The sequence below is a fragment of the Meriones unguiculatus genome, chromosome 16, assembly GCF_030254825.1.
Source record: "Meriones unguiculatus strain TT.TT164.6M chromosome 16, Bangor_MerUng_6.1, whole genome shotgun sequence".
In the NCBI taxonomy this organism is placed as follows: Eukaryota; Metazoa; Chordata; class Mammalia; order Rodentia; family Muridae; genus Meriones; species Meriones unguiculatus.
The window spans coordinates 41,200,400-41,272,488 of NC_083363.1; positions in this window are offsets into that span (position 1 = coordinate 41,200,400).

Here is a 72,089-nt window from a genome sequence, read left to right on the forward strand (position 1 = left end):
TGAGTCTGGAAAACTGGAAGGCAAATGTTTACAAGTTGTTCCTGTTAGTGGAAAAGAGAATCAGGGAGTGGAGCAATGACCCAGTCAGGGCTTGGCCTGAATGCATTGGGCCTGAGATCACATTCACAGAGCTAAGGTAAAAACTCAAAACAACAAACCCATGCATGGTGGCATGTGCCTACCACCCCAGGGAGAGAGAAGATGATAGGAGATCATCTCTGGAACTCACTTCCCAGCCAGCCTATCAAAAAGGTGAGCTCCGAGTACAGAGAAATACCCTGTCTCAAAAGATAAGCTGGAGATGCTAGGGACATAGCTTTACTATTACGAGGACTTGCTGTACCTGCTGAGGTCCCGTGTTCATTTTGGAGGACGCAGATTCAATTTGTGGCACGTGGAGGCTTATAGCATTCTGTAGACCAGTTCCAGGGCATCCACCAACCTCTTCGGACCTCTGAGTACGTCAAGCATACAAGGTGCACAGACATACATGTAGACAAATCCTCATACACATCACATAAAAATAATCTTAAAATAAGAGAAAGACCGTGAAAAGCCTCTGGACTCCACATGCACATACATATGTGCACACAATTAAGCATGTGTGCATATGTACACACACATAGGGAGAAGGCTCAACAAACAGATCAATAAATAAATAAGTGATAAAATGATGTATGTGAATTTTTATATTCCTTGCATACCCAAGAAAACACAGCAGTAACACCACAGCAGTGTGAATGTGATATCAACCCTGACTTCCATGGATTTAGCAGGCCTTGACTTAGGATACTTGTAGGGGGTTATCACCCACAAATGGTAGTTGTAGAAAGAGTAGCTCAACAGAGCCACCTACTGCTTCTAAAGATAGTCAGGGCAGAAAAGATATTGTATGGTAAAATTAGGATTGGATTCTTAATGTTTTCATCAAGTAATGTTTTATCTATGACTTGCTAAGAAACAATAATCAGATGCTTAAGTATCTGAGATATTTTTGCTTTCTGCCTTAGCATGCATATATAGGTATGTATGTATATATGTATGTATATATGTATATATACACATATATATATGTATATATTTCAGAGTAAGAAATATATGGAATGCTTCCATTTCTTAGATGTACTCTTTATTGTCCTTAGCTAGTCTTCACACCATCTTAGAAATAGCTGCAGCAATCTGAAGGAATGGGCGGGCATGGGAGCGTTAGCAGGCCTTCTGGTGTTGGTCACCTTGGTTTGCCTGTGGTATATATGCAAGATTAGAGTCTCACAACAGCGTAATGCAGCCATGATCATTCAGGCCTTTATAGCCATTGAAGCAGGACAGTCTCCCCAAGCATGGTTGGCTACCATAAAAAGCCAAAATGTTATGCTCAGGATGCGAGGCTAAGCACTGCACTCAGGGTCAGCTGCTTTGGACCCAGAGAAGAGCATGTCTGATTGCATGCGGGTTGATGCCCCAGGTCCCGCCTCTGAGAAAAAGGTATCAGACGGGTCTGATGCTCTTTGGGTGGATGACACCTAAATGAACATCTGTACAAAGTCCCAATTTATTTCTAATATCAGAGATCAGACCTCTACTCTTGCCTGATGCGGCCAAAACAAAAAGGGGGAACTGTAGAGAGCTGCGTAATGCCACGCCTTAAAGATGGAGCTGGTTTCCGCCTTCCACCTTCCCAATGGTGAGTGCTCTCTGTCACAAACAACTCCACATTTGGCTAAGGCTGAGGATCTGGCTTGCTTCCATGTATGTGGACCTATCTGCATTGCCCACGTGGCACGTTGGAGTTGGCTACCCAGAGGCTATTTAAAGTGGGCTGGCTTTACCCAGGGTCAGATGATTGTTCAAGGTTCCTGAATAAACTGCATTGAAAAAAAAAAAAAAAGAAATAGCTGTAACTCTTAAAGGAATGTAACTCTTAAAGGAAGTGTAGTTCCCAAAGCAATGGCTTAAAGATTGTTCAGTGCAATAAAAGTAAGAAACCAAGCTTGTGATTATGACCAGTCCTGAGATTCCCAATTATATGTCTGTGGCTGGTAGCTTGCATTTCACCACACTCCAGTTTTCAAACCATGATCTCATATAGTTTCTATAATTACTAGTTTCTCTCTTTTGTATGAAATATCTGAAACACATTCTCAGGAACTCCTTTACAATAGACTTAGATCTTTCAAATACCTATTTTATTTAAAGTTCTTAAACTCCTTTACCTCTCTTCCTACGCCCCTAATCTAAGTTAGGAGATGAGTTTGAGAAAGGGGCTATAGACCTCTTTTATCTACTTTCTGCTGACAAAAGTCAAGAGATTCTTTGGGAATTACCAAACTCCATAGTCAGGATACCAGCAGTCTAGCAAAGTAGAAGCAGGAATACTTATCAGCAGACGCAGAGCAATTCTGTATAAGTGGCTAGACTCTGCTCCAATGGCCCGAGTCCACCTAATTGGCAAAACTCCACCAAAACAGCACGAGCAGTTCTCTGGACTGTTTTTCTCTTTGAGGACCAGCAACTGATGAGAAAGGTATGTAGAAATGCAGAAGTGTAGAGATGCAAAAAGGGTTGTTTCACGGTCTGTGGGCTTCTATTTAACCCTTCTCAAAGTCCACACGGGATTATTTTGCAATTCACAAAAAAAACACAACCTTCACACAAGGTGGATTTCAGCTGACCAACATCAGGCACCTTCTCATGGGGGCTATTTTCCACAGAGGAAAAACATTATCACATCATACGCTTGGGACCAAAACAAACAAACAAAAACAACAACAACAAAAACCCCATGTCATTTTCTTTGATAAAAATACCTTATTTTTCTGGATGATCACTAGCAGTTTTATATAGAAAGTAGTAAAAGTTTTGTCGAAATTAGATTTTTTTTTTTTGCTTCAATGACACTGGTTTTTACTAGTTTCTAAATTTCAATTTATTTATTTCAATTTCTATGTTTTAGATGTGAGGGAGTTGTCAGGCATTCTATTTTATGACTGTTTCTAGTTCTGGACAATGGTCAGTGTCTACCCCTCATTTGCTCAATTTCTTTATCTTTAATGTTGCAAAAGCCATCCCTCTGATCCCAATTGCTCTATAAAGAAATGCATTGCCGGGACTATTGCCTCTGAGCCCATGCATTTCTAAAACCTTTTTCATACTAAATTGTTGTAGACCGTGTTTCATTCCACATTTTGCCATGTCTCCCAAGCCAATTCATTTGCATTTTTAGATTTCTAACCCCCTTGTCCTTTAATAGGTGTATCTTTCTAGATTTGTATAATTTAACATAATGTATATGTGATATATATTTTTTCTAGTGAGTTTGCATGCATAAAACACAGGTTATTTTATTCGATTTCTCTGCTGATCTAGTTATCTACAGTTTCTTCTTCCTTTCCTCTACCCATGCTTTTCTCCTTTCTTCTTTCTTTGAAACATTCATATGACAACTCAATTCAGGAAGTAAATTCTATGACTCCTCTTACTTGATAAAAGGAAGTCCATCCAGTCTTTATATTAGATACTTTAAAATATTGCTCTATAAATCCTATTCACAAATTTGTTACTGCAGTTAAAAATATCCTGTTCTTTTTCTTATAAATATAGATGATTCATTGCTTTTTTGAAAAAAAAAAAAAGGGGGGGTGGTATTTATTTCATTATGGATTCACATGTTCATGGAGGTCAGAAGAGGCCGTGGAATCTCCTGCTGCTGGAGTTTTAGGATTTTCTGCATTCCCTGTCTCCATGTAGGTGCTGAAAACCAAATTTGGCAAGTCCAGCATGTGCTTATAACTGCTGAATTATCTCTCCTGCTCACTCACTGAACTCATATTTTCTCCTCAAAATTATTTCTACAGCAAAGTTTCTCTCTAACATACCTTATTGAGTTTTACCACATCTCAAATTAAGTTTCTATTATTGAATTCTTTATACTCGTAACTTTGGAATCTCTTCATTTTATAACAGGAGTAAAATTTGAAGCATAGGTTCCTCCTCTGAAACAGCTGACATTGAGAACACATTGTATCCTTTACAGGCCATAAAATGCAACAGCTCTCAAAATGCTAAGGAATAATTAAAGACTAACTGCAGGTTTTATAAGTCATTTCATTTAAGCCTTTATGATCTCAATTTTTGGAAGTAAAAGGTAAACAAAAAATACTCTTTTATTATTCAGTAATTACATAAACAGTCAAGAAATTTTATTTTAGGCACATTTATGCTACTATATTTTACCCAATATTTGGGTATTCTTTCCTGGACTGTTTCTTACTTACTGAATACTAATGTCACTTCAGGCAAAGGTCGTGAAAACATCATTATCCAAAGACAAGATGCAAATAAACACATTAAAATTACATTTGAAAGATGCCCTTTTAATGATATGCTAGGAGCTTCATGCTTTGTCACAGGAGATTTTTTTCTCTCATCTTTGAATTTAATTGGGGTTAGATGTGAAGCTGAAGAGTCAATGTATTTCATATTATTCTTTAAGCATTTTTTTTCTTTTTTGTTTTGTTTGGTTTGGTTTGGATTTTTTGAGATAGGATTTCTCTGTGTAGTCTTGGCTGTCCTGGAACTGATTTTGTAGACTAGAATGGCCATCAAACACACAAAGATCCGATCTGCTTGTGTCTGCCTCCCAAGAACTGGGATGAAAGATTTGTGAGCCACCACTTCCAGCTTAAACATCAGGTTTTTAAAAACTAAAACAGAAACAAACAAATGCTCAGACAAGTTTGGGTTTGACTTGCTGTTAGTGTTCTAATAGAAAACAGGACAAATTCTGCATTTTTCTAAACACACTTTATTTGCTCTTAAATTTTAGAAAATAAGCAAACAAACAAACATTTTTTCTGTTATGTCTTGATTTTTGTTTGTTTGCTGCTATTGCTTTACTAATTTCTGTTCGGATAGCATCTCAATATGTGTCCCTGTCTCACCTGTAACTTACTAATGGCCTCCAACTCACAGACATTCTCCTGCCTCTGCCTCCTGAGTGCCATCAGTTATAACTCTGATTAAAATAAAATATCATTAGAAAAATAAAGTATCTCTTACGTGGTAGTTAGGAGTACATCAGGAGAATGGATTGATTTTATATTAAAGACCCATTTCTTTTTATTATACATCTTCTTCAGCAAGGAAAGGTAACAGTTATTTCGACATTTTAACTCACTATTTGATACACACAGTGTGCTGGCTGGCAAGCAGGAGTTCCTGTGCTGTCAGTGTAGCTTTCTTAAGCATGTGCAACGTATATGCCCTATCAGTCAGCAAGAAGAGAAACTTTGCAGCGCCTATCAGAGGCATGATCAAGTACACAATCTTCACTCCCACGTACTTCAATTAATGTGCTTTTGCTGTGAAAATATTTTCTTCTCAGCTATCTAGAGTGTCAATGCCTTCGTTCTGAAAAGCTTTCTAGAGTTGATAAACAGAAATATGTCTTGTTAAGTTATTTGATGCTTCCTGGATTCTTGTTAATTTTCTTGACACTCAGAAAATTTGCTATGTTCTCATTTTGTGCTGTACATTAATATTTACCAGAACTAATACCTTCATACAATGGACTTGTGTATGGATTTTGAAATGATTAACTGCCATCAACACTCAGCAAACTTATAATTAGGCTAGTTATGTTATTGTTGCTGCTTTTAACCTTTACAGGTATAGAAGCAAAATGCAAATTCAATGCAGTGTGAGGCTGCACACACATCTGGAAGAAATGTGCAGTGATAACCAACAGTTTCAAAAGATTAACAGACTAGAACAGCAAGTGTCTTTCAACATGTATGAGAGTTGGCTAAAGTCTATTATAAAGTGTGGGCACTCTGGGAACCAGAAGTTGTCTATGCATTTCCATTTATGGTGAGTTCATAAGAGGGAACGAGGAGCATTGTATCTGGCCGCACAAATTTGGAACTGCTAGCCATTCATTTGTAATCATCGTTTAATGAAGGTCTCCTGCCCTTAATGGGGATTCTTAGAATATGGTTATAAGGATGAGAACAGGAATAATTGAAAATAGCCTTATCTACCTGCCACCAATAATAGGCAACAGAAAGTGAAATCTCTGACTTGATCAGTTTTTTTCAGTGATTTTGTAGAAAAGAATTTAAATTGGTAGTATATCCAAAAACATCAACTCTAAAATGTTTAACATTAAAAAAAAAACTATTAATGTGGGAAATAATTTTCTACTCTGTCAGATCTGGTTGTATGTTTGCTTTACATTTTCCATGACAGGTACATATTTTGAAGATACTGAGCATTCCATCAAGGTAAGAGGACTAATTATTTTCTGCAGTCTGTTGTCAAAGTGACTTTACTCTAGGACACAAAAAGTGTGATTCTAGAGGGAGAGCTTATCAATTCCTAACCCCACTTCACATTGTTTTTTGTGTCTGCTCACTGACACTTCAGGACAAGAAGTCTATCAACAGGAAGAGGTAAATCTTGTATTTGAATCTTTATACATATTCTTGAGAAAATGTAAAAGTAGCCATTTTTATTTTTTAATTTTAATTTTTATATTAATTACAGTTAATTCACTTTGTATCCCAGCTGTAGCCCCCTCCCTAGATACCTCCCAATCCTACCTTCCCTCTTTCATCTCCTCCCATGCCCCTCTCCCCAAGACTGATAGGGGAGGTCCTCCTTCCTTTCCGTCTGACCCTAGTCTATCAGGTCTCATCAGGACTGTTTGCATTGTTTCCCTCTGTTGCCTGTTAAGGCTGCTTCCCCCTCAGGGGAAGGTGATCAAAAATCCAGCCACTGAGTTCACATCAGAGACAGTCCTTATTCCCCTTACTAGGATACCCACCTGGATGCTGAGCTGCCATGGGCTACATCTGTGCAGGTGTTCTAGGTTATGTCCACACATGGTCCTTGGTTGGAGTATCAGTATCAGAAAAAAAACCCTGGGCTCAGATTTTTTGGTTCTGTTGCTCTCTTTGTGGAGCTCCTGTACTTTCTAGGTATTTCTATTTCCCCCTTCTTTCATAAGATTCCCTGTACTCTCCCCAAAGTTTGGTTATGAGCCTCAGAATCTGCTTTGATACACTGATGAGTAGAGTCTTTTTTGATGCAAAAGTAAACTCATAATTAAAATCAGTGTTTTTTTTTTTTTCCAGGTCACATGGTGATGGGTTTATAATACCTGGACTTATGATTAATGAGGTGAGGACAACTCAAAATATAAATACATATCAATAACTGAATGAATATCCAACTTTATAAATTCTAGTAAAATATATTAAATTTCTTAGGTTAAGATGTTAAGGTTAAGTCAACTTAAGATATTAGTTATAAAAAAAATAGGGAAACAAACAAAAAAGCCTGAGTTCACAAACAGCAAGATATTTCAAAGGGTGAGAATGCTTACTGCCAAGTCTCTTGACCTGATTTCAAATCTCAGGACCTACACTGTGGAAAGAAGCAACTTTCTCAAGTGGCAAGGTTGCACAAAAGCACACACACACACACACACACCTGCACAATAGACGCAGACAGACACACAGATAGATCACTGACTGGTACTTTTAAAAGTAGGCTTATATGAGTAAAATTATGTTCCAAGGGGTACGTTAAAGACATGCAGAGCAGAGTTCCAGTTTTAAAATTAGAGTCTTGAAATGATCAATAACTGGAATATAAAGAGTTTTAGCCCCCAGTCAATAGTTAATGAGTTTCTCTTCTGAAATATATTATATATTGGCTAAAGGTACAAAACTTCACTGTGTATAACCTATTTATGGATACTCTTAATACATTATTCTTGTTGCATGCAAATTAAATAATTAAAAAATACTTGGAATAACAGCTTCATAATAAGAGTGTTGTCATTTCTGTAGCTATTGTAAGAAATGATTTTAGAATAATTACTTTTAATGATAATCAACACATGATTAAAAAAGTTTATAAGGATTAAAATTAGAGTATGATTATACAACAAATCCTTAGCTTCATCAAAAATTAGCTGTGTCATGTATACCACTGGCTGAAAAAATATAAATTAATATTTGTCACAGTTGATTGTACTTAATAGAATATATAAACTGCCACAGGAAAGGAATGTAGCTTAGTAATTAAAGCACTGTTCATGCCAGCATGAGGAATCATGTATATTTCCTAGACACCCATGTAAATGCCAGGGTGCCATAGTGCCCTCCCTGTGATTCCAGCTTCAGAGACAGTGTATCAACCCTTTGAGTAAGCTGGCTTGTAACACTAGCCACATTTTTTAATTAAAAATTTTTAATATTAATCACAGGTTATTTACTTTGTATCCCAGCCATAGCCCCCTCTCTCATTCCCTCCCAATTCCACCCTCCCTCCCTCATCTCCTCTCTTTCCCTTTCCAAGTCCACTGCTAGGGGTGATCCTCCTCCCCTTCCTTCTGACCCTAGCTTATCAGGTATCTTCAGGACTGGTTGCAATGTCCTCCTCTGTGGCCAAGCAAGGCTGTTCCTCCCCCTGGGGCCGGGGTAGGTAAAGAAACCAGTCGTTGAGTTCATGTCAGAAATAGTTCCTGTGGTAGCTCAGTATCCAAGTGGGTTTTCCCTAGTAAGGTGAACTAGACACATTTTTGTATTCGGTTGAGATATCCTGACTCACATGAACAAGGTAGAAGATCTATGGATGATGAGTCCTAAATATCCCCATTGGACCACCACATTCAGGTGCGGCCACACACATACTTATACATACACCACACAAACACACACGGAAAATGGGAAAAAAGTGAGGGGACTATTGTGAAATTTTGATAATTCATTTAAGCTGTGGGCTGGCTTTCCCCGGGGTCCGAGGATTGTTCAATATTCCTGAATAAACTGCATTGAAAAAAAAAATTAAAAGGTGCAGACTGTTAAAATTTACTGAGAAATGCTTTATTCCTAGTCTTTACCAAATGGAGTAGTAAGCTTATAGCTACACACATCTTTTGGAAATGTCTCTAAAAGAGTATGCCGCTGCTGCTGCTGCTGCTACCAATGATGGTGATGATGATGTTGATGATGATAGCTATGATGATAAAACAGGAGAATTTCTTTTTGTAGTGCCACTGTGTCAAAGACCTTTGTACATAGTTCGTCCTCCCGAATCCTCACTTACACAGCTGCAGACACAAACCCAATGGATAAATTTCTATTAAAAATTCTGCATTAAAACAATAAGGAAATAAAATATCCCCAAGTTAGTTAGCAGATTTACTAATGATATTAATTGATCTCATTATTTGACACCTGGCACTCTGCATTTCAAAGATCACATATTCAACTACTCTGCTGTTATCTAAGTAACTTCAAAGTGACCTTTAAACACAGTATAACAGTAATCAGAAATGACCTGATATAGCTAAGAATGGAAATTGCTATCAGGCTCTTTCTTGGGCAAACAACACTGAATAAACTTGATTATAGGACAAAGCTGGTTTATTGCCACATGTGACAGAGGTGTTAAGACAATATTTAACATTTATGTTCCAACCTAAATTGTGTTTCCTTTTGACTAATTGATATTAATTACTATTGTAATATTAATATATTCATGAGGTGGGAGTCTGGGCCGACTAACACAATCTGTCATGAATGGGGTGGTTTCACCTCACCCTCACCGTATACCTTCCTGAGCATCCTTAAGCAGTTAACACTTGTTGAGGGAGGGGTTTTCCCAGTAGTGTAGCTACCGAGAGGATGCTCATGCTCCTGTATATAATCATTTACCCATATTCCTCTAAGCAACTCGAATAAAACTCACAAAAAATAGAGAACATTAGAAGACAAGAAAGATGAATTAATTATAAAGACGAAGGTGATTAGTGGGTGTTAGAGGGAGGGTAATGGAGGTATGTTCAAAATACATTACAAACAGTTATGAAAGTGTTACAGTGCTGAAACCAAGTATTATGTATGATGAATATTAGCTGATGAAGCCTTTTTAAATGAATAGATTTTGGATGTCTCATATGTCAGTAACCATTGAGCAGATAAAGTGCTCAACCAGGGAAAGGACATTTATGGAATATTCTATTTTGTCATTATGAATACATTTTTTTTACCCTTTGCATGAAAAAATACAATAAACACCTGATTTTATGAAAGTAACTATTATTTCCTAGGTGAGGAGTGCCATGTTTGTATGTTAGCAATACCACATTGCAGAGTTTTAATTGTCTGCTAAATGCCCTTGTTTGTTCCAGTTATTCTTGTGGTCCATTTATGTGAAAACAACCATGCTTTCAGTATTTTTTTTATTATTTTCAATAAGATTTAAAAATTGTAATTAGGATTTCCTTAATTTAATATATTGTACAGTTGGTATTCAACCCTACCGGGACTTTTTAAACCATGGCAATCACTATCAATGGTGTTGCCACTAAGAGCCATCAGAGGATAATGTCACAAACATATCATTTTGCAAACTCCATCTTTACAGGTATTTCTGAATAAACCTGAAGATGAAAATGCTTTCTTAATGTTGTCAATGTGGTAGCTTGTCTTCCAGCCAATGTTTTTCATTTAAAATCTGATTTCATCAACATTGAAACTCAATTTTCCTAAGGTCCCTAGACCTTGTAAAATTACCATGTGTCTTCATAACAAATTCCATAAGCAGAGGGTATAAGTCCCAGGCATTCTTTTCAGAGTTTAATTTTATGTTTTTGTTTTTGAATTTATGGATCAGTTGGCAATCATTTCATAGAAAACAAAACTAATTTTCTTTAAAATGCAAATACCTGCACATTCCAGGATTCTGAGAGGCTGCTCCTATTTAAAATGCATGAAAATTTCCAGCACATAATTATTACTAAAACCTTCATGGACTTGAATATAATTTTACAAAACTATGCACAAAGAGAAATGACGACAGATTTGGGATCAAGAGACACAGTGTTCATTACAAGCCAATTTTTTTCTCTTCTGCAAGATAATTAATCCACCTGAGAATCAAATCTATTATCATAAAATGAGAATATTAATATATTTTTTATCTCACAGAGATGTACATAGATATTATGGATAATATATAGAACATATTTTTAGTATAATAAAATAAATCTGTAAAGACATTAATCCAAATTAAATCTTTGTTTCTTATGTTTCTTGATATCTTGGGAAGGCATTCAAAACAGCCCAATAGAAGAACCTCAGACCAAAAATAAAGTTGCTTTAAGACTTAGATCATTCTTTGCCTACAAATTCCATGATTTCTTTGTTTTAAATTCCTGAGTAGTATTCAATTGTGTAAATGTATCACAATTTCTGTATCCAGTCCTCAGGTGAGGGACATCTGGGTTGTTTCCAGGTTCTGGCTATTACGAATAAAGCTGCTACGAATGTGGTTAAACAAATGTCTGTGTTGTGTACTTGAGCAAATTTTGGATATATGCCTAGGAGTGGAATAGCTGGATCTTGAGGAACCACTATTAGTAATTGTCCGATTGACAGATTGATTTCCAAATTGGTTTTAAAAGGTTACATTCCTTTCAGGATGGGGATTGAGCATTTTAGTTAGGGTCCTCTCTTTTGCTTAGTTTGTTTAGATGTACCGATTTTAGTGGGTTTATCCTATGTTGTATGTTTATATGAGTGAGTATATACTGTGTGTGTCTTTTTGCTTCTGAGACAACTCACTCAGGATGATCCTTTCCAGGTCCCACCATTTACCTGCAAATTTCATGATTTCTTTATTTTTCATTGCTGAGTAATGAAAAATACTCCATTGTATAGATGTACCACAATTTCTGCATCCATTCTTCAGTTGAGGGGCATCTGGGCTGTTTCCAGCTTCTGGCTATTACAAATAAAGCTGCTACAAACATGAGCAGCCTTACCAGGCCACAGAAGAAGACAATGCAGCCATTCCTGATGTGATCTGATAGACTAAGATCAGAAGGAAGGAGAGGAGGACCTCCCCTATCAGTGGACTTGGGGAGGAGCATGCATGCTGAAAGGGGAGGAAGGGTGGGATCGGGAGGGGAGGGAGGGGCTTATGGGGGGATACAAAATGAATAAAGTGTAATTAATAATAATAAAAAAATTAAAAAAAAGGTTACATTCCTACCAGCAATGAAGGAAGGTTTCCCTTTCTCCACATCCTTTCCAGCATGTATTGTCACTTGAATTTTTGGTCTTGGCCATTCTGATGGGTGTAAGACGAAATCTCAGGATCAGTTTGATTTGCATTTCCCTGATGACTAAGGATGGTATGCATAGCCAAACTTTGGGCAGAGTGCAGGGAATCTTAAAAAAAAGGGGAGATAGAAAGACCTGGAGGGCTGGTAAGGCTGCTCCCCCCATCAGAAGAAGGTGATCAAAGAGCTATCTACTGAGTTCATGTCAGAGACAGTCCATGTTCCCATTACTAGGAACCCACTTGGAGACTGAACTGCCATGCACTACATCTGTGCAGTGGTTCTGGGTTAGATAGTGAATAAATTGTAATTAATAATAAAAAAGAGACAAATATATTCTATTTGATTTTTAATAAATAGGGAAATTATCTGAAAGGAAGGAAGGAAGGAAGAAAGAAAGAAAGAAAGGAAGAAAGGAAGAAAGAAAGAAAAGAAAGACAGAAAGACAGACCTGGGAGGACAGGAGCTCCACAAGAAGAGCAACAGAACAGAAAAATCTGGACATAGGGGTCTTTTCTGAGGCTGATACTCCAACCAAGAAACATGCATAGAGATAACCTAGAACCCCTGCACAGATGTAGCCCATGGCAGCTCCGATTCCAAATGGGTTTCCTAGTATTGTGAACAGGGTCTGTCTCTGACATGAACTCAGTGGATGGGTCTTTGATCACTTCCCACTGAGGGATGAACAGCCTTACCAGGCCACAGAGGAAGAGAATGTAGCCTGTCCTGATGAGACCTGATAGACTAGCATCAAAGGAAGGGGAGGAGGACCTCCACTATCAGTGGACTTGGGGAAGGGGAACGGAGGAGATGAGGGAGAGAGGGTGAGATTGGGAGAGGACAGGGATGGGGCTACAGCTGCGATACAAAGTGAATAAACTGTAGTAAATAGATAAATAAATAGATAGATAAATAAATAAATTTAAATGAAAAAGACTTAGGTCATTCTAGCTTAAAATTTGGATATCAGGGGTTATTTCAATTAACCGTTCTCTTCCTTCACTTTCCAACCATTGTTGTTGGCCTTTCACCTATCACCATCTAGAATAAAGGAATCTAATTCCCATTTGGGACAATTCTTGGTATAACCTACAAAACTTCAGAAAGCAGAGAAAAACATACAAAGGTTCTTTATAGTCAATTTATTGCATTTATGTGCTAATTCTCATTGTGTGACTGAAAACATTATATAGCCTAGTCAACCAAGTATATTGTTTGGTGCAGTCTAGAGAAGACCAGAAAAGTCAGATATAAAAAGTTATTAATTCTGTAAGGAAATCATTAGATTTAGCTAACAAATAGCCAGGTAGAACAAACCAGAAGACTGAAGAAAGAAACAGAAAATACACAAAACTGATGATTCATATTCATCTTTGGGAATTCTTTTTGAGGGGAAAAATGATCTGTATGTAGCATTGGAAGGCAGAGTTTTTATTTAGGAAACACTAGCAGACATCTTGTAGGAGTTTGTGAGGGCTGTGGTGGAGAGAAGTATTCTGTGAATTATTTTTCTTTTTTCTTTTTCTTGGCAGCTATGCTTTTTCTGTAAGTAATATTTTGGAACATTCCTATCTGTTCTTTTATTACGTATGTCTCTTTGTCACTAGAATCTTTCATAGCAGTTGACATTTGTGTCTGATTGTGGCCTAACTTTATAACCTTGTCTAGTACACGTTCTGTTAAGTCTTCCATTTGTAGGGTGGCCTTCCATAGTTCTAGAATTTGTGGAAGGAATATTGAACAATTTGAAAATGAAGTTATCCCAAGAGATACAGTTTTGGTTGTGTCAACCATTTTTCTGCCTTGTGTTGGTTCCAGAAGCCTACATACACTAAAATATAGAACCATACACTGCAATACTAAATTCAACCAAAGTTAAGCAAAGTGACATCTCTTCAAAGGATTCCTTCATAGGAGATAGTATGTAGATTAAAATTATATGAATTAAAAATAAATAAACCAATTTAGTGCAAGACAAACAGTAGAAAAATAGCCAAAGTAAAAGCACAAGAAACATATACAAACCCAGAGACACACTAATTGCAACACACAGAAATTCTATGAAAAAAACACAAAACCAGAAAATATAATGTATACATAAAGGTACTATAATGAGAAGAAGAAGAAGAAGAAGAAGAAGAAGAAGAAGAAGAAGAAGAAGAAGAAGAAGAGCCCCCAAGAAACCATTATGAGACAAAGAAACATAAAAAAATGACCTTGAGTTCATTTTTAAATCATTCCTCTACTGCTGGGCATGAGGCCTGGTTTGTAAATGTTATTTTTATTTCCTCAGATGAAGGGATGAAATGAAAGCCATTCTCAAGCCTTTCTAGCTTTTTCTAAACTCTCACTGGCTGCATCAGCTCAGCTATTCTGGCTTCAACTACTCTCTAAGCTGACTGATTTGAATTAGTTTCTCTTGGCTTCTGACTGAATTACTCTGCCTGACCTTAAACTAATTTTGGCAATATTTTAATCTTCTGGCTCATTCTCATTCTCTGGCTCATTCTGTCTTAACCTTGGTTTAGCTTGGTCTCTATACAACCTGTCTTTGTAAAATTGTCTCAGTAGGAAACTCGGCAATACTTTCCTCTCTTTCACTGCACTGCTCTTTTGTAGCCTGTCTTTCCTGTCCTGGTTCTCATGAGAATTGGGTGTATCTTATCTGTGACTCATTCTGTCAAAATTTTCTGTGATTCATCACTTTGTCTGCCCCTCAATTATATGTCATTTTCAAACATGGTTCCTTCCTTCTACACACTAATCTTACTTTCATTGATTGAGATTAAAGGTGAGTACTAAGGAAATGCCTGTAATCCAGCCAGATCATGCTGTGATCCAGAGCATGTCTGCATTACAGCTGGAGCAGAGAGACCTAGTAGGTCTTTGGATATGATTCTCTGCCAGAGAAGCAATGTTTCTGGATTAAAATTCTTCTAAACTGGCTTTAAATGTGGAAGAGTTGGAGGAAGGATAGAAGGACCTGGAGCAGACAAGAACTGCACAAGACCTAGGCCGCCCATTGGGGGCTCACAGAGACCGAAGCAACAACAAAAGACCATATATAGACTGGACCTAGGTACCTGACACACATATATCTGATGGTCAGCTTCATCTTCATGAGGGTCCTCTAGCAATTAGAATGGGGGCTGTTTCTGATATGGACTGTTGCCTGCATTTAGATCACTTTCCATTAGTTGGGCTGCCTTGTTGGGCTTCAGTGGAAGAGGATGTGCTTAGTCTTGATGTGACTTGATGTGCCATGGTGGGTTGGTCTGGAGTGGGGCTCCCCTTTTCTCCGAGGAGAAAGAGAGGGGTGAAAGGGGGAAGAGGATAGGAGGGTGGAACTGGGAGGGGAGGATGTTGGGGGCTTCATAGGGTTGTAAAGTGAACAAATACATAAATTTATTTTAAAATGAGTGGCTTGTTTGCCCAGTGAGGATTAAAACAATTTTATTTGTGAGTGGTTATCACTTGGGAATTGCTCCTGGTTTAGAAATTCTGTGCTGGTAAAAATCAATTCTGTGATTCTGTGACAACCTAAGGGATTGTCTCTAGTATTAGGGTATGGAGAAAGGTAATTCTTGTCTTTTCTCTTAGATGAGTATAAAAATGGAGCACTCTTAGTTTTCTGAAGTGATGACCTAGATGATCATTTGCAGACATTTCCATTCAAGGCAACCTATAACCAATCTCAAGTCTCTTAGGGTCCACTGACATATGTATTATCTGTACAGCTACCTGCCTTACCTGGAAATTTTCCCACATTATTTTCTGTCCAGTTAATTCTCAGTTATTTCTCTCCATTTTAGGGCTAAAGCATGCTGTCTATTTTCATTGCATAACAATTCTATAATGAAGCTTTATTGTGTCAAATAGTTTTTCCAGTTTTTAAAATTATTTTTTTTTCTATTTTCACATCAAAGTCTAGGACATGGCTTCCTGTTGTTAGTAAACCACAGATACTTCAAATTTCTTCTTTTTTTCTCTTACAAATATGATAGTAATGATTTATTTTTTAATTCACTTAAATGTTTCCACCTGCGGGAAAACTATGGTTCTGATAAAACTTCAAATTAAACAACAATAAGCACTAAATTTGGGACACAGGGAACCGAAAAGTTTCAATCTATGGTGATTACCTTAGTCAATGTTCATGAATAGACCCCCTGAACACAGCAACTCTTGTAAAGGAAAGCACTGAACTAAGGCTGACTTACAGTTGAAAGTTGAAAGTTGAAAAGTTCTACACCCTGATATGCAGGAAAGCAGGAAGAGTTAGAGTAACTAGGCCTTGCTTGGGCTTCTGAAACCCCCAAACTCACCTCTAGTGACATACTACCTCCAAGAAGGCCACACCTCCTTTTTATTATAATTTTATTTTTTATATTAATCACAGGTTATTTACTTTGTATCCCAGCCATAGCCCCCTCCTTTTTTCCCTCCCAATCCTACCCTTCCTCCCTCATCTCTTCCCTACCCCTTTCCAAGTCCACTGATAGGGGAGGTCCTCTTCCCCTTCCATCTGACCCTAGATTATCAGGTATCTTATCTCTCTTAAACAGCAACATTCCTTAATGACCAAGCATTCCAATATTTGAGCCCATGGGGACCACTCCCATTCAAACCACCACAGTGATGTACCTGGACACTTAAGGGACAAAATATCATGATAAACAACTTTTGAGAGCATTCAGCAATTAATTGATATTTTACTATTCAAAATACTGTAAATTGTCACTAAAGGAAAATGCTATTATCAAAAAATACTTTTTCTAATATTCATAGGTATACTTCAACCTACTTTCAACAGATGATCAAATATAATAACTAGTATGGCTATGTTTGCTTTTCAACAATAATCCTTTGCTTTCATACAGACTTTCTAAAAGAATAACTAGTGAAGGCATTTTAAGTTAATTCTCTTCTGTTCATTTTTTATTCTTATTTTCTCTTTTATACACCCCAAACTCCATGCTCTTTCTTTCTTCCTGTCTTCATAAAGCAAAAAGGCAAACAAGAAAAAAAAAAAAAACATAATTAACATGCACAGGCACACACACACACTGACAAAATACAAACTCACCAAATCCAGAACCATAATATAAAAACAAAACAGCAATAAGATAAGAAATGCCTAAATAAGGCAATGTTACATAAACACGTTATTTAAAGATTATGAATAAGTCTTCACTCAATAAGTGGTGTATAAATATCTCACTCAGGATCGTTGTGGGGAGTCACGAGGATTGCTACATGTAAATGACAACAGTGTCTGGAGAATTATGACAGCACAGTAAATGTTGCTGTGGTTTCTCAATATCAGGTTTTAAGGGAAATGGATAGCTTAAATTAACAAGTTTTCCATTGATCATATGGCTACAGAGGAAGAGGAAAAATAGAGGCAGGGGACTTCAGATCTTCTGTAGTGAGACAGTCCCAGAGGAGGAGTGAATAAGAATGGACCATATATGAGAAAGAGGCTGAACTGAGGATGTTATCAGAGGTTTAAGTACATGTAGGCTCCCCACAACCGGTGCTGTTAAACTGAGAACTAAAAACAGCATCTGACACCCAAAAATGCTACCTTAAAAAGGATCTTCCTTTGCTAATTGGAAAAAAAATAGAAGTAATGTAGTTTGATGAGCAGTTGAGTGGGTTAATCTGGAGGTCCATGTAATTGCCAAGAATTCTTTGCCAATTGTTTCATAAAAAGTTATATTAGTTGTATGCCCATTAAATTTAGAAAAGGTTCTCAGGAAAAGGAAAACATTCCATTAAGACTCCAGTTTCCATAGCTGATAGAATTATTTTACTGATTTTTTTTCTCCTCAACGGGAAGAATGTTTTCTAAATAAACATTTATGTGTGATAAATTATGTGATAGCCTCAGGACACTTTCTTGTCAGAGTAACATTGCATTTTTATAGAAAGAGTGGGAAAATAGTACAAATAAATATGCTAGTATATTTATTTATTCCAATACTAACAATTTGGTACGATTATATTAAAGTTTAGATACATAAGACATTTTTTTTTGTAATTTGTACATCCAGGAAACAAAACTAAAGGAAACCAAATCACTAAGCAGTTTGTGTAAAGCAGTATTTGAAGGATTGTCCAATGCGTGAAAGAGCTAACTAGGTTCCTAAAGGCCTATGTGTAAACCATGGTGAAATCAAAGACCGAGTGTGCTTTACACTCATTTTCAGGGCACCCTTGTAGCAGGGAGGAAAGGATGCTTGTAACCATTAGATAGACTCCAGGACTCTGCTCACTCCTTCCAAACCCCTCTAGGTATAAGATTTGGGATTACAAGATATTTTTACAGCTGGTATATTTAGACCTATAAAACCATATATATATATATATAACTCCCTTTTGCTATGCAATAAAGAATGAACAAAACTTTCCAAACTCCTTTTTATGGGATCTCTTTTCCTTTCAACTGAAGGATTTATACAAGAGAGTATTCTGTCTCTTGATGCTTGCCAAAGTATTTATGCAGAGGCACAGTCTTTGGCTTATGTTAAAAGGAGATTTTAGAGAAACAGAAATATAAAGCGTGTCATCTATAGAAAGATGTGTAGACTAAGTTTGATTGAACAGTTTGGAAAAATATTCTAGAAACTCCAGGTATGTGAAAAGCTTTAAAGTCATATATGTAATCTAAAGTCAAATTTTATATAAAACTGTATACATAAATATCTATACTAAAAGGGTATACTTACTTAGATTTGTATAGTCCTTATGCTCAGTGATTCCTAACACCACATATAGCTATTAATCACAGGTACCATGTATTAAATGTCTTAAATTTAAAATTTTCTTGTTTTTTATTTTTTGTTTTACTAATTACAGTTTTATTCATTTTGTATCCCAGCTGTAGTCACCTCCACCATCCCCCCACATCCCACCCTCACTCCCTCTTATTTTCCTATGCCCCTCCCCCTGTCCAATGATAGGGGAGGTCCTCCTCCCCTTCCATCTATCCATACTCTATCAGGTCTCATCAGGACTGGCTTCTTTGTCTTCCTCTGCAGACTTTCATTAGCAAAATTTCCCAAATATTTTTATGCTTTGGGGTGTTTCATTCATTTCTTCTTTTGTTTTATTTTGCAACAGTTCTTCTTATAGGGTTGTTAAAAATATCTACTCCTGATTTCAAAATTTTCTCAAGTACATTTATCAAAATTCAACAGTATTGCATGCAACTGAAATTTTCAACATCTGTTCTTTTTTTTTAATTTATTTTTTTTTTACTTTTTTTCTATAAGGTTTTGTTTCTCTTCACACAGTGTATTTTGATCATATTCATCCTTCTACCTGTAACTTCTCTTATATACAGACGTCTAGCTACCCAACTTTATGTTCTTCCTCCCTTCCTGCCTCCTTCCCTGTCCTTTTCTCCCAGACCCCTCCCCGCTCTCATCTTCTCTTTCTCTACCCTCCCTACCTCCCACTGTCCTTATGGAGTCCAATCTGTGTTAGCTGGCTACTCCCAGTCATGGGACCTGTCATGAAATGTGGTCAATATACCAAGCGTCACACTGTAGAAGACAACTGGCTGTCTCTTCTAGTAGCTATCCAATGCCAGTAGTTCTTTAATTAGAGGTGCGGGTTCCTTCTCAGCTCCGCTCCTCCATGACTAGGTTTTATCTGGATTGAGCTTGTGCAACTTTATACAACTGCAATGAATTCTTATGTGCATCCACCCTGTTGTGTCTGTCTCTTAGTTAGGATTTCTATTGCTGTGATGAAACAACATGAGCAAACAGCAATTTGAACAGGAAAGGATTTATTAAACTTACACTTTCCAATCATAGTACAGTATTGGAGTAAGTCAGGGCAGGAACCGAATCAGGGCTGGAACCTGGAGGGGGGAGCTGATGTAGAGGCCTTGGAAGGGTGCTGCTGATTGCCTTGCTCCTTGTGGTTTTCTCAGCTTGCTTTCTTAGACAAACCAGGACAACTCTCCCAGGGATGGCACCACCTACAATAGGCTGGGCCCTCCCTCACTGATTACTAATTGAAGATATGCCTTACAGTTGGATCTCATGGAGGCATTTCCTCAGCTGGGGACCTTTTCTCTCTGGTGACTCTAGCTTGTGTCAAACTGACACACAAAAACCAGCCAGAAGAGTCTGAAAAGCAGTTTCCTTAAAGTAACCTATCAGTTCTAGCCTTTGTAAGCATTTTTCACCTTTTCACATAGATCACTGAGCTTTTAGAGTAGGGGTTTGACATAGAAAACCCATTTAGGATTAAGCAGCTTGGAGTAAATTGTTCTCTGAACATTGACCACTTGTGAGTCGTCCACTGCAAGAAGCTTTTCTGATGATTAGATGGAGAGAGAATGAGAAGTCAAGATAAAGGAGAGAAAATGGGGAGGAGTAAATAATGCTAAACACCTTTGGAAAAACCCGTATAGCATCCTATAACTGTAGAAACTATATACGTACATAAAGAGTTGAGAGGGCATTACCTATTATGAAGGGACAATATGGCACTCAGATTACATGTATACCAAATACAACCTCCAGTTACCAGGAATGGGTACCAGGATTGTTTGACCAATGGACTCCCATAGATCTCTAAACATTACAAGCTACTGACAATTATATATACCCCAGAAACTGACTTTAAGAGCATATTACTGACAACATCAGATATTCCAGTCACAGAACGTGAGAAAAACTATCTGGCACCCCCGCTGGAAACTTCCTTCTTAATGGTTAGTGCTCACAGTACTGGAAGAAGAAACACACATTACTGGAGAAGAAAATATTCATCAACCTCACCAGTTTTGAGCTCTGTGAGGTATAATAACAACCTGCCTGGCAAGACATAGCCACCAGAGCAGTGGTGGCTCCAATGTCCTGGGACTAATAACCAAATTTTAATTGGATTTAAGATCACTTTAACACAGTTTCAATGGGGTCAAGAACCTGTGGCTAACCAGTATGGCCCTGGAAGGAAATCTACTACTATTATTCTGCTAAAGGAACATACTAATACAAGCACTCGTAATGATTTATTACTTTTTTATTTTAGCTTACTTTTGAGAAGAAACTAATTTCAAAATAATTCTGACTTCAATGTTTACTTTCTTAATATAATGGAAACTATCTTAATTCATTCATGTATTCACTTAACATCTTAACTGTAGCCCCCTCCTTTCCTCTTTCCCATCTCCCTCCCCTGTTCCTCAAAGAAGGGAGTTCCCCCTCAACAAACCCACCCCAAATCATTACATCAGGATTGAGCATGCTCTCTTCTAAGTGGTTTGGTGAGGTGGCCCTACTGCAGGGGGTGTGGTCCAAAAACAGGCAACCAAATCCATGTCATGGAGAGCCCCCACTCACCTTACTAGGTGGTGTGTCTCAGGTGAAGGCTGAGCTGTCCATTGGCTACCTAAGTTTAAGAGACCTAGGTCCATTCTATGCATGGTCCTTGGTTGGTGCTTCCGTCTCTGCAAACCCCTCCAGGGTCTGGTTGTGGAACCTCTCAGAGGACAGCTATGCTAGGCTCCTGTCTGTGCATACAGCCAAATATTGTTGATAGTGTTAGGGGTTGGCTCTATTTTAGGGGTGGGTTTCAGGTTTGGCCAGGCATTGGTTGGGCACTCCCTCAACTTCTGCTCTATCTTTATCCGTGCACAGGGTAAATTTTATGTAGAAATTTTTGCGTGTGGGTTGGTGTTCCCCTACCTCCACTAGGAATCCTCTCTAGTTACAGGGTGTCCTCTTCAGTCTCCGAAACCCCTAGAACTAGAAGTGTCTTCTAGAGTCACACTCATATCCGCACAGAAGCCTACCCTGTCCGTGGTCTCCATCTAGTCCCAGAGATGCCTCTTCCCATGTTTTCTCTTCTTTCTGTAGGACCTCTGGTCCTCCTATCCCCGCTCCCGCCCCCAGGTCTGATCTCCACTTTCATTTATCTTCTGTGTTCCCTCTCCCACCTTATTCCCTCTGTTAAACCACTTCTGTTGTCTATTCTATTTTCCCTTCTGAGTGAGATGTTTTATAACAGCGATTTTTTTTTTTTGGCTATTTTCTTTGACGGATGTATCTATTTCTTCAACTGTATCTTTTATGCCTGAGAATCTCTTCTCTATCTCTTGTATTTTGTTGGTGATGCTTACCTCTCTGGTCCCTGTTCTCTTCCCAAAGTTTTCCATCTCCAAGATTGCCTCAGTTTGTATTTTCTTTATTGATTCTATTTCCATTTTAAGGTCTTGAACAGTTTTATTTATTTTCTTCACCTGTTTATGCTTTCCTATATGTCTTTAAGTGATTTATTTGCTTCCTCTTTAAAGGCCTCTATTTGTTTGATTCTATTTTCCTGTATTTCTTTAAAAGATTTATTGGTTTATTCTTTAAAGGCCTTTACTATCTTCATAAGAGTAGATTTAAGGTCATTTTCCTGTGTTTCTGCTGTGTTAGGATATCCAGAATTGCTGTCATATTGCCCTGGATTTGCTGATTATGTTCTTTTAAAAATTTTTTATTACAATTTATTTACTTTGTATCCCAGCTCTAGCGCCCTCCCTCATCTCTTCCCAATCCCACCCTCCCTTCCTTCTCTCCTTCCATGCCCCTTCTCCAGTCCACTGATAGGGGAGATCCTCCTCGCCTTCCATCTGACCTCAGCCTATCAGGTCTCATTAGGACTGGCTGCATCATCTTCCTCTGTGGTGAGCACTCGGGGTTGGAAGGAGCCCTAAGTCATGGGCTGGGGCCTAGTTCTCCTCAAGCAGCCTATAGTTAAACTCAGTTGGACTGATAGGCAGGGAATTTGGGAGTGGGTGTCTAACCTGAGTGATTGCGAGGTCCTGCAGGTCTCCACAAGATGTCTAGTAGAGCTGTGAACCATGGGCTTGATCTGCATGTCTCTGGAATATGAATTCGTCCTCAGGATGGTGGGAGAAGCTGGAATGTGTGAGGGTGGTGCTGTAGAGGTCCGGCAGCTGGTATCCTCTCTTCCCTCCGGAGAAACAGGCTTTTGGGAGTCTGTGCCCCACAGACACTGCACTTCTGGTACTCATACTCAGCTGGGCTCCACCATCCGGGTACAGAGCCCACTATGTTCTGATTGTCCAGCCTGTCTCCATCAGGTGATGGGTAGAACTGTGGATCAGAAGCTGGGAGCCTGTCCCTGGTATCTGGGAGCTGTGTTGAGAATGCAGGAGGAGTCTGGGGTCCAGATGATAACTAGAGTCATGCATTTCTGGAACTCGGGGAGTCCTGTTCACGTAGTTGGAAGGTGCTGGGTGCTGGAAACTGAGGTTTGTATGTGTCTTTTGGGCCTGGGAACTGTCCCCCTAACAAATATATTTTCAAGCAAAGAGTTTTATCTCTGAAGTAAATTAAAGTTAGACATTTAAAATAGTGTGGAGAAAGTGCAATATATTTACAATGACATGCAAACTAATTATTCAATAATACACACAATTCTGAATTCTGATTTACAGTGAGCAGACAGAATATATGTATACTATTTAGCTGAATATCTTTTTCATATCAGCATACATTTCATCATAAAATGTTGCAATGAATTACTCAGTGCACCTATATACAAAATATTTGCCAAGTACTCAGTTAAATTATAGCTTCTTATTTAAAGTGTTACAATTCATTTACACGTATGATTTATTATGCAAAATGAAATCAGCTCCAAGTATGTACAAATTTCACTTTCTGAATTTATTGAAAATATGTTATATCAAGTTTTATATTGCTAACATCACTGGGAAGTTATTCAATGATAAACTTTGCAACTTGACTTATACTCATTCACAGTAGCACTTAACCCTCAGTGAAATATATTTTAAAAGACATTATTTGATTCATGAATTGGTTAAAAATTTCTCAGGCGGGATCGGGACAGGACTGAGATACAGAGTTAATAAAATGTAACTGATAAAAAAAATAATAATAAAATAAAAAAAGAAACAAATAAAACCATTCAAAGAAAAAAAAACATGTATGCTTTAATGTAAAGCACAATGCATAATAAAAAGCTAGATATGCCAAGTATATATGCTAACATGAAAAAAAAATTTCTCAGGCTCTACAGACTCTAACTTCTTCTAATGGAACAAATTTATCAATGTATCAATTGATACATTGTATAACTAATTGATACATTGATAACCAATGTATCAATATTTATAATTTCATTTTGCATATTTGTAAAATTAATATATAAATGTTTAATAAGAGTAATGTTTAATAAGAAACATTAATTTAATGTATTAATGATGAATATCAGTTCCAGAATAATGTATAAGCTCACTTTCTGAATCCTAATGAAATACGTTGCCAGCTTTGATGAAATCGTGAATCACCAATAACTATGAAAAATATGCTATTGAAGAATGTAATCTGCTCCTTGTTTTCTGGTAAATAGTATTACTGCATACTTGTTGTGTGGCAATTTTTAAAATTCAAAACATGAGTTATATAAGTGCTGGTGTACTGTCTAATTTTATGTATTTGAAAAATACAAAATATTTGATATATTTAAAAGAATCAATAGTGCTTCCATGTATGTGGACCTATCTGCATTGCCCACGTGGCACGCCTGGGTTGGCTACCCAGAGGCTAGTTAAGCTGTAAGCTGGCTTTCCCCAGGGTCAGATGATTGTTCAAGGTTCCTGAATAAACTGCATTGAAAAAAAAAAGAATCAAGTTAGTAAAATATGTTAATATTCATAAATGATAGTGAAATTATTTGTATATACATGGTAAGAGCAGCTAAAAATCTATTCTCAGTAAATTTTGGTGGTGAAAAGTGACATCAGTAATTATGTTCCTCATATACTATTAGTTTTATAGTATTAATGAATAGTACTAGATGAGGATAACTTTAATTTTAAAAGGAAATCACAGTGTGTGTGTGTGTGTGTGTGTGTGTTTATTTGACACAGTATATTTGTAGAGATTAAAAGACAACCTGAAGATGTTACTTCTCTCCCTCTACCACTGGGTCCCAAGGATGAAACTCAGTAGTTAGGCTACGTGGCAAACAGGTTTTCCCACTGAGCCATTCCATTGTAACAGCATTACTTTGTACCTGTGGCCTAGATCTCAAACTCACCACCAAGGAAACAAAGTCTTACTATAACCTTGTGTATCTTTCTTTGAACGGAGTGTAAACAATCACACATACACGGATTCACACCTTCTTTGTGTTTAGCTCATCCCACTTCACTTACAGTCCTCCGGGCTCACCTGTATTGTCCAGAGTGCCAGGGCTGCTTCTTTATTTTAGGTTTGGTTCACACACATGCACAGAAATCTGTAAATGTTGATGACGTTTACATTGTTTGTATGTCTTGGCATAATGTGCATAATGCCAGAATAAATGCAGGAGAAGCACTGATTCAATTGATTTGCGTTCATACTTAGAAAAGTGATTGGTACATAACATAGTTATATTTATGTAATCCTTAGCAGAATTCACAATGTTATTCATAGTGGGTATAAAATTTACAGTCTCACCAAGTGTAAGAACTTCATATTCTCTGTACCCTGGCTAACACCCACCAGAAATTTTCTTGTTAATAAAAGCAATTTTATCAAGTACAATCCCATAATTTTGATTTGCTTAGTGATCAATGATATGAGAGCTTTCTCATGAACTTGTAGACATTTGTGATTAAAAGATAGATTCAATTCCATTGCCAATTTCTATTCTTAATATAAAAATATAATATTATTAAAAATTTATTCACTCGGTATCCTGGCTGTGGCCCTCTCCCTTGTCTCCTCCCTTTTCTCTCCCTATGCCCCTCCCCTAGTCCACTGATGGAGAGGACCTCCTCCCCTTCTGTCTGACCCTAGCCTATCAGGTCTCATCAGTACTGGCTGCATTGTCTTCCCCTATGGCCTGGCAAGGCTGAACCCTGCACCTCAGGGGGAACTGATCATAAAGCCTGCCACTGAGTTCATGCCAGAGACAGCCCCTGCTCTCCTTACTAAGGAACCCACTTGGAGAATGAGTCTATGGGCTACATCTGAGTCTGGGTTTTAGGTTCTCTCCCTGCATGGCCCTAGATTGGGGTATCAGTCTCTGCAGGGCCCCAAGGGCCCAGTTTTTGGCTCTGTTGGTCTACTTTTGGAGCTCCTGTCCCACCCAGGTCTTTCTATATCCCGCTTCGTTCATAAAATTCCATGCCCTCTGCCCAAACTTTGGCTATGAGTCTCAGCCTCTGCTTGAGTGAGGTACCCCAGAAGCAGAAAGACACACATGGTATATACTCACCCACAAGTGGTTATTTGACATATAATATAGGATAAACATACTAAATCTATACTCCTAAAGAAGATAAACAACAAGTAATACCCTGGAGATGATGTTCAACCCTCATTCAGAAGGGCAAATGAAATAGACATAGGAGGCAGGGAACAGGGCAGAAGCATACCACAGAGGGTCTCTGAAAGACTTTACTGATGGAGGTATTTTTAATTTTTTAAAGTGTATAATCACATAATTTCCTCAATCATCTATTCTCCCCATAACCCCTCCTAAGAATTACATTGCTCTAACTAGAAATTTTTTTTTCTGTGTGTGGTGTGGTGTAGCATGGTGTGTATGTGTGTGTAATTTTAAAGAGAAGCCATTGTACATTTGTAATCATTTGGATTTTTTGTTTATTTGTTTGCTTTATAATTTCTTTTGAATTGATTTTGTTATTGGACTGTATGACTTCCTCAGATGTTTTGGATGTTAGTCACTTAGGAAAGCCTCATTTCATTAATTCTTTCTTCTGTAAGTTGCTTTATGTTTCACTTTATCTGTAGAAGGCTTGAGGTCCAGTCATTTTTATTTATTTTGCTCTAAATTTATAGTGTCTATAAAATTTCCTCATTTGGATTTTTAATTTTTCCATGTTTTAATATTCTTGAATAGATATTCAACATTAATTTGTTAAAATGAACTCTCACATTTTTAAATTTCCTATGTCATATTTTTTCACACTGGAATGCTCATTATGCTAGGTCTTCATGTTTTTCTGTAACTACCATATCATTTTGTGCCATTTTTAATTCTTTCAAATTGGTATCAGCAAAGGAACCAGGAATTTTACAATTTGCTGTCATATTGCTGTACAGTCACTTATTATATGTCACATACCTGGCACAAGCTAAAATATTTCTTTCACTGCTAGTGAAGATATAAAAATAGTTGGCTATTCCTACTGTGTTTTCTTTCTCCCTGCAAGTTGTCTTTTTTATTTCTGCATGCCCTACATATTACCTTCCCTTTAAAGCCAGATGTTAGTCACAACCTGTTGAGAAGGATTCCCCAAATGATTTCCACCTGTCATTCAGCCTTGACACATGTTAATGGGTAAAGCTGTTCATGGCATATTACCTTGTGAATTACCTTGAGTCAGCCAGCACGATATATAAAAGAATCTGCCAAGCTGACCTGGGACACTAATGAAATAATTGTAATAATTAACTGAAATTGAAAATTCCAAGGGGAAATCCCAAATTTAATACTGTGTTGAGACAAAACCAAACTCAGACATGCATCACATCTGCTTTAACACCAAAAGAGAATATGTACAACTTGAAAAATGTAAGAAAGCATCACATTCTTTGACATTCCTGGGTTCAGGTTATTGAAAATATTTAAGCAATAAACTTGAAAGTAGTGGTGATTTTCTTTTATAGCCATACTATCACGTTCTTGTTGAAGAGTTTACTGAGAGGGTTCCCTAGACAACTTGAAATATTTTACTTGTTGTCGAAGTTTTATAGAATATCCAATAAGTAACAGAGGAACAACTATTAGTTTACTTGAATCTTATCACAGATCCGGCATCATACCTAAAAGGCTCTTCTTTATTCAAATGGAGCCTGAATATAACAGTTGTGTGTTCTTGCAATCAAACCCAGGACTTCAGACATGGGGAGAACATTCTCTACCCTGGCGCTACATCCTTGGCCCTGAAAGCAATTATTTATAAACAGGAGACACTCTAGTCAGCAAAGGTTCAAGCTTACAAGCTTTGTATGAAAACATAAGAGTATGTTTAGGAAGCAGTATGATGGGAAAACACAGTATTAGATAAGTCAACAAGGACTGATAAAATGAATGTAAAAGTATGAAGAAGAAAACAGAATTTTAGGGGAAAGGCAAAGTAAGCATAGATGGGTTTGGAATATGGTTCAGTGAGGAAGTGCTTGCTTAATTATTCTGTGACTATGGTTCAAATCACAGTATCAAACACATACACACGCACACCCGTGCAAATTTGGTTGACTTTTTTTTTCATCATGCTTGCCATCCACAAGCCCAGATAGGAGAATCATCACAAGTTCAAGCCGATCCTCTTCTGCATAGTGAATCTCAAGCCAACCATGAGCACATAGATTCTATTTCAAAAATTTTTCAAGTATCTGTGAAAAGAGCACATATACATACAAATTAAGTAGCCATTCAGCATCATACAATAAATACAATCACCGGAATAATGTTATATTTACTTGATTGGACAAGTGTATCTGTGCTGTACTCCATGATGCAATGATGTGAGGAGAATCCAGATTCAACTAGCAGTAACAAGCTCAGCTCTACAAAAACAGCTGCGCTCCAGCCTGTTTACCACAGTGACTGCTTTGAGATATTTTATAGAATTCACATCTGTCTGTTAGCCATCAAGTATGACACACACATGCATATATTCCTGTTTTGATGCAGAAACTGTATTATATAATACAAATGTAATACTCAGTGATAAATCCAGATTTTAGGGAGGAGAATGGGACAGAGTATGGGAAAGCAAAGCATGCAATGGGGCACCACAGTTATCGGTAGGTTATTGGGGAAGGAACCATCCCATCTACAGATTATCTCCTTGTCTCATAGCCTTACCTTCACACTCTTATCAGTAATGTTTCTCAAATACAGTCATATACGGAGACAGCATATCATCTTAAATCATGAGGAAACGACTGGGGATGTGAAGAAAGTGACCAGAATGGACAACTGTACAAGATTCTCCATGCTTTTGCATGTTTCTAGTTTAGCCCATACATTAAAAAGAAAGAAAGGGAAGCCTGTTGTGATTACGATAATCTCTTTCACTGTGGCTTTGCTCAGTCTATGGAGATGTAGATGAGCAGTTATGGCCCTCTCTTGGGTCTTTTGAAATACATCCAGCTGCCTTCAGTTGTGAGTATTTATTTACTGATGTCTTAAGTTAGTGTACAGTCAGTTGTGTGAGAACATGAAATGTTGTCCTAGTCATCTCTAAGCAAGTAGACAGGCAGAAGAATGAATGGTTGTTTAGATGACATGATGGATAGTTAGGGAGATATAAAGAAAGCTAGAAATAGAGAGAAGATAGAAAACTAGGTGGATAAATACAGATGATATGTGTTTATACTTAATACGTATTTGCAATTTTCATACATCATGGCAGGTTTAGTTTGTATCCTCATAAAGCACATAGGCAAATATTTTAGAAAACATTCTTGTGGAAAGTTTTCATAAATCTCTGTTAAGTTTTCATAAAATTGAAGAAAGCTGCTTTCTGTCTTCATTAAACTGAACCATTAGTTATTATAGGCTTATCTCCCTGTGGTTTGCCTAGCAAAAGTCTGCCTAGCAAAAGCAGCTGCTAGTCCCTATTGGAACCTCAGTTCCATTCTAGTAGAAATGCACCACTTTCTTTTCATCTTTGTCTGTGGGAACCCAGGGGTCCTTCTCTGTCTTGTCCATCTTAAACGACTTTTTAAAATTATTTCTACTTTAGGGATTATAATTCAACTACATTATTTCTCCATTTCCTTTCATCTTTCCTAATTCTCCGATGAATGCCTCTTTGCTCTCTAGCAAATTCATGGCCTCCTTTTTCATTAGTTGTTGTTATATGCGTATATGGATATGCTTACATATATATGTATATGTATATATATATATGTATGTATATATACATATAAATTACCAAATATAACCTGCTAAGTCTATATGCTACTTGTATATATGTTTACAGGGTTAAACATAACAACCAAACTAAATGTAGAGTTGTGGAGCCCAGCAGCATGATCTCTTTTTTTTAATTATTTTTTTATGTTTTTAATATTAGTTATAGTTTATTTACTTTGCATACCAGCTGTAGCTTCCTCCCTCATTCCCTCTCAACCCACCCTCCCTCCCTCATCTCCTCCCTGCCTCTTTCCAAGTCCACTGATAGGGGAGGTCCTCCTCCTCTTCCATCTGACCCAAGCTTATCAGGTTTCTTCAGGACTGGCTGCAATGCCCTCCTCTGTGGCCTAGAAAGGCTGCTTCTCCCTCGGGAAAGGAGAAGGTCAAAGAGCCTTCCACTGATTTCATGTCAGAAACAGTCCCTGTTCCCTTTACTAGTCTACCCACTTGGATACTGAGCTACCATGGGCTACATCCAAGCAGGGATTCTAGGTTATATCCATGCATGGTCCTTGGTTGGAGAAACAGTCTCATATAAGACCCCTGTGCCCAGATATATTTGGTCCTTGTGGAGCTCCTGTCCTCTCCAGGTTAAGTCAACTCCCCTTTCTTTCATAAGATTCCCTGAACTCTGCCGAAGGTTTGGTTATGAGTCTCAGCATCTGCTTTGATACACTGCTAGGTGGAGTCTTTCAGAGGCCCTCTGCGGTAGGCTCCTGTCCTGTTAGTTGTTTTATCCTACTTCCAACAACTCCCATCTAAATGTTGGTGAACACCAGAAGAGAGAGCAGAAAAGGGCAAGAGGATCAGGGCATTTTCTTTGAGAATGTACCTTCTAATAATATCAGAAGCTACACCTATGAAGTCTTGACTGCTTAAACATGAGCAAGAACAACAGTAGGCATGACAGAGTGGACAGCAGAAATCTCATGAGGTCTCAACCCTATACAGAGAACGACAGTCAACTAAGGAATGCTGAGAGAAGGAAAAATAATCCTACCTAAGGAAGACTAACATGAATTACCTCTTATTTATCTTTTGGGTTTGGTGTATTTGTGTATGGGGCAGCTGAGAGAAAAAAAAAAACAACTCTCAACTTAATGTAGAAATAAATGAGTTATTGCTTTTCTTTGTTTATATTCTATCTCCCATGATAAAAGAATACACTAAGGTGGGCTGGAGAGATGGCTCAGCAATCAAGAACACTTGCTGATCAGATCATTCCAGAGGACCCAGCCTTGACATGGCAGCTCACACCTGTTTGTAACTCCAGTTCCAGAGGATCTGGCACCTTCACACACAGACATGCAGGCAAAATGTCAAGGCCCATGAAATAAAAATAAATATTTTAAAAAATACATTATTTTTTTTATAAACAAGAAAACTATATATTGCACTCCAAATCTTTAGAAAACCTTGGAAAATAATTTTGAATACATATGTTATTATCATCGATTTTACGGTGTCCCTACTATCTTTCTTAGCTTCCCTGTTGTTGTGATAAAATTCTATGACAAAATCAGCTTAAGGGAGAAAGGGCTTATTGCATGTCACAGTTTAAGATTATAGTCAATCTCTCTTAGGAAATTAAGGCATCAAGAACTTAGGGCAGCTGTTTACATGACACCCACAATACAAAAACAGAGATAAGTGCAAGGAAGTGCTCTCCTTACTTTATTCAGTCTGTATGATCTAGTATCCTTTGATCCAGGAATAATCCCATATCAATTAACAAAATTAAGATAATTCCCAGTTCCAGAGGCCCATCCCTAGGAGATTCCTGGTTCTGTTACATTAGCAAATAACCAGAAAATTATCCCTCTAAATAAAACAGTAGCAAAACAAAATGATATATTAAAAAAAATAATTTTACCAAGTACTGTTTGATTTTGCTTACATAGATTTTTCTTTTGTATTCATTCCCTCGTACTCATATTCCTTTTATTTTAAGTCATATTTTGGAGGACTTTTTTAATATTATAAATAATTGTCCCATTTTGAAGTTCCCCCAATTATGTGTAGATGGCAGATTAAACAAATTTTTCAAAAAGGTTGATGACTTCATGCTTTATAATTTCATGTTTCCATACATGACCCTGTCTCAAAAAACAGAACAACAACAACAAAATGTTTCTAACACAGTAAACCAAAGTATAATTGAGAAAATTATTGTGCCACATTTTCATATCTACAAATATGGTATAGGAATTATAAATTAAACTAAACAATACAAAAGTGGATTTTTTATATATAACTAACCAACAAACTGGTCTTGTAATTTGGGTGTATTAAAATCATTTTTAAATTCCCACAATCAGAAGATATTTTCAGGGACTATATGCCCCCAACTCACATGTAGGATATACGATTATCTTGACAAAGCAAAAATCAAATTGTCAAAAGAACCAGCAATCAGCACAGAAGTGTCTCGGTAGGCATATTTTCTTCAAAGATGCTAATAAAGCCATTATGCTTATTACAAGTTGTTATTAAACATTCAAAATGACAACTGTAAGATGAAGACATACTGTGGCAAAAACCCATGAGGAAGGACAAAACTTCCAGGGAATACAGAACTCGGCAAAGCATAGGAAAGCATGATATATGTTTATATAGTCCTGACATTTGAAAGATGTTCATGTCCTACCAAGTAAAAATATGTGTTTTGCTGTTTGATGTTTTATTGGCTCACATTTCCATTTTTTTGAGGCTAGTTCTCATCCTGCAGCCCATGGTGACCACCAACCACTACTTAACCCAGGCTGGCCTTAAACTCCAGACAATCATTGGGCCTCTGCTTCTCAAATTCTGAGATCAGAGTTGTGAACCATCAGGCCCATTGCTGAAAAGTAATTAAATCAAGCCAGGATGAGTGATAAATGTCTTTAATCTCATGCATAGGAGACAGAGGCAGGAGGATTACAACACCTTTCAGGGCAGTCTGCTTAATGGCAAATTCCATACCAGCAGGAACCTTGCCTCAAAATGCGCACACACACACACACACACACACAAAGAGAAAGAAAGAATGAAAGAAAGAAGGAAAGAGAGAAAGAAAGGAAGGAAGGAAGGAAGGAAGGAAGGAAGGAAGAAAGAAAGAAAGAAAGAAAGAAAGAAAGAAAGAAATTAACCCAGCTGAAGAAGTAACTTTAAATATTGAAATGATCACATGTATTTCATTTATATTTCACATGAATATAAAGAGGAAGTAATATTAAATTTGTGGTTGAAAGTTCTCTGTGGCTCCATCTCAGGTGGATATTTTCGAACAAAATATATTGAAAATGACCTAACTTAAAGTCACATCTTGATCATAGTGTCATCTGATTTTTTTTTTTCAATGCAGTTTATTCAGGAACCTTGAACAATCCTCGGACCCTGGGGAAAGCCAGCCCACAGCTTAAATAGCCTCTGGGTAGCCAACCCAGGCGTGCCACGTGGGCAATGCAGATAGGTCCACATACATGGAAGCAAGCCAGATTCTCAGCCTTAGCCAAATGTGGAGTTGTTCGTGACAGAGAGCACTCACCATTGGGAAGGTGGAAGGCGGAAACCAGCTCCATCTTTAAGGCATAGCATTCCGCAGCTCTCTACAGTTCCCCCTTTTTGTTTTAGACGCATCAGGCAAGAGTAGAGGTCTGATCTCTGATATTAGAAATAAATTGGGACTTTGTACCGATGTTCATTTAGGTGTCATCCACCCAAAGAGCATCAGACCCGTCCAATACCTTTTTCTCAGAGGCGGGACCTGGGGCATCAACCCGCATGCAATCAGACATGCTCTTCTCTGGGTCCAAAGCGGCTGACCCTGAGTGCAGTGCTTAGCCTTGCATCCTGAGCGTAACATTTTAGTTTTTTATGGTATCCAACCATGCTTGGGGAGAATGTCCTGCTTCAATGGCTGTAAAGGCCTGAATGATCATGGCTGCATCACACTGTTGTGAGACTCTAATCTTGCATATATACCACAGGCAAACCAAGGAGACCAACACCAGAAGGCCTGCTAACACTCCCATGCCCGCCCATTCCTTCAGATGATTCATGGCTGCAGCAATCCATGTTGATAATCCTGTGGCTAGTCCTGCGTCCACTCTGGTAGAATTTACTGTGACAATGGCCACTCTCAGCTGCTCCATCGTAGTATCGAATTCTCCAGTCCAATTACCTAAAATATAGCTAGACAATTGTTTAGACAGATTTGCGCACAGGAAAGATTCTCATGTTGTATGCTAGTGACACAAAGTCCAGCATACTTTCATTGACAGCCAGGTTGAGCGATTTGCCATAGGGTATCAATTTGCTCCTGCAAGAGGTCAATCCTCTGATTGAACACCATCAAGCTTCCTTTTAGTTGAGCATTAATTCCTTTATGTACAACTAAGGCATGAGCTACATTGGCTAAATGATTATTCATGGTCTGAGCAGTCTGCCCACGTGTCATATGATTTTTATGAAGGTATATTTATAGTGTTTCTTCAATAAGTAAATGTATTAAGGATCTTGGCATTTACTTTTCTCATCAACAAATTTTTAAAAAAATGTGTAATAATGAAATTAATTAAAATGTTGGAGTAAAAAAAATCACAACTTTAGATATTGGTGAAAATGTATTATTTGTTAAAATATTATTTCCAGTAGCCCATGGTAGCTCAGCATCCATGTGGGTACCCTAGTAAGGGGAACAGGAACTGTCTCTGACATGAACACAATGGCTGGCTCTTTGACCTCCTCCCAACTCCCCCAGGGAGGAGAAGCCTTGCTAGGCTACAGAGGAGGACATTGCAGCCAGTCCTGAAGATACCTGATAGGCTAGGGTCAGATGGAATGGGAGGAGGACCTCCCCTATCAGTGGACTTGGAAAGGGGCAGGGAGAAGATGAGGGAGGGAGAGTGGGATTGGAAGGGAATGAGGGAGGGGGCTACAGTTGGAATACAAAGTAAATAACTTGTGATTAATATAAAAATAAAATTATAAAAAATATTTCCAACTTCATATAATGAAATACATTGGAAGCTAAGGTACCTCAGTGAAAACTGGAATATTATAAAATTGGGTTTTAAAAGTCATTTCCTATCCAAATGATTTATTTTGTAGAAAAGCTTATGTTAGGTAAGGTGAGGCTCAATCTGACTCTGAGAGGAGCTACTGGGTGCTGGTATGTGCTCTACAGCAGTAGAGCAATCTCCTTACCGCGGACAGAGCTTGGAGCAGAATCCCCAGCCTTGAGAACTCATGACCAAAAATCTCGTTGAGTTGGAAAGTAATGACTCAAAATTTGACATGAGGCCATCTCACTGAAGTGCCTGGCAGCAAACATGAAGAATTGAATTGGGATTTTTTGGAGTTATTTGATCCATAAACATAGCTGAACTGATGAATGACAGGTTTAGCCTTTCTCTAAGTCCACTGATAGGGGAGGTCCTCCTCCCCTTCCATCTGACCCTAGCTTATCACGTCTCATCAGGACTGGCTGCATTGTGTTTCTCTGTGGCCTGGTAAGGCAGCTCCCCCATCAAGGGGAGGTAATCAAAGAGCCAGCCACTGAGTTCATGTCAGAGAAAGCCCCTGTTCCCATTACTATGGAACCCACTTGGACATTGAGCTGCCATGGGCTACATCTGTGCAGGTGTTCTAGGTTATCTCCATGGATGGTCCTTGATTTTGGAGTATCAGTCTCAGAAAAGATCCTTTTGCCCAGATTTTTTGGTTCTGTTGCTTAAGAAGTAATACTTTTAAGGAAATTTTGCTGAGTGAGATAACTTAATCAAGGTCCTGCAGAAAAATATACTTAGTGTTAGAAACTATATATTGAATTTTTTTACAGTAATATCTAATGATATTTGTTATTTAATTTTAAGTAGTTCCATTAAACATATCTTAACTTCTTCTTACTGATATCATTTATCACTTTTTTAACATCTATTTATCTATTCAACTATCCATCTCTATGACTACTGTGGATTTACATTACCTATGTCCAGAGAATAAAAAGGAATTGTGACAAAATGCTAATTGATGAATCTAATCAAATGGTAGAGTGGCCATTTGCTAAGTGGTTCCTTAAAAGTTACTGCAAGGCTATCAAAGCAGATGCTGAGACTTATGGCCAACTGTTGGGCAAAGTGCATGGAATCTTATAAAAGAATTGGGAAATAGTAAGATCTGGAGAGGACAGGAGCTCTGCAAGGAGAGCAACAAAACCAAAAAATATGAGCACAGGGGTCATCCTGAGAATCATACTCCAACCTAGTACCATGCATGGAGATAACCTAGAACCCCTGTACAGATGTAGCCCATGGCAGTTCAGTGTCCATGTGGGTTCCATAGTAATGGTAACAGGGACTGCTTCAAACATGAACTGGCCTGCTCTTTGATCACCTCACCCTGATGGGGGAGCAGCCTTACCAGGCCACAGAAGAAGACAGTGTAACCACTCCTGATGAGATATGATATTCTAGTATCAGAAGGAAGGAGAGGAAGACCTCCCCTATCAGTGGACTTAGGAAGGGGCATGTGTGGAGAAGAGGGAGAGAAGGTGGGCATGGGAGGGGAGGAGGGAGAGGTTTATGGGGGGATACAAAGTGAATAAAGTATAATTAATTAAAAAAAGAACTGAACTATGATTAATACTCAAAAAAAAGTTACTGCAAAACTTTAAAAGCAAAACTCTGAGGAAAAGAATCACACTGCATAAAGAGGAATTTAAAACAAGCAATTAGCACCAAAGAATGACTATATTTGCTACAGATGAATTTTATCTAGGCTTCAGTTTCCAACCAAGAACACAAAATAAAATTAGTCCTTAAAAAGGGTTAAAGCTGTACTGCAACTTTCTATACAGGGACTGGAGTTACATAATATTTATTTTCCATTTGAAAACAGCTATTGCTCTCAGAACAGTCAAGGCAAATCAGCTTGCTCCAGTAGCTCAATTGTGCTTCCATTCAGACTCAGAAAGCACACAGCCCCTCCTCTTATTGAAATGCTTTTATTTTAAACTCTTGCACATAAGAATTCTGGAACACCTTATTGGCTGGTCATTGATTGAACTCATCGTTCTTCAGAGGCAGTAACATTTCAATGGAACTTTTTAGGTTTTGACAAGCGTGATTCAAAAAGAGATGGCAAGCATTTTCTATACAGCAATTTTTGCTTTGTTTAGCTGAATCTATTCTTTCCATGCATTGCATTCTTGACCCATCACTATTCTTTATTCATTTAGAATCCTCACAGATGGTTAATGGGTATTTTGTAGACACTGAGATGCATATACAAGAAAAGGAATGACAAACTTGGAAGCAAAGAATATAAGATAATGCTTCAGTCCTGTTGCATGTATTTTTATCTATTTTATTTGGGTTTCTTATTTCTCTGCCTCCCTTTCCACCCTAATCCCTTCCAACACCCTAATTCCTTCCAACACCCCAACACCAGGTAGGAGAGAAAGGTTAGCAGGGGAGAGGGCATAGTTCGCTTTAACTACTTACTGCTGTTTGGGGTCATTAGGTTCCTTGGGGCAAGTCTAATCTTTGTAGTCAGGATATCTCCAAATTCTTCTACTCAACTGCAAGAACCGCCATTAGGAGTAGCAAGAGGGAGCAGCTACCACCTTCTTCTTTCTCAGAACACCCCATCCCTCTCTGTGCTCTGGCATTTATACCCTCTTGGAATCCCTGGGATTAAACTATCTGCAGCTGGCAACAATCATTTCCCTCTCAGAGCCCACATGAGGCAAATAGTCTGCTCCTGTGGACAATCTGAAGCAGTCCCATATCACCCACCTGAGATTTAAACAAAATATATTTAAATAATGAGTTTTAAAGGAACCAAAAATCTCACTACATTTTCCTCATTTAGTCAAAAAACAGCAACAACAAAGTCTTTTTTTCCCTAACATGAGTACTGTTGCTTTCTTAAAAGGAGATTATCCATGAACCAAACACTTTTTAGTGGTCACAGTGGTCAAGTTGTGTTTTTGTTGTTGTTGTTTGTTCATTTGTTTTTAACTTTGTGAATCTTGGCTGCTCTCGTCTGGGATGGCTTGTACTTTTTCCTGCTGAGCCTCTAGCTAGGACTCCAAAGCTGTTTTCTAAAGGCAAAGGCTTACCTCATATATCCTTCCTGGACCTTCATTCACTCGTTCAGTGACACCCTTTACCACAGCATCTATAAAATCCAGAGAACCCTTATCACACTTACCCAGAACCCAGTGCTGCCAGAAATGGCTATTGTGTTTCTCAGAGTTAATACATTGGCCATTCTGAGCTTTGAAGCTTGGTCATAATTTCTTTTCAAATGACTGAATTTACCACAATTGAGGCACAAAACAGTTTGATATCTAAGGCTTTTGCTGGCTCCTGGGAAAGCTCTGGCAACTCAGTTTGCTCCAGATTAACCCTTTCTTTTAAATGAGCTGTTTCTCTGTAACCCTCTTGCCTTGCAGGGCCTTCTGCTCCTCCCAGCTCCAAGCCCAACCTTTGGGAACTTGACATTAAAAATGGACAGTGCGGAGCAGGGCTGCAATTGCAGCAAGCTCTGGGTCTCAGTTACTAGGTAGGAACCCTTTTGTTTTCCTCTTTACAGTGGTAATATTTGCTTCCCAAGTGCTTCTCTCTCTACCTAAAAACTCTGTAGTTGCACAGCCAACTCTGCAATCATTTAAAAAATGAGACAAATGACCCTTCTGATTTTCCTATTCCATCCACTTTTTTTTGCTGGTGTTTCTCAGACCCCTCCATATCTACCTGCAACTTTTTCCATTGTTCAGCTATTCTCCCAACTGTTTTTGAAATGAAATATAGAAAGAAGAAGCAAAAACCAAAAATCTTCTCAGGGAGCAAAGTGGGAGAGAACTCAGTGGCAGCAGCCCCGGTCAACTTTCTGCTGATATCCTGAAACAATATATTCATTCCTTTGTATGCTATTGTCTCCTCAATGGCATTAAAAGTAAGTCCTCGAGTAGCCTTAAAGTTTCAGTGCCAGATAGTAGACTAATTTACATAACACCTTGATCTAGTCATTACAATAAAGATTTTAGAAATTCCTAAAAAAAAAAACATAAGTAAAGTGTTTGGCCATAAGGGAGTGACTTCAACTTAGATAACTTGGGTTGAGTTATTCAACTGATGGTAAGGTGGATGGACTGTTTACGAAACAGCACTATTACTCACATTTCTTATACGGTGGAAGGAACAAAAATAAGCAAATCAAGAAAAACATATAAAACAGAACAGTGTTCAGCAGTACAAGTAAATGAAATACTGGCAATTTCATAAGAAGAATAAAATGATGATAAGGACAGAGTATTAGACTGAGTGGCATTTTATGCATTTGACACAAGCTAGACTTACTTGAGTAGAGGAACCTAAATGGAGAAAATCCTTCTGTGCACATCACCTGTTGGCAAGTCTGTGGCACATTTTCCTGATGACAGATAAATCTAAGAGAACCCAACTCACCGTGGATGGAGATACCTCCACCCATGTGGTCCTGGGTGATGTAAGAAAACATACTGAACAAGCTATAGGAATCAAGTAAATAAGCAGCATTTCTCTGTAGCCTTTTTTTTTTTTTTTCAATTTCTGATTCTACTTCCAGCCCGTGGTACCCTGGCATCCCTGTGATGGAATGTGACCTAAAAGCTGTAAAAGGAAATAAATCCTTCCTCCTCAAGTTGCTTTTGGGCAGTACTTTATCACAACAATAGAAACCCTAAGACAACCCCGAAAACATGGCAGTAATTGATAGAAGCCAGTCACAAACAACCTCAACTGTGTAATTCTAGGAACACCAGGACTGATGAGACTATCAAGACAGGAAGTAGATGGATGGACTCCTCAGGCCAGAGAAAAATGAGGAGTCATGGATGATGCTTACATGGTTTCCTTCCCGTGGTTCTCGACCTTCATAATGCGGGGAACTTTTAAAACAGTTCCTCCGGTACTTATGATTCCCAATCCACAAGAGTACTTTGTTTCTACTTTAAAAAAATTATTTAGATACGATTGTGAAGCTCAATGTAAATATATGATCTGCAGGATATCTGTTACGCAACCCCTGTGGGGATTGTGACCCACAGGTTGAAAACCAGTGTCTTAGGCAGGAATGTACATGTTAACTATAGTGATGTTTTATTATAAAGCGTTTAAACCTAGCTAACTCACCATCAACAACAAAAAAGCCTATTTAAACATTAAAATATTTCAGTTTACTGGGGACTGGAAGGAATGGCCTAAAGACAAAGAGAATTTGTTACACTTGTAGCGTTCCCAGCAACCAAGTTTCATAGCTCATGACCATCTGTAACTCCAGTTCTAGGGATTCAACACTTTCTTCTGGCCTCTGTAGCCATCCACACTCTTGTACACACACACACACACACACACACACACACACACACACAAAGTAAAATCTTTTAATATATATCTTAGGGGAGGATTCAAGATGGCGGTGCTGATAGCACTCTGTGTCTGATCAGCAGGACAGCAATGACTGAGCACGACCAACAGACCAAACTGCGGGCCCCTAAACAACAGTGATTCTGTTTCCCATGTGTAAGGAAACCCCATGGTGAGGAAAGCAATCTGGTCTGACCTCAGGTCACTAAACTAATCCCCAGAAAAGTTTCTGGATTCCTGCAGGCACTCAGTCTCCAGCACAGAGTCCCACACCTGCATCATCCCAGACTGCGGGCCCCAAAACAGCACAGACTGCATCTCCCAGTCTTGAGGAAACCGCACGGTGAGGGAAACATCAGGTCTGACCTCAAGTCACCCACCTAACCCCTGGAAGACTTCCTGGGGTCCCGCAGGTTCAGGGTCTCTACTCTCCCGTGGCACACCTGTGTGCTGTGCTCATCGGCCACTGATTTCTTTCTGGGTACTGGGTCACAGAGATCCAACCTTAGACCTACGGACACCTGGGAATCACAGGATCAGGTCCAGACACTGCTCCAAAGTTCAACCTGTCTCTCTAGGGAGATGGACCGAAACTCTCAACGCTCTGCTTCCTCAAGAGGACTGTGCCCAACAAACAGAGTCTAAACAGTGGCAGCTCATTAAATTCAGAGGAAGAAAGCCAGTGACAGGGCAGCTGTCTCCGGGACTTCTCCTGGTGAGAGGAGAGACCGTTGGCTCTCAAAGAGCCCAGTTAGCCCACAGGACCATAAATCTGAGGAGAGCTTTGACAATTCCCTGAGAAGTATCAGCTGTTTTCTGGGACCATAAGCAACAAGCTAAGGAGAGCACCTTAGGGATCAACCAGCTTCCTGCCCAGGAGATTTCCCACACCACCTCAGCCCCCAGGATACAAACACAAATGAAGGTGACATGAATTTGAGAGGGAGTAGGGGCAAGGGAGTGTTGGGTGTTGAGAAGGACAGGCAAAAACTGTATGCTTTAAAGAATAAGTCAATTCCACATTTGGCTAAGGCTGAGGATCTGGCTTGCTTCCATGTATGTGGACCTATCTGCATTGCCCACGTGGCACGCCTGGGTTGGCTACCCAGAGGCTATTTAAGCTGTGGGCTGGCTTTCCCCAGGGTCCGAGGATTGTTCAAGGTTCCTGAATAAACTGCATTGAAAAAAAAAAAAAAAAAAAGAATAAGTCAGAGTGTTTTGAGAGATAGCTCGATGGTTAAAATAGTTAGTACAGGACAGTGAGGACTGGAGTTCAGATACCCCAAACCTAAAAATAATTGACCATGGCAGCCCATCGGAAATTCCAGCCTGAAAGGAAGGCGACAAGAGTATCCCAGAGAAGCTGATTGGCCAGACAAGGAGAATGAACTTTGGGTTTCATTGAGATATTTTGCTTCAATAAATAAGATGGAAGAATTATTGAAGATGTCATCAGACATTACCTGGGCCTACATATGCACATGAAAACAGAAAAGTACTGATACACTAACTCTGTTTTTCCCGTAGATTTTCAATGATTAGGATTAAGTTCCTGCCAAATAATTTCTACATTTCCCATCGTACAAGAAAATAGTACCCAAATAGCTTGCACTCTGCCAAATCCTATTCTTGAGAAAATAACTATATCATTATATATATATATATATATATATATATATATATATATATAATTCATCCCCAAAGCAATACACTAAAGTAAATCAGGAATATAAAAATTAAGGAGATGTAATTTCACAGTGATTATCAAATTCAAATGTTTTCAGAGTGTCTTGCATTGGAGTTGCTCTCTGAAACACTTAAATCAGAGGCAAGTTAATAAATGTGCTGCTGAGTAGACAACCTCCCAACATGATGGTTGACTTAAAGGCAAATTCAACCAAATTGCTTTTGTAAATGATTTTTAATTATTGTCATTTTGTTTTGCATTTAAGATAATTAAAAAAATAACAATGAGTTTACTTTTCTCCTACAGAATGTTTAGTATTCATCTAAGAGCAGTATTGACAGACCATGAGTGCACATGAAGATTATAGCTGAAGAGGATATAGACTATGTTTTTAATTTCCATTGTGACCTTTGTGGTAAATTCATGTGAAACATTTATGCCAAAAATATTTATTTACTATTCTTTTTTTTGATACACTTAATGTTACACTTAGTATAGAAGATGGGTGACTGAGTTACAATCTTCATAAAGAGAATTATTTTTATAAAACACTGAGAAATACAGATTATACAAGCAATTTTTTTTCTTAAACTAATGTTTGAGGTTCATCAAACATTCTTGAACCAATAACAAGTACAGTTATTGACTGCCTTTGACAAGAAAATAGATGTAACTGACAACAAACTATATCTTGATCAATTTCTGTTGTCTGTATTGTGGTTGTCAAGTTAATGTCTGTGTAGAAAATGGGTTTTGAATGCTTGTCTCGTATGAGAGAAGGTGATTTGCGTTAAGTCGGGTAGCATTTCCCTATAACTAGAAGTCTCTGGGTAACAATTGCTTTGCTTATTTGAGAAACCTGGGTTAAGGATTAAGGCAATCTGTTGTGATGATCAAAGTAATCCAGCAGTTTAAAACCAGCAGGAATGCCACTCTTCAATGTTCATGGAAGGAGATGGCACATGCTTTTGTGAAAAAAAATGCGAACGCAGAGTGGTCTTATCTGAGAAGGGAACTAAGGCTTTAACACCACCGTTAAAAGGAAATGTATTGGTGTTAAAATGTCTCCTTGTTCTTTAAGTATAACTTCTGTGTGGACTTGCCTTGGGACAGATGGTGAGCCACATGCCAGGCAGGAAAAGGAGCTGCCATTGCCTCCAAGAACAGGAGAAAGTCAAGGGCCAGAGGGCACGAATTTACCTTCTGTTCAAGACAGCTTAAGGTGCTTTTTCTGTATGTGTTCTGTTAAAGTTGTGGGAAGGAAAATAAAACAATTCTAAAACTGAGAATTATTGTTTTGACAACTCATTCATCAGATAAACAAACAATTTAAGACAGCACACACATACACAACCTCACTAAGAATGAGATATTTGGTACTTCAACTGCTTCATATAAGGAAATATTTTAGATATATCAACTTTCTTTTAGAACATAAATTTTGTGCATTTGGTGACTGACCATTCCTTCAGGAATAGAAAAAGTTACACTTGTGCTTTATTAATAAAATAAGCACTGGTGAGCTAGCATAAATCTCCCAGTTGTTAAGATGGCAAAAATAATTTTATTTGATCTCTAAATAAGATTAGTAGTTATTCTTGAGGACAGAGTAGAAGATGAATTGAATGCTATGTTTATGACAATTGCTGAAATATATATCTATGTATGTATATATAATATCTATAGTTTCTACATATATACAGTATGGTGTGTGTTTGTGTGTGTGTGTGTGTTATTTGATATTAAGTATGTGTCTTAGATAAAGTTTCTGATGCTATGGTAAAACACCATGACCAGAAGAAACTTGGGAAGGAAAGGGTTTATTTCATTCTTTTTTTTTTTCTTTTCTGATCTTAAATATTTGACATTTTGAATCTCTCCTAATCTGATTTTTTTTTTCTTTTTGTGTTTACGTATCCTCCCTCCACCTCCTCCTCTTCTTTTTTTTTAATTTCATTTATTTATTTATCTATTTATTTATTCATCTATTTATCTATTTCTTTTTGAGGCATGGTCTCACTATGTAGTCCCAGCTGGCAAGAAACTTATTATGTAGACCAGGTAGGCCTTTAACTCACATCTGACTATAATCCATCACAGTCAATCATGGAAGAAAGTCAGGGTAGAAAATCTGGGCAAGAAATTGGAGGCAGGTCTGATTAAAGGCCATGGAGGAAAGTGCTTACTCGGTTGCTCCTCATGGTTTGCTCAGCCTGATTTCTTCTAGCCTTCAGGACCACCTTCCCAGACACTGTGCATAGTGGACCGGACCCTCCCACATCAACCATAAACAAGAATATACACCATGCAGTTTTCTGCAGACCAGTCTTGTGAAGACAATATTTCAATTTTGGTTCCATCTTCCCAATCACTTTGGCTTGTGTCACACTAACAGAAAACTAGCCAGAATATATAGATTGGTATGTATTAGATATTAAATACATAAAGAGAGTAGGATAGCATCAAGAATTATGTAAATCAAAGCTGATTTAGCTACGTTTCTTATTCCATTAATAAAGGTTTGTTGAATGTTGCTTTGCCTTGCTAATTTGAAAGAACAAAAGTCAATGAATACGTAACTGAGTTCTCTGAAATCTTGCAAGAAAAAGTTGGCTGAAATCCCTCTTAAGCAATGGTGGACGAGGATACCAGGGTTCTTTTCTTCTTCAGAGAAGATGTAAGACAGATATGTAAGGAGGTAAAGTAAATATATAAATCAAAAACATAAAAGAAATATCAAAAGCGTCCCCAAGAAATTTTAAAAAATAGAAGTTTTAAACAAAAATATACAGAATAAAGACAGCTTAATGAATCTATTTTTCTTGTCTTCATGATCATTTATCATATATAAGTAATTGAGTACAATGTTCCCAATTTATACATTTTTGTTCAATTCAGCTGACATTCAGCAATAACAATTTCAGATAATTCAATGAACAGAAAAACATTACCTCCCACAAAAGAAAGAACAAAGGGTGTAATTCATATAGCTATGAGTGACTCAATGATATGAACTTCCTAACTAAGCCAATTAACATTGATCCAATACACTTAATCAGAGTTCAGTAATGCCAGCAATTCAATTAAGCTCAAGATTTCATAAAAGCTATATTTTGTTATAAGATGACATGAAATGATGCTTTATTTTGTCCCTTGCTTTTTTTTAAGGGAAAACTGATTGCAAGCTTGGAGGTATTCCAGGATTCAAAATATTCTGTGTCAGATAAATTGTAACCCATTGATATAAATAACAAGGTACATAATAAGTAATATTTTAGACAAAATATTGAGATAATTCAACAACATGCATAACTGGCTCTGAAGAACTCACTGGTTTAAATTGTTCCTTAAATTAAAAATAATGCTTAATGATTTCATTTACATTTAACTAAGAGTAATAACATAATGTCTCTTAAGAAAAAAATTAAATATTTTATTTTGATAAGCAGTGCCAAAGTTTGAAAATTCAGTATACCAGAGCTATACTGTAAAAGCTTTCTCATGAATGATTTTTATACTGGAGGGTTATCAGTAAATGAATAGCCCCAAGAAATGAGAATGTAGTTACTCTGTTTCTGAGGGCCTTAAGAAAATGAGTAATTCTACACGTAGGAAAAATGCAATAATCACAATATAACATTGAAGGAGAAATTTGAAGCTTCCTTTTCAGCAACTCAACTTCTTCAAAATGCTTTTTCTCTATTTTATATGATTTTAAATTTATCTTTCACATTCATATAATAACGTTTATTTAATACAAATTTTCAGAAGCTTCTTAGATCCTACAGATAGAGTCCACTTGACCATAACCCGTGATTGTTTCCACATGCCATATTTTGCTGATTCCATTTGCCACGGTTTAAACTGTTGGTGTCTATTTCATAAACATTTTGATACTATACTACTTGAATGCATGTATCCTTATGTTCATGGATGCGAATCTATGTGTTTCAGTTTGTTGATTTTGTTAAGACTTTAAATTATACCATGTGCTAGATTTATTTTATATACTGTCAGATGTTTTATATACTAAGCCACTTAATTTCTAGATAACAAAGGGCAAGTGGTTATTGATGAAAAAATTAGTGTTCTTGGAGGTGACCAACGGTTCCTACAAAGATGGGGAATGGGCTGTATAGTCCTCCTCAGAACTCATCTCATACATGAATTCATTTATGTCAATCTCTAGATGGAACTTTTTATAGGCAGCCTATGAAGTATCTTTTTAATGTATTCTTGTCATTTTAGGAAAATTATTACATCTGAAGGGGTTGGAAATTAAGACACTGTGGGAACCGTATATGTGTTACTTTCATATAAAGCATGGGCAACTTGACTGATTTATCTTCAGTATTCATGATAATTTTAGTGTTTCGTATCAGAAGTTAATTATAAAACTGTTGGTTAATGTTAAATATCAATGTAAATTGATGTTGGTTATTTGGGGAAAGGTATTTCTCATATATTTTTCTCCATCTTATAACACTTCTGTCCTCAACATCCCAACTCTATATTATAGCTGTCCTGTTTCTCTAAAATACACTTGTACCTATATGCAAATGATAGACTTATAATAGGAATCTTAATTAAGATTAAATAGGAATTTCTTTTTTTATAGTTCCATAATTTTTAAATTTTGTACTAAGAAGAAAAATTGTTAATTTTTTATGCTTAATAAAACAAAGACCTGAGAAGGTGGGTATTTTAAAGCATTTTTTTTGTTAATCAATTCAATTTACATTGCCATCATGAGCTGCTCCCTCCATTCCTCTCAATCCCACCCTCCCTCCTGCAACCCCTCTCCCCTATTCCTCAGAACAAGAGAGCCTCCCTACCCAGGCACTCCAGCTCCTGAGGACTGAGTTTGCCTTCCTCTCCTGTAGCCTGTGAGGGAAGTCCTATCATGGGGAAGTGATCAAAAAGTAGGTAATATCCATGTCAGAGCTAACCCCCACACCACTAACTAGAGGACCCACCTGAAGCCTAAGATGCCCATCGGGCTTACCTTCTTGGGGTCTGTGCATTCTAGTATATCTATCCCACTATAGGACTAAACTACCCTATAAGGGAGTATATACCATGTGTTTGGTGCATGAGGTCTCAGTAATGCTTGAATGGCCCTTTGTGAAGACAGAGTGTGCAGAGTGTGCATAGGAGGTCAAACTGCTCACCTCATGGATTTCAAAATAAAGAGAATGCAAAGGGTTATAGTTCAACTGTTTCAAGGATATTCCTATGTGGTTTAACTTTCCTCTACCAACCACCTTTAGCCTTTATCCACCTCCTCATAATGCTGTAGACTGGGAACCAAACTTGCAACACACAAACCTAAAGAAACAAACTGCAGTCTTTTAAAAAGAAACTATCCAAACATCTAGGTTTGAAAAATGTCTTGACACTCTAAGCATCAGTCTTCTCACATTTGTATTCTAATTAGAACACAAAATTAACTTTAAAAGATGGATTTTCTTTCATGAGAATATGCTTTGTGAAAACTGGGAAAGCCAATGTTTTATAAAGAATTCTCAGAGGGATGGTGGTTTATAAGATAGCATCCATGACTGGTCATATATTTGGTAATGAGTAATTCACAGTATGGGTCGTTGTGTTATATATATTTTTTCAAAATTATATAGCTGGTAAACACTTTATTCATTTTCACTTTAAAAGCTCCTCTAATGACTTTCCTGGTAGCAAGTTTAAAGGCTCTGAATGAGCTTACTTATAATGAAGTTAAAGTCATTAAACAATTAGAAAAGTTAGAACATTCTGTATAGTCTCTTGTGATGTAAATGAATACTAATGTTTGTTCCTGAGACAAAGAGCTTCTGCAACTAAAACGGTTAGCTTCTCTATTTTTAGAAACAGAGTGATGCATTTATAATGAGGATAATGTTCCAAGAAAAATTTTGTTCAACAGCTTCATGCAATTATTCCATGTCTTTGCTAACCAGGCACTTGAGCATTCAACAAAGTAATAATTTGGCAGTATAAGGGATTCTGCTTGCTACAGGTGATCACAGCTCTTATTTTCTACTCTTCTCCCCTCTCAGGTTTGTCACTAAGTTGACAATCAATCCATCTGCACTCCGCATAATCAGATGAGAATCTGTCATCTGTACATCTATCAGCTCTCTCTGTAAGGAGTCGAGTGGGATGTTGCCGAGGCTGTGGAGAATCACTACAAGTCTGAGATCAGTAATGTAATTTCAAAAGGGAAAAAGCCACAGAGTCTGTAACCTAGGGTCAGTTTCTACTCACTTCTTTCAATTTTCCTTTCATTCTGAAGGGACCTAAAGCACAGGTAGGGTCATTCAAGGAGGTCAGAACAAAAGCAGCCCATTTCCTCAGACCCCTTAGGATGACAGCTACATTTACGTGATTCAATCCATTCTATGTAGGCTATTTCCACAGCTTGAACTTCATTCCATTTCTAGGTAGATGACACCTTAATCTACAATGTTAAAAGAAATTAAAGAAGGCGATCAGGGAGAGAGAGGGAAAAAGAGAGAGAAAGAGAGAGAGAGTTAAACATCTTTCTAGTTAGGTGACTCATCCCTACCTTTAAGACTCTAGTCAGGAATTAGGTACTTATTCATTATCTGAACATTGGAGGGCTAAATTTTCTTGTTGGCTGTCATCACTACCACATTTAATTATTTCTAAATCTATATAGTTTACTAACACTAGCACACAGTCCTTAGTGCAGGTAATCTATCCATTGTGCCATAAACTGAACTCATTGTTGAAGACCAGTGACTTATGTCTCCTGGTGAAGAAAGACCTAAGCCCTAGGGCAGCACTTAGACCATAAAAATACATTAAATTTTTCAAGCTTAAGACTTAGCTGGGCAGACTCTCAACTCGCTCATCTAAGTTAGCCCGTCCACCCTGCCTCATACAGACATGTGGCCAGCTAGCCTCTCAGGCCCACAACCGCATCTTTCTCTGTGTCTCCTGCAATGAGACCTTTTCTTTTTCTCTTCTAAGAGTTCTTGTCTCCCAGGAAGTCCCGCCTTCCACTCCCTTCCTACCTATAGGCTCTCAGCCACTTTTATTATCCAATCAGAATAATATCCAATCAGGGACAATTAGAAGCAAGGTTCACACAACACCATCCTGAATATATGAGAGCCTGCCAATGAGACCACAAGGATCCCAGGGATGGGTGAGGAGAACAACGAACACTTGAAGACATGGTAGCTCCAGATCAACTCAAACAACTTATCTGTTTCCAGTTGTTTTTCTTGTTCCCCACCAGTCTGCATTTGTTTTCCATGGTCCGCTCAGCATTTCTTCCATCAGAGCTTTTGCAAACATGACAGATCTTCCTCCACTTCAGCTTTCTATTGTTTTCTAGCTAAAGACAGTGAGTTTTGCTTTAGATGATTGTATAAGGTGTCTTGCTTACCTTTTTAGGATGTTAGATATGTCTGTAAAGTGTTAAAATACTTGAAATTGATAGGTATACATTTGAAGCAAGCAGCAGGGAATCAAGCTGTTCTAGAATTCTGCCTGATTTCTGCTAGTAAATTGATTCATAGGAAATCAGTACTATTTTCTCACAAAATAAACATAAATTAAAGAGAAAGAAGGTCTTTGTTTTGTTTTCAACAAATACAGTTAGGTTGTATATTATATAAAGTTATTTTAGAATGTTTATACATTTATTTACCGATGTGCTTACTTTTGATTATTTGTAATGTTCAAATGTTCCTTAGATTATCTTGGCGTGATTAGCTGAAGTTCTTATATAGTTATTGGCATGCAAACATACCAGTGGCTAAAATAACATCAGTTGATCCTTCTTGTGCTTAAAAAAATTTCACAGTTGAGTTGTATTTGTTCATAGAGAGAAATGGAGTGTTTGCTGGACAATATATACAACTGTATTTCATCATGTTAAATAAAATGAGACAAATGCAGAAAAACAATATTGCATGATTTCTGTCATTTTTAGTACCAGAATTCTTTATCTATACATAAAAGTACCCATGAGAGCAGAAGAGTGAGAAATCAAAGAGTAGTGGGTGAGGTAAAGGGTGGGGAGGCAACGGGAGGTGTTGGATGTGGCCAGAGTATAAGATGCACTTGAAGTAAATGGTCTATATGACACCCAACACTAAAAATGATAAACGTACGCCTACAAAAATAAAATCAAGTTTGCACTGGCTACTTATAACAGTTGGAATTAGAAGAGCATCATTCAAATTTTGTCATTCGAGGGCAAGGCAGATCAAGAATTCAAAGGCAGATGAGTTGGGAGGCAAGTCTGTGCTACGTGAGACCATGTCTCAGAAATCTGTTACAAAGAGTGAATGGACATTTGTAGCCTCCAACAAAAAGCTGGCTCAAAATTCGTTTGGCCAAAATAAAAATACTGCATACAGTTTGTTTTATAAAAATGAATAGCTATTCAGGGTAAGGCTATTTACAATCTTTCTGCCCCTTTGTCTAAAATTTCCTGAACTATTGGAGGAGCTATGATGTAGATGCATCCTTTGGGGCTGGTCTCCCCAGGATCCTTTTGACTCTTTGTGTCAACTACTTGAAGCACTGTGATGTTCTGTTTGTCGAAAAGAATGGCTTCTTTGAGGGATGGCAGCTACACTTTCTGTGGGTTTTTTTCATGCTATAAAAAATAAAAAAACAAAAACATATAATATCAGGAAGGCTGTTGTGAAAGTCTCTCCTAGAAACTCCATAAACAAGACCCAAGTAATGGTGATTTAATAGTGAACATGCTGACATGACATGAAAGGGTTGTGTCCCTTTACTGGTTGCCCAATTCATATTTGTCAGCCATGAAACCAGACACACACAAACAAGAAAAATGATTCCGTAGGTTTTAAATATGTATTTGTACACGCACACACATGCATGAATATATGTCTCAATAATAAAAAAGAGGCTAACAACAAGCAGGGTTGGATGATAGATAACTGTGAGGGCTGGAGAAAGGAAAGAGAAAGATGAATATGCTGTGATTCTGTTTCAATTGAAAAATATATTTTAAAGGCCACTATAAAAATATGGATACTTAAATAAATCTCAGAAAAATTTCTAGAATAAACCAGTCAATCACAGATAATCTCTTTCCCTCCTTCTTTCTCTGAGTGTGTGTGTGTGTGTGTGTGTGTGTGTGTGTGTTATAGTGTCATCTGAGATAACAGCTCGTGGCGTCCTTTAGAAATAGCCATTGATTTGCAGTAGCATCTATATGAAGGAACAAGGAAAGTTCAGTTAATTAGAAAACAGCATTTTGAGTTCTTGAAATTGATTAGGAATTAGTGCAAAGGATTAGAAAACTTCTTCAGACAATTAGATTTAATTAAGGCTTTTGTCGCTCCACTCAACTGATGTGTTTGTCTTTATTAGCTTTGCCTTCCTTTTGTTCCATCTGTCCCATCACTATTCTCCCTGTCTGTGCTTCAGACAATATGGCAATGGCTCTCAAGTAATGACAAGCAGGTCACATTAGGAATAGACATCCATCTTCTCCCCCAAGTTCTGAATGCAGAGACCTACCTATTTTCTTGCTGTTAGTATGTGTTCAAGCCTAGTAATCTCTGAGGTGGCTTTCATGTACCTCTTTATCTTTCTGAACACACTGTTGCCTTTCTGCTTTTATTTTATTTTTCAATCAATTTTTTTTATTTTTATATTAATTACAGTTTATTCACTTTGTACCCCAGCTGTAGCACCCTTCCTCATTCCCTCCCAATCCCACCCTCCCCACCCTCCCCACCCTCCCCACCCTCATCTCCTCCCATTCTTCTTTCTAAGTTTCCTGATAGGGGGGGTCTTCCTCCCCTTCCATCTGACCCTAGCCTATCAGGTCTCATCAGGACTGGCTGCATTATCTGTCATCCTCTGTGGTCTGGTAAGGCTGCTTTCCCCTCAGTGGGAGGAGATCAAAGAGCCTGCCACTGAGTACATGTCAAAGACAGCCCCTTTTCCCTTTGCTAGGACACCCACTTGCATACTGAGCTTCAATGGGCTATATCTGAGCAGGGGTTCTAGGTTATATCCAAGAATCATCATTGGTAGAGTATCCATGTCAGAAAAAAAAAACAAAACAAAAAACAAAACAAAACAAACAAACAAACAAAAAAACTCCTGTGCTGAGATATTTTGTCTCTGTTGCTCTCCTTGTGGAGTTCCTGTCCTCTCTAGGTCTTACTATCTTCCCCTTCTTTCATAAGACTCCTTGAACTCTGCCCAAAGTTTGGTTATGAGTCTCAGCATCTGCTTTGATACCTCAAGATCCAGCTATACCACTCCTAGGCATATTTCCAAAATATGCTCAAATACAAAAGGACATTTGTTCAACCATGTTTGTAGCAGCTTTATTCATAATAGCCAGAATTTGGAAACAACCCAGATGTCCCTCAACGGAGGAATGGATACAGAAATTGTGGTACATTTACACAATGGAATACTTCTCAGCAATTAAAAACAAGGAAATCATGAAATTTGCAAGCAAATTATGGGAACTAGAAAAGATCATCCTGAATGAGGTATTCCAGAAACAGAAAGACACACATGGTATATACTCACTTATAAGTGGATAATAGACATACAATATAGGATAAACATACTAAAATCTGTACATCTAAAGAAGCTAAGCAAGAAGAAGGACCCTGGGTGAAATGATCAATCCTCACCTAGAAAGACAAACTGGATGGACATTGGAAGAGGGAGAAAACAGGAAGCAGGACAGGTGTATACCACAGATGGCCTCTGAAAGACTCTACCTATCTGTTTTTTAATTTCATTGACTGAATACATTCCCCCTCAGTTATAGAAAAAAATCATTCCTGGATTTATTTTATTAATATTAATTCCCCTAATCTAGATTATTTAATTTGGTACAAGAAATTTGTTATCATTGCAAGAGGCAAAGAATGCCTTTCTAGTGACTTATGTGCTTTTTACAACATTATGCCCACTTCCCAATTGCTGTTGGAAACTCTCTAATTATCCTGTTCTCTGTACATTGTTCTAGTGTCTGCCTTCATCCTACATTTTTCTAATATGAAGAAATGTCAGAATAATCTTTTAAATAGAGGTATAAATATATATTAAGATCAAGTATGGACTTTATAAAAGAATGCCTTGAGAATATTAATCATCTTGTGGTTTTCCTCTGCTGTTTAAGTCATTGTATGAAACACACATAATAAAACAAAGCATTCAATGGTGGATTTTAATGAATATTCTACTATGTAATTTCCAAATTCCCAACTATAACCCTTTCAAATAACTATCAATAAAGCAGCATGCTAACCTAAAATATTATCTGAAATTTTAAGTAAATTGTTAGAAATTGAAGAATACTAGTTATCAATTAAGACTACACGCAAATTAATACATCGTGTATAAAAGTAAATTTTTCAGAGAGGTCTCAAAATGATAATAATGAAATTGAATCACACTCAAAAGTGCACAGCAAGTTTAATGAAATTAGGGGTATGTAAATCAACTTTTGTCACCCTCTTGTCTAAGTCCCACAATAGTCCACGATGTTTCTCCAAGTGCTGTCAGGTCATGCACAAAACTGGCTCTGCCTACGTCTTCCCAACTCCACAAACTCAGCACCTCTTCACTCACTGTGCTTCAGCTTCCTCCACTTTCCTTCTTCCATACCTTTCAGTTCATCCTTCTGCAATGTTGTTTCTGAGATAACCCCCTGCTGCCCGGAACCTACCTGAGGACAGTATGTCCTGCACCTACCTACCTGTGTCACTTCTGGTCTCTACGTCTTCATCAGAATTTCCTACGAGCTGCAAAACAGAATCAGAATATTGATTTCAAAGGAAAAGAATAACTTTTTGTTTGATTACTATGTTTCATAAAAAGGTCCTTCCTGTGACTCTCGATATAAAACATATAAAATTTTAATTTCTTGGTATGTTCTACTCTAAAAATCAGTATGAATTATGTTAATGTTTGTAGAGAGAGGAAAATGAGTAAATTTTATAGACAAATAAGTGATTAACAAATAAAAAATTTGAAATACTTGATAAGGCACAAAAGGAGTCATGTTGGCTAAATAGAGAAGAAAAAGATTAAGATTGATTTCCTTAAATTTACTGTTGTGCTGAGGAAAGAACACTTGATCTGTGATTATTTACCTGTATATTGCAGTCAACAGTGTTTTGAAGGAGATCCTGATGTGTAGTTATTCATGGTCGGAATGAGTTTACTGTATACTCTAAAGTATTACAGTATACATCATCATATATTATTTGACTTACATATGACCATTACTAGGCTGCTGGGGACATTAAGTTTTGGAATGAATGACAAAATGTTTGTATGCCAAGAAAAATGTGTTGTAATACTGTAATTTAAATGTGGTCTTCCTTACTTTTGCTACAAAATTTTGCTAATGGTTAATAATAATATAAATATTCAAAATATTTAAAATATGTTGTGAATAATGTTATAGAGCCTTTATAAATCAAATCATAACACCGTACTAGTGTCTTTTGTATTTTGCTTTGCCCAAAAGAATAGTAATAAAAATCACATTCATTGACTTAGGTAGATAGATGGTTGATAGATAGATAAATAGATGTGTAGATAGATGGATAAATAGATAATTTTTATAAATAGGTTGATGATATATAAGTAGATTGATAGTTGATAGGTAGATAGACAGATAGATCATATGTACAGTCATACATTTATATAATAACAGTAGAATACCTTTGTACTTAACCAGTTTAAAGCAGTTCTGAGTTTTGGCACACTGAGCTATTAGTTGATAATTAATTAACATCACTAATTTTCTTCCCAGAAATACCTAAATTGGACACTTGACTTAGTCACTTTTACTCATTTTTTGAGAGTAATTGTCTTATCACCAATGAACCCCAAGTCTTTATTTATAACATGATGATATATTTCCTCTTAGATTTTGCAGATCAGGAAATATTATTCAAGTGAGTTCCCTAGTAAGAGCAACAGGGACTGTCTCTGACTTGAACTCAGTCGCTGGTTCTTTGACCACCTCCCTCTAAGGGGGAAGCAGCCTTACCAGGCCATAGAGGAGGTCATTGCAGCCAGTCCTGATGAGACCTGATAAGCTAGGGTCAGATGGAAGGGGAGGAGCACCTCCCCTATCAGTGGACTTGGGGAGCGGCTTGGGAGAAGATGGTAGGTGGGTGGGACTGGGTGAGGACAAGCGAGGTGCTACAGCTGGGATACAAAGTGAATATACTGTAATTAATATTAAAAAATAAAAATTTAATTAAAAAATAGAAAAAAGCCATAGATAAGCAATTTGTTTATAGAGTATTTTCAATACATATCTGAGAAATGTATTTCCATTTTTAAAGTGATACTCATCATGTATCTTGACATTTTTTTTAAAAATAATAACTAATAAATAAAGTTGCAGGAGAAACTTCCTCTGTATTCAACATTTGACTTTCACCTTTCCAGGTAGTGTTTGATTCAGAAATACATAGATTAAATACAAGCATTAGTTGGTCACAGAAGAGCAGCTGGCCTAATTTTCACAGGACTGTTAAGCTATTGGGGCACTAGCTCATGAAAATGACTTCACGGCAGCTGAAAAACAAGGCTCTGAAAGGACTGCATGGATTTGAATAATTTCATGTTACACAAAGTGTGACTATTTTTTTTTTCTTACAGTGTTATGTTCTGGTAATAACTCTGATAAAACCTGTGTTTGTCCTTAAAAAGGCAATGAAACGTCACGGTGGTGAAACTTTTGTTTTTCAATAAGGATGAAACTGTGTGATGTAAATAGAAAGAGCTTTATAAACAACAACAAAAAACTGAGTACACATTTGCAGGTGAAAAACTAATAGCAAGGTGTAAACCCAAGCATCTGTGTGTCTGTGTGAGCCTTAACTACTTCCTTAGACACACATCTGCCCAAATGCTCTTCCTTTAAGATTTTTCTTATTTTCATTTTTTCACAATTTATTCATTATTTATCCCTATTAAAGTCCCCTCCCTCAATTCCTCCCAGTCCTACTCTCCCTCTCTCTTCCTCCCCCCATCCCCTTCCTCTAGTTCACTGAAAGGGGTTCTCCTCCTTTGCCATCTGCTCATGGCTTGTCAAGTCTCATAAGGCCTGCCTGGATTATCTTCCTCAGTGGCCTGGTAAGGCCTCGTCACCATGGGTGAGTGACCAAAGAGTAGTCAGCTGAGTTCATGACAGAGGCAGCATCTGGTCCTTTTACTTGGGACTCCAGATGGAGACTGAGCTGCCAACTGGCTACATCTGAGCAAGGTCTAGGTCCTCTCCATGCATGGTCCTTGGTTGGTGGATCAGTCTCTTCAGGACCCCCTAGGCTCAGATTTTTTTTATTGGTCTCTTTGTGGGGCTCCTGTCCCCTGCATGCCCTTCTATCTTTCCTTCTTCCATAAGACTCCCTGTACTTGGCCCAAAGTTGGGCTGTGAGTCTCAGCATCTGCTTCAATCCTCTGTTGGGTAGAGCCTTCCAGAAGGCTAAATATTACTACTTTATTCACATCACTTATACCTCTCCCTCTCTCCAATTTCTTACATCCCCCATTCCATCTCAAATGTGACAGATACCTGTAACTGTCACATTTGTATATTTATCATTGTTACATATTCATGTGTTCATATGTGCGTTTGTGTATGGACAGCTGACTGCATTTAGTATTTCTCATAGGTGGATGTGGTTAGAGCCAACCACATGGAGTTGGATCATCAGGGGCCTTGACTCTGGAGGAAACTGCTTTTCCCTCTCAGCTCTCATTGTAACTCTTCATGAGGACTAGGGGCCTCTGAAATTTCTCCCATCCACAAGGTATGTTAAGCAGTGTTGTCATTATATGGGTCTTATTTATGTAACCATATTGCTGAGATTCCACGAGAGTGTTTTCTCTCACAGCAGGTTTCTTGATCCTCTGGTTATTACAATAGTTTTGGTCTCTTCTGTGATGTTCCCTGATCCTTTGGTGAGGTAGCTGAAGTGTTTACATCCTAATTGGGGCCATACTCCTTGTAGTACCTTAGTCTCTGCATTTTGACCAGCTGCGTGGTTCTTTCTAGTGGTCTCCCATCAATGAATTCTGTCTTTCCTTATCACGAACTTCCCTTTCGTATGATAAAATTCATTGCTGGTGTAATACTATCTGAACTAGAAAATAAATGCCGTTGCTCTAATTTTCATATTTTAAGGTAGCTAAACATCTCAATATTGTCTAACATCAGAAAACTCCAGAATTTCTATGACATGCTTGTTCCATATCTCCTCATCTATGTAAATGGTCTTCACCCACCCAAAGCCCTGCTCAGTTATTAAATTCAGAATCTATCTTTGGGAACAAAGGAAGCTATTTTTGTTCTTAACTTCTTTCCTCTCAGGAGGAGCTCATTTAGCTGAAAGGTAGGATTGAAGGGAAAGGTTTTACTCCCTGTCTACCCAGGCTAGAGTGAATACCTTCCCACTCGTGTTCCTCCTCGTGTTACAGATGCCTAACAAACCTTCTCTATTTGGTGACTTAAAACCGTCCTGATTTATTGCTGTCTCTGGCTCTGTTAATTATGTTTTGTATGTTTCCTCCAAAGTCTGGGAATGCAGCCAACGTGACTGGAAATGCAGCAGGGGTGATGGGGCCTGACTTAGATGTGTGGATATCTTCTTGAGAGAGGTTGACATGAACATTCAGTTCTGCTAAAAATTTAACTGGTGCAGCTAGATTTCTGGGTGGAGCTTTTCATGGCATGTTAACCATTGTTGTTCAAAGCTGTGTAAGAGGCAAAAAGGAGAAGGGTGGTGTAATATTTTCAGTTGCTATGTAAATATCCCTTCCTTTGCACCCAGATATACACTCAGGAGGTCATTTTTTATTTTTTAGGTAATCTGAATTAAACAGTAGGTGTCTTAATGCCATTTTGTTATCTTTTAATATATTATCCTTGCCAAACATATATGGTACTATACTCATGAGACCTACCTTCCTGAAAGGTATTCTCCCTCTTTCCCAAGAACTGCTCTGGATGTTGCATTTGCTCATCCTTCCAGCACTTGTTGCATGTTTAGATGTTAGTTCAAAATTGAGAACGTCCTTAAGATTTTTGCCTTATTTATTTGTTCATGATATTCTCATGGATTATAATGTTATCTACTTTTATGACAAAGGATAGTTCTGTAGATATATTTGTTTTCCCAACCAGCAGATGAAAAGCCAACAGAATGGATGATGTGACTGTGTTGTTTATTTATGGCCACTATAATTTCTTTCAAAATATTCTTTGAAGCATTGGATGGAGGCAAAAGAAAACTGTCTTTTTCACATATAAAGTTTCTACTCTTTTCAAAATTCAAATTCTGTTCGCAGTCATGTGACATGATGGAGAAATAACCTTGCTTTAGAATGTATGAAGCTTCAGATGATGATCTTTCTGTTTCTATTTTTTTTTTTCTTGGTAGTTCATTGAAAGGTTATATTGCATGTGGCCATATCACTCCTAGATTTTTGTATTTCACTGTCATTATGTGATTACTTTGGCTTGCTATATAGTTTGTTTCTGAAATGTTTCCTAAATACTGTATGTTCACTACGTGCATCAGGTCTCTGGCTTGTAGTGTTATTAAGAAATGAAGGATATCTTAAGAGGTGGAGAAGCATAAGACTGACATCCTTCATGAAGATATGAGGACCCTAGCCATTACTTTCTCTTTTTGCTTCCTGGTTACTGTGAGGTTAAAAGCTCTGTCAGGTACTTCCAACATCACGTACTATGTTGTCTCACAACCAGAACCAAAGCAAGGTTTCCCTATGACTACAAACTGGAAATTTCCACATGATAATCCAAAGCAAACCTTTTCTCCTTTTGATTACTGTCAGGCATTTTAATGTATAACAGAAAGAAGATTGTAATAAGATTGTTTAGAAACAAAACCTTTAAATAATCCTCTTAAAATAATGAGTTGTCAAATATAGACAACTCCACTGTCTTAAGCCATGTGTACATGGCCTGAATTAAGATTAAAATGTTATTGTTGGTAAAAGATTCTTTTATTTCACAAGTATCATTTAAGTAACATTTGTTGCCTTTTTAAGACTTGATTTCCCTTAATCTTGCAGAAAGTACTGCCATTGTTTGGATTTGAATGCTCGAATGTATGTAATCAAACTCTTGTGATATTACACCTATATAATATATACACTTTATCAATTTGATCCTGTAAAAAATTGCATGATATTAAACTAAGGTCGTTAAGCTTGGCAGCAAGAACCTAGGTCCTGGGTCATCTCTCTAGCTCTATCTTTTCCTCTTGAGATGCTCCCTGCTAGAACTTAGTGTGGTGTAGTGATGCCAAGTGATGAAGCTCCTATTGATGCATCAGCGAAGTGTTATCAGTAACCACAGTAAATATGTCTTTCTATGACTAACTCTTCTACACAATAACCTACCAGCAGCATTTCAAACAAAGCAGCTGATACCATATGCAAAAGAATATCTTCTCTTGAATTCTGCCCCAAATGAAGATCTGTGAACATAATAAATTGTTGCAGCAGTCATATGGTATTTTACATCGGGTGTTGTTTTATGCAGATATAGATACCCAAAGCAGGTACTATTTACTATTTCATCTTAAATTATAACTATGAATTAAATATGGAATAATGAAAACACCTGTAAATAAATACAGTTGAAGGGCACATCAACTATAAATGTGAAAAGGCAAGCATCTTTCCTTTCGAATGATAAATTATAACCCAGCATCTCTGTATCATCACGGATTTTTGGCTCTGAATTTTAATAAGAAATATAAGAATTCTCCAAATTATATGTCTTGTCTTTACTAGTAAATACTCAAGTCTGTTAGTTCTTACTAGAAGAATATAACATAAGGTAGACTCTGGAGAGTCATCTTGAACTTAATGATAATATTTTTTTGATATTAAAGTGCCAATCATTTAGTTTCGTAACCAAGATATAACATTTTTGGTTCTTTTTCTGGACTCAGTATAAACACCAGGCATTTACCTTTATACCTTGCCCATATCCTATTATTTAGCAAACCTCTTTATGAATCATTGAGTCAGTCAAATGCCACTATTCACGTCAAATTCAGGAGTTCTCAAGTCATACCAATGTGCTTGTAATATTGATATATTAATGTTTATGTATTAAGTAAATTAAATGTTACTGTGGCAGAAATATTCTATATGCAATAATCAACTTTTTATAAATAGAAAATTTAAAATATTTGTGTTTAGCTAAACTTTGGGTAGAGTGTAGGGAATTTCATGAAAGAAGGGGGAGATAGAAAGACCTGGAGGAGACAGGAGCTCCACAAGGAGAGAAACAGATCCAAAAAATCTGGGCATAGGTGTCTTTTCTGAGACTGATACTCCAGCCAAGGACCACTCATGGAGATGGCCTGGAACCTCTGCCCAGATGTAGCCCATGGCAGCTCAGTTTCCAAGTGGGTTTCCTAGTAATGGGAATAGGCACCACCTCTGACATGAACTCAGTGGCTGGCTCTTTGATTACCTCCCTGTGAGGTGGGAACAGCCTTACCAGGCCACAGAGAAAAACAATGCAGCCAGTCCTGATGAGACCTAATAGGCCAGAGTCAGAGGGAAGGGGAGGAGGACCTCTCCTATCAGTGGACTTGGGGAGGAGCATGGGAGGAAATGAGGAAAGGAAGGTGGGATTGGGAGGGAATGAGGGAGGAAGCTACAGCTGGGATACAAATTATATAAACTGTAATTAATAAAAATAAATAAATTTTTAAAAAGTAAAAGAATAGGAATTTTTATTTTAGTAAATAGCAAAGGCTAAAATAAGATTCTAAAATACAGCTGCATGTGAGCATCTCAGGTATTTCAAGTGTACTGGGAACAGAAGTGATGGCAAATTGCCATTAAGAAAGGAGTTGGAGATTCTAAATTCAGACTACAGGATATTAGAATGATATTTTCTAGTCTTTTTATTGATGTTAAAAGTTCTGGTTTACTAATCTTTCTTCTCCATGTCCAACCATTTTAACAAACCCCTGTCGTAATTTCCTATGGGTCATTGTGGAAAATGTTGGGAAAATTCATATCGATTTCAGAAGTGTGGACCCCATGAGATATAGAGAGAGTCCATCCATTCAATATGGTGCTGACAAGACCTTTATCAACATCTGTATTTAACTGACATTGAATCTTCTCATATAACTGTTCAAGTCCACCTATCAATCTGAGGTTTTCCTCTGTATTCAGAAAAAAGAAATGCTCTAGTTTCATTTCTGTTGCTCTAATAAAGGCAGACAAAAGGAAATTATTTGGTTGAGTGAGAGGGTTTATTTGCTTATAAATCCAAGACATAGCTCATCAGTGAGGGAAGTTAAGCCAGAATCTCAATATTGGAATTTGGAGGTAGGCTTGATTGTTACTTAGCACAGAATCAACCTATCACCTATAAAGCCATTTCACTGCCAAATAAAAACTGCAAAATACTAGAGATAATGCTCATGGTTAACTAGCATCATGCTTAGCGAGCAAGAAACTCATGCTCAGCTAGCTTTCTTTTAACTTTTATTAATTACACTTTATTCATTTTGTATCCCCCCATAAGCCCCTTCCTCCTCCCCTTCAGGTCCCACCCTCCCCTCCCCCATTCTGCATGCTTGCCCCTCCCCAAGTCCACTGATAGAGGAGGTCCTCCTCTCCTTCTTTCTGATCTTAGTCAATCAGTTTTCATCAGAAGTGGCTGCATTGTCAGGGTTCTAGGTTATCTCCATGAATAGTCCTTGGTTGAAGTATGAGTGTCTGGGAAGTTCCCTGTGTTCAAATTTTCTTGTTCTGTTGCTCTCCTTGTGGAGTTCCTGTCCTCTCCAGCTCTTACTATTTCCCACTTCTTACATAAAATTCCATTCACTCTGCCTGTCAGTTGGCCATCAGGCTCAGTATCTGCTTTCACAGTCTGCATGGCAGAGGCTTTCAGAGGCCCTCTGTAGCAGGTTCCTAGGTTGTTTCCTGTTTTCTTCTTCTTCAGATGTCCATCCCCTTTGCCTTTCAGGATGGGTATTGGACATTTTAGTTATGGTCTTCTCTTTTGCTTAGTATGTTTAGATGTACAGATTTTAGTGGGTTTATTCTATGTTGTATATTTATATGAATGAGTATATACCATGTGTGTCTTTTTGCTTCTGGGACAACTCACTCAGGATGATTCTTTCCAGGTCCCACCATTTACCTGCAAATTTCATGATTTCCTTATTTTTCATTGCTGAGTAATACTCCATTGTATAGATGTACCACAGTTTCTGCATCCATTCTTCATTTGAGGGGCATCTGGGTTGTTTCCAGCTTCTGGCTATTACAAATAATCAGAATCACCTGCCTATGACAGGGTGCAACTCATGGTGGGCTGGACCACTTACATCAATTAACAATATATTCTGACAGACAAGCCCAGAGATCAATATGATTGGACCATTTTCAGTTGACATTTTCTTCCTACATTATTCTAGGTTGGGTCAAATTGAAAGTTAAAACTAACCAAACAAGATATAATTTTAATTTACTTGATTTACATGACATAAAGGTTGCAATTTCTCTAGGAGGCTGTGGAGAAAAGAAAACATCTCTTTCTATGAAATCTGCCAGAGAAAATGATGGAATCCATCAGGCATGTGAGCATTGGATCTCCTTTTCTTCAAAATGGTCAGTGATTTTAAATTGTCACAGCCCACTGTTGCCTCTTTGCTAAAACTGCCATGCCAATATTCTCTTATTCTATGGTTCATTCATTCATGTACACTTCTCTTTAGACCTGAAATAATCATGGGAACTTTGTCATAAAAACACCCATAAAAAAGATCAGCTATCCCATAGAGGCCACCTGACATTTTATCTTCCTAATTATTTTTTTGGCACAGAATGAACATTTGTCATTAAGGGCAAAGTATTTATTAAACATGTACTCTGTGCATAACTAAAATAGTGTAAGACCTTTTAAATGAAAATCAATTTTTTCCTTCTTTGTGGACCTAATATTCATTATGTATTTTTGAACACCAGTGAATAAAAAAATCAAACATAAAAAGCAAAAAGTTAAATATCAAGAACCTCAATCTTTTTTATTTTTATTAATAACAATTTATTCACTTTGTATCCTAGCTGTAGTCCCCTCTCCCATTTCTCCCCAATACTACCCTCCCTCCCTCTTTTTATCCTATGCCTCTCCCCCAGGACTGGCTTCACTGTCTTCCTCCATGGACTGGTAGGGCTGCTCCTCCCTCAGGTGAAGGTGATGAAAGAGCCAGCCTATGAGCTCATGTCAGAGACTGTCCCTGTTCCAATTACTGGGGACCCTCTTGGACACTGAGCTGCAAAGAACCACACTTTTACAAAGTAACCAGTAAATGCAAGTATCAAAAAAATCATGTATATGGGATTTTCTAACCTATATTATCACAACATAGAAAGGAAATTCAGCCAGATAATATATGAGCTTTTTCAAGGGAGAATTATTAATTTTAGACCATTGGCAATCTCTCACTCAAGAGCTATAACAAAGAAATTTTTGTAGTATAAAACCATTATATAATATAAAATAGATCATAATATCTGTGATTGCCCATAAATATGTTTTTTCCTGATTATTATACATGAATATCCTTATAAATTCTATAAGAAATTACATAAATGAAGTTAAAATATAGTAAACAAAACTATGTTTGCAAAAACAATCAAGAATTGAAAAAAACTAAATTAAAAGTAGGGAAAAAGCTGGAGACACGGCTCAAAGTTTAAGTGATCACTACCCTTTAATAGAACTCAGATCAGCCTAGCAAGGTGACTCATGCCTGTAGACTCAGCATCCTGGGAGTCAGAGGCAGGTGGATGTCTGTGAATTCAAGGCTGACCTGGTCTACAAAGAGAGTCCAGGACAACACAGACTACACGGAGAAAACCTGTCTCAGAAAAACAGAACAGAGAACAGAGAACACAGGATCAGGTCCCAGTGCCCACCAGGAGACAAAGACTGTCATTTCCAGGAGCTCCAACACCTTCTTATTGCCTTCACAGACAGTGCACCCATTTGTGCACAGAACTCTATGCAGGCAAAAGACCAACACAAATAAAAATGAAAATGAAAAATAAATCATTAGAAACTCGGTTAGAATATGCGGGAAATTTCAAGTATTCTATGCGGGTACATAATTTTTAATTAATTAATTTTTTAATTAACTATAGTTTATTCACTTTGTATTCCACTGTAGCCACCTCCCTCATCCTCTCCCAATCTCACCCTTCCTCCTGCATCTCCTCCCATGGCACTACCAAAAACCACTGATACTGGAGGTCCTCCTCCCATTCCTTCTGACCTAGCCTATCAGGTCTCATTAGGACTAGCTGCATTGTCTTCCTCTGTGGCCTGTTAAGGCTGCTCTCAACTCAGGGAGAAGTGATCAAAGAGGCAGAAACGAAGTTCATGTCAGAGACAGTCCCTGTTCCCATTACTAGGGAACCCACTTGGATATTGAGCTGCCATGGGCTACATCTGTGCAGGAGTTCTAGGTTATCTTCATGCATGGTCCTTGATTGGAGTATCAGTCTCAGAAAAGACCTCTGGGCCCAGATATTTTGGTTCTGTTGTCCCCCTTGTGGAGCTCTTGTCCACTCCAGGTCTTTCATCTCTCCTGTCCCTCTGCCTAAAGTTTGGTTATGAGTCTCAGCAACTGCTTTGATACCTTGCTGGGTAGAGTCTTTCAGAGGCCCTTTGTGGTAGGCTCCTGTCTGGTTTTCTGTTTTCTCCTTCTTCTGATGTCCATCCTGTTTGCCTTTCTAAGGGAGGATTGATGATCTTACCCAGGGTCCTTCTGCCTGCTTAGTTTCTTTAGGTGTACAAGTTTTAGTATATTAATCCTATATTATATGTCCAATATCTACTTATAAGCAAGTATATGTCATGTGTAGATTTTTGCTTCTGGTATACCTCACAAAGATGATCTTTTCTAGTTCCCACCATTTGCCTGCAAATTTCATGATTTCCTGGTTTTTAGTTACTGAATAGTTTTCCATTGTGTAAATGTAGCACAATTTCTGTATCCATTCCTCAGTTGAGGGACATCTGGGATGTTTCAGGTTCTGCGTATTACGAATAAAGCTGCTATGAACATGGTTGAGAAAATGTTCTTGTTGTGTACTTGAACATCTTTTGGATATATGCCTAGGAGTTGTATAGCTAGGTCCTGAGGTAGCACTATTCCTAATTGTTTGAGAAAATACCAGATTGATTTCCAAAGTGCTTGTGCAAGTTTACATTCCCACCAGCAAAGGATGAGTGTTCCCTTCTGTCCACATCTTCTCCAGCATGCATTGTTATTTGAGTTTTGTGCTTAGCCAATCTAATGTGTGTAAGATGAAATTCCAGGGTCTTTTCAATTTGCTTTTCCCTGATAAAAAAGGACACTGAGCATTTCTTTTTTTTTTTTTTAATTTTTAAAAAATTTTTAGCTGTCTTTTTTTTAATTTTTATTTTTTATTTATTTTTTTTCAAGCCAATCAAAAGTCCTTATTAGCCATCTGCAAACTACACTGGGAGTTCATAATCCCAGTTCACTCCTGAGGCTTTTTCTGGGTGAGCTTTTTTTAATTTTTTATTAATTACACTTTATTCACTTTGTTTCCCCCATAAGCTCCTCTTGAAAGACTTGAAGTTTTTTTCAAACAGGTCTTTGACTTGCTTGGTTAGAATCACACCAAGGTACTTTATTTTATTAGTGACTATTGTGAAGAGTGTAGTTTCCCTAAATTCTTTATCAGCTCTTTTGTCTTTTGTATACAGGAGAGCTACTGATTTTTTTTTTTTTGAGTTAATTTTGTACCCAGCCACTTGGCTGAAGGTGTTTATCAGATGAAGGAGTTCTCTGGTTGAATTTTTGGGGTCACTCATGTATACTATCGTATCATCTGCAAATAGTGATAGTTTGACTTCTTCCTTTCTGAACAGTATCCCTTAATTTTTTTTAGTTGTCTTACTTCTTTTGCTAGGACTTCAAGTAGTACGTTTTAGAGATACGGAGATTGTGGGCAGCCTTGCCTTGTCCTTGATTTCGGTGGGATTGATTTAAGTTTCTCTCCGTTAATTTGATGTTGCCTATAGGCTTGCTGTATATTGTCTTTACTATGTTTAGGTATGTGCCTTCTACCCCTCATCTCTCCAAGACTTTAAACATGAATGGGTGTTGGATTTCGTCAAATGCTTTTTCTGCATCTAAGGAAATGATCATGTGGTTTTTCTTTTGTTTTGTTTTTGTTTTTGTTTTCTTTGCTTCAGTTTGTTTATATGGTAGATTACATTGATGGATTTCTTTATATTGTACCACCCCTGCATGCCTGAGATGAAACCTATTTGGTTATGGTGGATAATATCTTTTATGTGTTCTTAGATTCGGTTTGGAAGTATTTTATTGAATATTGTTACATCAACGTTCATAAGAGATCTGTATGAAGTTCTCTTTTTTGTTGGATCTTTTTGTGGGTTAGGCATCAAGTTGACTCTGACTTCATAGAATGAGATTGGTAATATTCTTTCTGGTTCTATTTTGTGGAACAGTTTGAAGAGAATTGGAGTTAGCTCTTCTTTGAAATTCTTGTAGAATTCTGCACTGAAACTTTCTGGCCCCGGGCTTTTTTTGGAAGGGAGACTTTTGAGGACTGCTTCTATTTCCTTGGGGGATATAGGATTATTTAATCTATTTATCAGATCTTGATTTAATTTTGGTAAATTGATTTATTATTTTTTTTTACAATTCACAATGGAATGCAATATTCAGAAACAAGTAGTTTCCAACACCAGTGAAGGAATGGATATTCTAGCAAGGCCAGTGCAAGCAGGCAAATAATAAACCTTTCTTCTTTCGTTGTCCCTATTTAGGCTTCCAAGAGAAGGTGTGATAAAAAGGCTGGTCTTTCCACCTTGACATCCAGATCAGAGGTGTTTCCTTCATTTCTGGATCGCAGTTTACTACAGATACAGTTAAGGTAACAAACAAGAGTAGCAACCACGGGGGACCTGTTGAAAGGTCAAACTCAATGTAAAAGATATTTGAATCAATAAAAAAGATGAAATTCAATGCCAGACTTAATAAATCATTTATTTATATTCTCATTCTATTTGCATGCATCTCATACTTTAATTACTCAGGGTATTTTGCTGTTACCTGTGAACCCTAAATCATACATTTTAAAGAAAGTTCTGTCTAAGTTTTAATCCTTTATGAACACACAAGTAGAAAATGTCTTCATTATTTAATCAATCCAATGCTGGGCATAGAGAAGTTACTGAAACTAAATCACCTATGTTTCCTGCAGGCATATAAACACAGTGCAGTTCTATATATGTGTACATCCATCCATAAATATGCATATACCTATGCAACCAAATAATACAAAGGGAGAATAATTGATAATTCTATTGCATAATTAGTACTTGCTGGAGAAAATTCTAGTAACATAAACTGAGTCTTGACAATATACTAAATCTCCCTTTAGATAAACAAATGGGTAAGGTATGGCATTCTTCCTGCTCTATATAAGTGAGGTCACCACATTCCTTTATATAACATAGCAATTTATATCTTTACATATGGCCTATTTTCTTCAATTTGTCTAAGCTTGTTTTAATTAAAATATAACCACATCACTTACCCTCTTCTCTAGGCCCCTCTTACTCCCTTTCACTTTGGTAGCCTCTTTTACTTTGATCATTTTACTTACATATGTAATTATAGACAATTATGCAGGCAAATAGACAGATAAATAGATACAAACTTAGAAATGAAACCTCCCTGACTCTATTTTAATTATTTGTGGTTATGTGATTTCATGTCTGACCACTTTGCAACAAATAACCAATTAAGGGGTCATCCCAAGGAGAGGCAAAATCTACCTTTCTCAAAAAACTTAACATTTTTGTACTAAAAGCAAGTACTCAAAGCACTGCAGATGGAAAGAAAGCTCCTGAACACAATGGATATCAAATGTGTATGTTCAAATTTTCTTGCATTTAAAATGTCTCTTTACCAAGATAATCAGTAAATTATTTCTTGTAACATAATAGTTTTGATTTCAATTATATTTATGTTCAATAGTCTCTGTTATGGCTTGATTTACCATAGTATTTTCAAATTTATATTGGAAGCTCAATCTACTTCTAGAGTGGGCTGACCACAGACACCCTGTCTTCAATTTTAATCAGATACCCCAGCTGAAGAGTCTCCACCAGTATCATCCAAGGAAGACATGCTCCCATGTAGATCCTGTGTTAACAAGGTCATCAGAACATCCAAGAAAAATAAAATTAGCATTGCTATTATACAAATGAGCCACTAATCTATATCCTTAATGGAAAAATTTAACAAGAAAAAAAATCCTTAGATTTAAAATAATTTTTTCTGGATGTTTCAAGTCTTATTGAGATAAGCAAGAGCTATTAACTAAGCAAAAAAAAAAAAAAAGCAGCTAGGTATTTATGTTTCTATTAATAAAATGATATAGATTTTCAGAGAATACCCTAGGACAAATGAACACTCACATTTCTTCTGGGTCACTTCTTTCCTAATAACAGTTTTAGGATTAGTTTCACTAATGGAAGTATAAGCTTGCATATTTCAAAGGAAATTATTCTACTTAATTCAGACATACCGCAATGAAATTAAAGTTTTATATGCAAAACTGATTGAGCTTCTCATATCGTTTCTTTTTTATTTAGTTTGATAATTTACTACAGTGAAAATGTCTTCCTCAGGGGAAAACAAAATTACACACACACACACACACACACACACACACACACACACACACAAGATTTAAGAAAGTGAATACATTGAGTGGTAGAAGATATATTTAATGTTTCAGTATTTTGTACTAATAGTAATATTTTTCTTTCTTACTCTTATATGAAAGTCTCTAATAATGCTGAATGAAATAAAATATTTTAACTGCACACTGAAAAAAGACCAAAACGCTGCCATATATATATATATATATATATATATATATATATATATATAAGGGTTTTTGTCTTGTGCTTCAGTTGTGGTGTAATTCTCAGGGCCTCCTCTGATATGGTTCATTAGCTCTAATTGAGACATATTAATTGAGTGTTAACACTGGCATCTGGGTTTGTGAATATTACAGTTTTATGTGATTATACCTGGTCTTGCCTTTGCTGGATAGTTGTTTTGTTCCTTAGTTGCTGTTTCCCTCTCTGCTTCTTAGGAGAGTGAGATATGGTTGATTGTTTCCTGATAAGAAATTCTTCTAGTAACCTAATAGGTATGCTCACTGGTGGTTTGAAAAAAAAAATGTGTTCTTATGTACTTGGGGAGCTGGCATTGAGGAAAAGGAATGGATAGAGTGGTTCCACAAGAGAAAGGAAAGTAAAGTGTTCCACCATGATCTTTGTAGTCCCCTGGGAATGAAGAAGGCAGACTGTGAGAAAAAGTCTCAACACATATTCTAATACAGGGTTTAGGATTTTACTGGGGGGGAGGGGTGGATATGGAGGAGAAGAGGGTGAGTTAAGATCTTAAGTTCATCTACCTACTTTTCTGTCTGACTTAGCTAGTAGGTTTCCAGAAAGGTGTGCTGGAGTTGGGAGCTGGGATAATAGGATGAGTGGGGAGGAAAGTGAAGAAAATCTGCTGGAGATACAGGCACCAGGGAGAAGGTGGGGCACAGCAGGTGGTCTGAAGAGGAGTTGGGGTTGAGACTTGGGACTGGATTTAGATGGGAGGAGGGAGTAATGCAGATCTACAATTAGATCTACAATTACAATGCTTGCAGTGGCCTGTGTTTTCCCAGTCAATGCCTGATGCTGGATTTGTGGGCTAGGGTAAAAGTAATGGGGGTTATGAAAATTTCAGATCTGTAATCTACTGGAGATCAGCGATGGCAGGTAAGGGAGGCTGCAGTAGGTGACTGCTGCAGGACTGGAGATGAGACTAGGGCTTTGATTTGGAGGAGGAGAGGGAGAGGTGAAGAGCTGTAGTTAGTCCACCTGCTTCCCAGGCTGGAGTGGACTGCGGGTCCCTGGGAATGAGAGAATCTTTCACAAGGAAGAAATATTCAATTACTAAAAGTAAATCTGTAACCTTTGTGATAAACTAAAAAGATGATAATAAAAATGAACAAGAAAATTTGTAACTTTTCAACAAATAAAGGCAAACTAGAGTAAAAAACATTCAGAAATTTTATTATGTTGAAGAGTTTAATTTATATTTTGAAAATGAGTATAAATGTGTGCCTCACACTGAAAAGACATTTGAAAACTCTAGGCCCATTGGAATGTTTGGACAAAAAACCTTTCAGGAAAAAAAAAAAACCCTATTTTTGCATGAGTTTATTTCTGAGTTTTCTATTCTATTAATCTGTTTATTCTATTGCTCGACATGCCTATCAATCTACCATCATATATATTATATGAAATTTCATATATATATATAATTAATGTGTAAGAGTAGGTCATTTTAGCTAGAATTTACTTCGGTTAGTAGGTGTTTTTATCCGACTATAAAAATAGTAAGAAAATAATCTAATTTTGAAAAATAATCTGATTTTTAAAAATTGATAAATATATAAATAGATATGTTGAGAAGATAAACAAAGAACCAAGAAGTAAAAAAAAAAAGATATTTCAATTTACAAATCACAATAGGAAACAAAGGATAAACTATAGTTCCATAATATCTCCCTCCTATTAGGATAGGTATTATCAAATAAAAAGAGGTCAGGTTGTTTTGTTTGCTTAGTATTAAAGACAGGGTTTTTCTCTGTAGCCTGGGCTATCTTATAACTTGTTTGGTAAGTCAGGCCTAACCTTGAAATCAAAGATCTACCTGCCTCTATCTCCCAAATTCTGGGATTAAAGATGTGTAGCACCACGCCCTGCCTAAGAAGAGGTCAGTTTTGACAACTCTGTCCCAGAGAATACTCTTCATTTAGAGGAAATGTAAGTCCATGTTATCATACAGTCATAAAAAAAATGGCATGGACAGTCTCCAAACTATTAATAGGTAGAACACTCCTATCATCCAGCAAGACCATTTCAGCATATAAAATCAAGGGCTATAAAATAATACGTTGAAACATATGTCTATACCTTCATATTTGCTTTGGTTTTAATTTACAGTCACCAAGTTCCTTAAGCAGCCTAAGTGGTAGTTAATGAAAGAATAATGTACACATGTACACAGACATATACACATGCACACTGGACTATTATTCAGTCATAGCATAAAAAAGAATGAAAGAAAAAATTGATATTTGCAACAAAACAGAACAATTTGGAGGACATTAATTAAAATATGCTAACTAGATAGACGAAACTAGTGAGATGGCTCAGAGATTCAGAGCATATATTGTTCTTCCAGAGGACCTGAGTTTAATTCCAAGCATCCATGTCAGGCAGCTGTGCTGCCTATAACAACAGATCCAGAAGGTCAACAGCTCTAGACTCCATGAGCTCTTACACGCATGAAATTCTCTCTCATAAGAAAGAAGGGGAGTTAGTCTGATGGGGAAAGGATAGGAGCTCCACAAGGACCAAATATATCTGGGCACAGGGTCTTTTCTGAGACTGACATTCAACCAAGGACCATGTACGTATACAACCTAGAACCTCCACTCAGATGTAGCCTGTGGTAGCTCAGTAACCAATTGGTTTCCCAAAGTGTGGGGAACAAGGACTATTTCTAACAGGAACTCAATGACTGGCTCTTTGGCCTCCCCACCCCCGAAGGGAGGAGCAGTCCTGTTAGGCCACAGAGGAGGGCTTTGCAGCCAGTCCTGAAGATACCTGATAAAACAGGATCAGATGAATGGGAAGGAGGTCCCCCCCATCAGTGGACTTGGAAAGGAGCACGGTGGAGATGAGGGAGGGAGGGAG